General features: G+C 39.9%; 1 protein-coding gene across 1 annotated transcript; it reads right to left on the bottom strand.

The window, feature by feature from the left end:
- Positions 1–31699: 31699 nt before the first annotated feature.
- FGF5 (fibroblast growth factor 5) lies at positions 31700–52397 on the bottom strand. The gene is made up of 3 exons (XM_045879418.3): positions 51896–52397; positions 44277–44380; positions 31700–32455 (listed from the first exon to the last, which is right to left on the bottom strand). The coding sequence occupies exons 1-3, from the start codon at positions 52254–52256 to the stop codon at positions 32108–32110; spliced, it is 813 nt and encodes a 270-aa protein (XP_045735374.1). The 5' UTR covers positions 52257–52397; the 3' UTR covers positions 31700–32107.
- Between the last annotated feature and the right edge of the window lie 19692 nt (positions 52398–72089).

Genomic DNA, 72089 nt, shown 5'->3' with positions numbered 1-72089 from the left:
CGGGGCGCCTGGGTGGCTCAGTCGTTAAGCGTCTCCCTTCGGCTCGGGTCATGATCCCAGAGTCCTGGGATCGAGCCCCGCATCGGGCTCCCTGCTCAACGGAGAGCCTGCTTCTCCCTCCCACTGCCCCTGCTTGTGTTCCCTCTCTCGCTGTCTCTCTCTCTGTCAAAAAAAAAAAAAAACTTAAAAAAAAAAATAAGAATGTTGGCAATCATTTTGATTAAACTAAATCACTCCAAGTTTCCAAATAATTACTAATACACAGGGGGCAATCTAATTTTTAATTTAAGAGACTAAAAATAACCTAAGTAATTTCAAAATAAAATTTAAACTCCTACTGATTTCTGGAAGTTTGGCCTGCATAATTATTCAAGAGCGAAGTATTATTATAAAAATAATACTTGCACACTTTCTATTATGGGCCTATATAATTTATCGACCATTATAGCATACGTGATCACATAACTAATTTGTTCCTCCACGTGTTAATCAACCTTAATTAATAGCTTTCTTAGGCTAATGCAATTTTTATTTAGGTCTTTGAATACTAACAGAAAAAAGTAGTTAAGCCTTTTGTTAGGTCAAGAGAAACTAAGACAATTTTCCTGAGAAGCCGACACATAATAATATAGCACTGATTTAGATTTTAGAAAATCAAGGTCTAGTTATGTGTCTTTAATTGGGAACCATTATCAAAGCCTGTAACTCCTCTGTATCTTACATTGTCTATTGAGAGACGCTGGTAATAAATTACAGCTTCCTTCAAGTCATAGTTAAACAGTGAAGTTAATTGAGAGAAATGAGCTACATAAAACAGACACCATGTTTTCTACTTTTCATTTTAAGTCACGAGCTCCTAATTCCATGAGGTCTGTACCCACCACATCAGAGGACAGCTGTTTCCAATCATTGTTCAGGTTCTTGGTCCCGAACCAACTGCCCTGATTTATACACCGTGTTCCAACCAGTTTCTAACCTTTCTATTACTGATGACGTTTGTCATTCTTCAATTTATAATTTAACTTTGCCTTTCTGCCAGATATCTTGCCCTCGTTTTCCAGTATGACCTTGACCATTGTTTCTGGCCCGATTTTTCTTCTATGTTGCTTCCTTTCCCTGAGTAATGCATTTAGCCCAACCTCCTGTGGGTGGCGCTCCTGCCCGAGTCTCCCCTGCCTGAAAGCAGGCTCCGAGGGCTGCCTCTTTGTTTGCCAGCAGTGCCCTGAAGGAACAGCTTTACCCGCTGGCAAAGGCCATAATATGGTGTGGTGGGAAGGGCGTTAGGCTTGCCAGACAAAAACTCCCCCCACAGCCTACCTGAGATTCCAGCCAAGGATCATTAGTGTTGCTCCTTAAAATAATTTTGTTTTTAGAATCAGTATCCTCCTAGCCCCCACTCCTAACTTTTCCTATTGAAATTATTGTTTTCCTACGTGATTTTTGAGAACTCAAGGTTTCTTAAGATTTCAACAACTATGTTATAGCAGAGCAGACGGTGCTTGGTAAGCAAGATTTTTGTGTTTCTTGTAACCTGTCTCCCTTTTATTCTGTTTTAGTACAGAGAAAGAAAGAAGGATTTATGAAAGTTTTCCTCTCATCAACAAGGGATTGTACACACACCAGAGAAGAATGGCCCAGGACTGATGGTAACCGAAGTGATGGAAACGAACCAGAATGAGCAAACTCCAAAGAGACACAGGCAACAGTATCAAGACTGAGCCTCACCAGGTGATTCGAATTCCCAAAACCTAGGATGTACTGAGTTTTTGTTTCACTGTGGAGAAGTGTTAACAAGATTAAGCCTTTTTTTTTTTTTTGCCTGCAAAAAAAGAGCACATTATTGGTAAATGGATCATCAAAGATACATTTAATTAATTAAACAAGCTACTTACAGCAGCACAGCACTTTCTGGAACCAAAGGGGACCTAGCCATGTGATTTGGGGTAGTGAGGGATGAGGTGCTCAGAAGGAGAGGGCCCAGTCCAGGTAGGTAGCCCACAGCAGTGGAAGGACTAAGAATAGCCAGTAATAAACATGGGGATATGTTCGGAAGAAATCACCAGTATGACCAAGAGATGAATAAAGAAGGGACAGAGGAGATCTTAACCAACTTGACCATTTTGGCCGGGTTTACGGTTAATTTGTTCTACAAATGTGTGTTCCTTGCCGAACAGAGGAAGCAACCATGGAAATGTACACAGAGGAGAATGTCTTATAAAGAATAGTTAATATCTACTCCCAGGCCCACAGTCTCAAAATCTGCATGGCCTGGAGTCCACTTTCCCTTCTCCTCCCATTCCTGATGCACACGCTGTGGACGCCCCAGCCTGAAGGTTTAATCTGGCTCTGAGCCCAACCTGACCACCCCATACACCTGCAGTGTGAAGGCCCTGTTAATGGGAAATTCTGGGATCCCAGGTAGCTAAAAGGAAGGGATCCAGGTCTGGGTGGACAGGTTCTTTTGGCCACTTGACTCCTCAAATTGGGAGGGGCAAGAAAAGGCAGGTACCCTTAAGAGTAAGGAGCTCTAGCCTCCTCCTCTCCACCCCCCCCAACAGTGACATTACAGTGGTGCTATGTACACATGGGCACAATATTCGTTTAGAGGGACTTTCAATTTGGTTCAGGACATGTATGAGACTTTATTGCCACCACTTAGAAAAATAGGGACCATCTCAGTGAACGAGAAAGCATTGTATTAAGTGTATAAATAGGGGTGAAAATTGTGATTTTTTTTTTTTGGAAGAAAAAGGTCAAATGTGTTAACGTCTGCTCTCTGGATCATAGAATAATCAAATTTATAGCTTAAAGATCGTGTTTCATTCTACAGATGAAAAAAGTGAAATCGAATGAGTTTAGGCATCTAGACAGTCTCTTGCACGCAGTATCAGCTTATAAATATTTAGTGAAGGATGGAACTATTACCCCAAACCAGAGAAAGAGAGCCAGAAGACTTCTGATTCCCACTCAGTTGTTTGGTCGACCTCATCCCCATGTTTTCCCTGGCAGTACTCAACAACGCATTAAGACACAATCATAGTCCTATAGGTCCAAAAGCCAGTATGTAAAAGGAGGGGGAAAAACAAAAAGACTCCCCTCTCAATCACAGAAATGTGTCTTTGTGCACTTCTAGTTAAGGGAACTCTAATGCCAATTCTTTGTAGGGGTATAACAAAATGACCCTGGAAAAATGAAGCCATTCTAACCATCTGAGTAAAAAGGGTTAGAAAAAGTATTTTAGCTTCTTTAGCCCAGATACACACAAAAAAATACTGAAGTATATCCAAGTGTACCTAAAGCCCCTTTCTTCTAGAGAATTACTAGACAAAAATCTGGCCTACTACCACTTCCTAGGTATCTCAGCAAATGGCCTGTGCTGATTTTATTTTACAGTATCCAATATTTTATCTAAACACAGTAGTTACTTGAGACAGAGGACTGGATTCAGTAAGTCTTTTATTAACAGTCCATTGTTTTTAAAAATAATACAACTACAGATCTGCTAAAAGCATGGAGTCATTCTCTACCAAACCAATGTTCCAAATGTAATTCCATCTGCTTGATACTTTGACATTTTAGGTCTGGAAAAGCACAGGGTGAAAGATGGTGAAGAGCAGGGAAATTTTAGTTCAGAAGTGCAACAGCTCACTTAGAAGAGAGCTTTAGGAAAGCAGAACACAAAACCACTGTGACTAATACATTTTTTCAGATTTACTAAGTAGAAAGGCTGAGAGGCAAAAGAGAGACAAGAGGCAAACACAATTGGCTCTTACACCAGCTCTTCGGGATTCTGGTGTGATGCCTTAAGATTATTTTCATAGCTGGGCAAGAATGATAGGTTGTAAATGTATAACTCGCTGGCAAGACAATACTTTTTGAAAACTTTCTGAAAATAGTATTTTCTACTGAGATATCAACAAAAAATGGATATGAGGGTTATAGCAACTGTTTCTCTAGATAGGGTGCACCTGTTTAAGAAAGAAAAATGTCTAAAGAATTTGTTCTCCAATTTCACATCCCTTGACCTTTGCAACCGTTAACTTCACAATGCTAATAAGGGACAACCCATAGTTTAAATGAATCTGTACTTTGAAAGTATATTGGATGTTTATTCATCCAGACCAAATAAAGTTCTCTTCAAAAAACAGTCAAAAATGTTTCCTTATTTTGCACAGATATAACTGGAAAACCCAAATTGAAAGGGCTAGATACTTAATATTAAAAGTGTGTGATTGTTGCTTCAGAAATAATACTTTTGGTACCAGCTTTATTGAAGTATAATTCACATACCATACCATTCACAAATTTAGGGTATATAACTCAGTGGTTTTGGGTATATTCAGAGTTGTGCAACCAATCAACACAATCCGTTTCAGAGCATTATATCACTCACCAAAGAAACCATGTAACCTTTAGTTATCACCCCACCCACCCAGACTCCTACCCCAGTCGTAGGCAACCACTAATTTACTTTGTTTCTGTAGATTTGCCTATTCTGAACATTTTATATGAATGAAATCTCATAATATGTGGTATTTTGTGACTGACATTTTGCTTAGCATAATATTTTTATGGTCCATTTATGTTATAGCATCAGTACTTCATATTTCTGGCTTAATAACATTCCACTATATGGATCACACTGCATTTTGTTTTTCCATTCATTAGCTGATGGACATTTGGGTTGTTTTCACCCTTTAGCTATTATGAATAATGTTTCTATGAAAATTGGTGCACGTATCTTTGCATGTATATGTTTTCATTGCTCTTGAATGTATACCTAGGAGTGGAATTCTTGGGTCAAAGGCTAACTCCATGTTTAACTTTTTGAAGAACTGCTACATTGCTTCCCAAAATGGCTGCACCATTTGACATTCCCACCAGCTATGTAATGAGGATTCTGACTTCTTTATATCCTTACCAAGACTTGTTATTATGTGACTTTTTGATTAGAGCCACTCTAGAGAATGTGAAGGGGTATCTCAGCGAGGTTTTGATTTGCATTTCCCTGACAACTAATTATACTGAACAGTTTTTCATGCACCTACTGGCCCTTTTCTATGACTTCTGTGGAGAAATGTCTATTAATATCCTTTGCCCATTTATTAAATGATTGTCTTTTAGTATTGAATTGTAGGAGTCCTTTCTGTAGTCTAAATACCATCCACTTATCAGATATACTATTTGCAAATAATTTCTCTCGTTAATGAGTTGTCTTTTCACTCTTTTGATAATGTCCTCTGAAGTACAAAAAATTTTAATTTTGGTAAAGTTTATTTTTTTGTTGTTGTTGCTTACGTTTTTGTAGTGTATCTAAGAAACCATTGCCAAATCCATGGTCATGACGATTTATCTCTATGCTTTCTTCTAAGAGTTTCATAGTTTTAGCTTTTATACTTAGGTCTTTAATATATTTCAAATTAATTTTCACTTGCAATATTGAAGTAGTAGCCCAACTTCATTCCTTTCAAGGTGGAAATAGAGTTGTTCTTGTGCCATTTAGCCAAAAGACTCTTTTTTCCATATTGAATGGTCTTGGACACTCATTGAAAAGCAATTGACCATAGATATGTGGGTTGATTTCTAGACTTTCAATTCTATTCTATGGCTAGATATGTCTATCTTTATGCCACTACTAGGTTGTCTTGATTACTGTTGTTTTGTACTAAGTTTTAAAACTGGGAAATGTAAGTCCTCCAACTTTTTCTTTTTCAAATTTGCTTTGGCTATTTTGGATACTTGGTGTTTCTATATGCATTTTAGAATCAGCATGTCAGTTTCTACAAAGAAGCCAGCTGGATTCTGATAGGGATCGTGTTGAATTTATAGATCAGTTTGGAGAGAATTGCCAATTAGTAACATTAATTTTTCCAATTCATGAACATAAAATATCTTTCTGTTTACTTAGATCATTAGTTTCTTTTTAAAATATTTTGCAGTTTTCAGAGTATTAGTTTTGCACATATTTTGTTAAATTTATTCCTAAGCATTTTATTCTTTTTGATGCTATTTTGAATGATACTGGGTTTTTTAAGAATTTTTTAAAAAGATTTTATTTACCCATTTAGAGAGGTGGGGGGAGGGGCAGAGTAGAGAGAGACAGTTCCAAGCAGACTTCACACTGAGCAGGGAGCCCATTGCGGGGCTCAGTCCCACAACCCTGAGATCATGACCTGAGCTGAAATCCAGAGTGGGATGCCCAACCGACTGAGCCACCCAGGCACCCCAAAATTGTTTTCTTGATTTTATTTTTGAATTGGTCATTGCAAAGGTATAGTAGAATATAAGCTCTCATACCCACAATATATTGATTTTTATATCTTAATCTTGTTGCCACAACCCAGCTGAATTTGTTCAGTAGTGCTAATAGTTCCTTAGTGGATTCCTTCACCTTTTTTTTTCCATATACAAAATCATGTCATCTCAAATAGAAATCGTCTTACTTCTTAGGAATGATTTTTAAATAATAATTTACAATATTTTAACATTAAATGGAACGGCTGACTGTATTATGTCCAGGTGTAAGGACTTAGACAATTATCTGGATTTTTCATTTTTGTCAAAATCCACTTTTCACTAACGCATGATTATCTTTAATAAAGCATTCCTTTTCTCTTCTTTTTGTTTTCTGTTCTTCAGTATAAATGCTTGGACAATTGTTTCTTCTGACCTCTTTACTTCTTCACAGTAAAACTACTGCTTTTCTGCAAAAATAGAAATGTAATACCACTTATTTTGAAAGGATTATATGACTTAATCACAGGGTCAGTAGTCTTTGATTCAATAAAATAAGACAAATTTCTTTATAAAATGATTTTACAGAGATCAAAAGTACAGAAGAGCGATGTCATATCACTGCGTAGTAAATTTGTACTAATATAAATAAGGCAATAGAACATCTGTCCACAAAAGACCAATTAAATTTTTAATGTATGTATCCCTCCATATTTCAAAATGTAAATGCCTGCCACTATGGCTACTTTTTTCCCTTCTACGTGGGAAACTGCTCCCACAATCACTTTGCAATGCATTGAGTAAAAAAAAAAAAAAAAAAACACAGCATCTGGCACAAGACTGATAGCAAAGCAATAACAGTTAGTGAAGAATGATATAAGGGATCCTGAGGACACTGAGGCTTTCAACATGTCTCTCTGTTTCTACAAAATCCAGCTCTCATTCACATATGGCTGTCTTCACTAGGATTACGTTTCTGAGGCACTCATTAAAAGAACTCAGCTGAGGGTTAGAGTATATTACCACAGAGGGAACTGAGTTCAGGGCAACCCACTGACCCCAGAAGGTAGCCTCTGAAACCAAGGAATATTGCAGGGAGAGCGACCATGAAGTTTCCCTAAGAAAATATTCTCTCTTCTAAGGAGTTTTATCTGGAAGTTAGGAGAGAGACAGAGAGAGATGCCGTGCTTAGGGCAAGGTTAAAATCCCTCATCGGAAAGAAATTGATGAATCTGTGACATGTCAGCACTGTGCGGAGATCGCTTGTAATATGTGCTTGTATAAAGAAATATATATAATTGCAGGGAAAGTTTAAGTAATTAGTCTTCTCGTCTGGCTGGCTGTATTTCATATTTTTGACAATTACCCACTCACACATTTTTTAAGACCAAGGTTTAACTGTTATAAAAACAGTTATTGAATGTATATTAAAATTTGGCAGAGCTGATAGCCTATGTTATCATTAATTCATAATAAAGCAAACCACAAGAATGCTTACTTACAAGTGACATATCCGAACATGCCCCCATAAACTGTATTGAAATGCTGTTGATTTTAATCTCCATGAAGCACTGGAGCATCCTTATTAGTAAAGAGGTAGGAAAATCAAAATAGAATTGACTCCAGAGCCTTAGTGATTATCCAGAATGATCTGAATTTTAATCTTGATCGGACTTTTAATCTTAGATCTACCCTTTTGTGACTATGTCATATGGGGTAAATCACAAAGTCTCTCTTAAGCCTCTTTTTTTAATTTGTAAGCTAAAAACAATAAAAAGTACTTAGTTTATGAAGTATTTTAAAGGATGAGATGAGAAAATGCACATAGAAAAATGTAGCACAGTGCTTGGCACATAGTTCTCAAATAGATTTTGAATCTTTTGGGCGGTGGCGGGGAGGGCAGAGAGAGAATCCCAAGGAGACTCCATGCCAGGCGCAGAGCCCTACAAGCGGCTTGATCTCACGACCCTGAGATCAAGACCCTAACTGAAATCAAAAGTTGGACGTCCAACCTACTCAACCACCCAGGCGCCACAACTTTGAATCTTATTCCTGCTCTTAGCCCATCTGAAAATTTTAATAATTTATATGTCTTATACTCACATTTAATTATAATTAAGAGCTAAAAAGAAAATACTACAGTTTCCTCATTTATAACATATACATTGATACTGTCTACTAGTAACATTAATGAAACACTTTAAATTTAAAAGATAAATATATAATATAGATATTTTATCTATACAATATATGCTAGAGAGCACATATAAAGCACATATATATTTCATATATACTATATATTTTATACATAATATAGCATATGTATTTGATGCATATACATTTTATGCATATATACATAAGTAAAATTTCCAACGTTTATACATTAGCTTTTAGTTTATTATCTCCTTTCCTTCCAGGAGGGCAATCCTATCTGGATGGAGGACTAGCAGGTAACAAACCACAGCCTATATTGAACCATATGCCCACATCAATTCAAAAGCTGCTATTATATCTAGGGTGTGAATGTCTTTTTCCAGAGGCACTAGGCACACACTAGATGAGCTATGACAAGCCCGATTTTTCTATGTATAACGTAGAGCTCTTAGCATAATACCTAGGAGGTCGTAAGAACTCAAAAGTGTTCAGTGAACAAAAATTACATCCCAGATCTGATGAAAGAGAGGGGAAGATGATAAAGTAAATTAAAAACCTGACTAATATGAGGAAAATGTCCCACTGGATATGCTGTAAATCAATACAAAATGTTTTACTTTATTTTAGTACATATTACTGATAATTATATATTGGTAAAATAGTAATTTATGCAATTTATAAAGATCTAAAGTTAGGGGTGTGGACTCAAATAAGTTTTTATTAATAGGGTTGATTTCAGAAGGTATGGAGACTTTGAGGGGTGTTCAAGTATTTCTCATCCATACACCTATACTTCTATATACCTATTGATCCATCCATCTTTTTTTTTTTTAGCTTGGAATTTCTCCCACTTGAAATTTGTTTATATCCGGAAATGATGGAAGAAAAGAGAACAATAGGAATGATTGAGTGTCAGTGGGCATAAAATGGAATTTGAGAAGTCTCTTAGGTATCTAATTCCCCAAGTCTCATAGGAACCACACAAATTATATCATAAAGGAACTCTACCTGTCAAACTCTTAATATGTATTTGAAATACTTTACAACTCATAGTTGGAGAACTTATTTTGATATATACCCTTTGCATCTCTCTCTTGCTGAATTAAAGCAATCACCTTATAAGTATTCAATAAGATTTGTAGGGTTTTTCATTTGTCTCTTTTCAAAAAAAAGGACTGTAACTTCCTTTGCTTGTGGATAAACCCAATACCCTAATTCATCTACTTAGGATCTCTTTTGTTACTAGTTTTCTGTTACAGTTTGTCTCCTACATAGGTGGTCTTCCTTTATCAACATGAAATATCAACAGATTTACATAAAATAGATTATATATAACATATAATACATTATATATAATAGATTATATAAAACATATATAATATATACATATTATATAACATACATTATAAATACACATGAAATGGAGATTGAAAAGGAGATAAAATGTAGTGTGTTTAACAGTGTGTTAAATAATATTTATCAATACTTCAAATAATTTTGCTCTCCCTGATATTAATATTTTAATTGAGAGCAATAGGATTTTTCTTTAACTTGGTTTAACACTTTGTGGCACAGCAATTCAAGGCTATGGCTTTAAATTCAGTGTGTTTCAATATATGATTTTAAATAGCTGTTACAACTGAAAAATAGTCTTCACAAGCCACATAGACCCAAATGAAAGAGGTGCAGTGTAGGCTGTGCTTACTGAATCACAATATCATTTTTCAGTCCCATCTGTCAATTACATAAGATTTTTTTTGAAATCCAGCGTTGTATCTCTATGTTCCCTGAGAACAACCGGTTATTCTTTCGTGCTAGTTAGAAAGTGCTAGGCATCTTTAACTAGAGGAGGTCTTGTTTCCTCCAGTCCAGTACTTCCTACTTCACCATCTAGTCCTGGCCCACCTGACTACCTCTAAGACCATGTATCAGTGAAAGAGAAGGAAGTGGTTTTTCTATTGAGGTTGCAAAGGTGTGTGTGTTGGGGGGGGTGGTATGTATCTGTGTGCACATGCACATATGAGTTGTATTGATAAACACATATATGTATCAAGGTTTGTTAAAAGCATATGAATGAAAACTGGCATTATTGGTTGACCTGCGTCTCAACAAAAATGAAGGTTTACATGAAACTCTCAAATTAGCTTTCTGATTTAATAATTCTTGGAGATAGGTTAGAGTAAGAGGGAAAGAGGGAAGGTAGGAGGGAAGAGAGAGACGGGAAAAGGGAGAGATCTTTTACCTACAGTGGAAGGAATATTTACAACACTAAAATGTAAAAAGGATAGAGTACAGGAGCAATAAAGGTAGAAGCCATATCTATCTCCTTCCTAAGCACTCCATTTAGAATCTGATCCTTGTATGGTTTCCAAACCCAGCAGTTGAAACCAACCATGATGAATGGACCGTAATAATTGTATGATACGCTTCATATGGTACTGCTCAGCATTGCATATGATCTGGAGCATCGTTAATGGGAGGAAAGGAATGTGCTTCAGCCAAGCCCTTCTCGGCTTATACTTTAGCTCCTAAAAAATACTCATGAAATCAAATGTAAGCACATCTAATAGTAGTCAAAAAAAAAAAAAAAAAAAGGCAGCCAGAGAAGCTTCTTTCTATGGCCAATTCCATTTCTTTCATCAAAACTTGATTTTACAGGTAACTTAACAGATTGCACCTGGTGTCGTTGGTGACTTTTCAGTTGAAAGAGGTAAAGGGGACATTCCCAGTTCATAGTGTGAACGTAATTCTGGCAATTTCTGCATTTCCCTTAGAGCATCCCTCTTATTTATTGAAAAGGGAAAGGTTAACTTTAATACATGAAAAAGTCAAAGGAAAAAGACGCAAGGATTGAGATCTGTGGTCCATTGGATTATGTAGTCTCTTAATACCGTATAAATGTACAAATGTCCATTTTTCATTTAACAAAAGGAACTATGAGTAAAGCTTTTATTTTCGAGCCGGAAGGAAGCTTAGCAGCAAGGCAGGTGCTCCAATGCGGATTTTCTCACTAGGACACCAAAATTTTGCCCATGGGCTTCACCACCTTCCCCTCACACAGAGGGTAGTTACGAAGGGGCAGTGGGCTCGGTTGTGTGTGGCCCAGCAGACTGTAAAGGCTGCCGAAGTTCACACTAGGAACAATGGCAGCGGCTTTGCGACGTACGGGGCCTCCTAACTGTGACAGGTCTGATGACTCAGCTACAGGGTAGCTGTTGTGGTCCAGTCCCGAATTACATTGCGCTTTAAGGAAATATCACTAACTTTCTCTTCTGGTATTTTCAGTTTTGCAGTGTTCCAAACTTGAGTCTCTACAACGGTAGTTCTGAACCCAGGCCACCGCATCAGAGTCATCTAAGGAAATGTTAAACATCAGGGACCCTGGGCCCCACCTCAGGACAATGAAAGAAGAACGGACAGAAGGTAGCACAGAGTGGGGGGGTTTTGTGTGTTGTTTTAGGGGCTTGGGGTTTTTGTTGTTGGTTCTGTGGCATAAACCTTCTTGGAATGGCATTTTTTAAGTGGCCCCAGTGATCCCAATGTGCAGCCAGGGTTGAGAATCACCTGGACTTCTGCCCTCCTGTTGCTTTTCATCGTCCTTAGGAATGACCACAGTGGCCATGTGACAGACCCGTCACAGCTAAAAATCTCAGGCCGATGTACTGTCCACACTTTTTGTTCCTTTCTTAAAAAAACTGGCTCCAGGCCAGGTTTGTCAACCTTTCCGGCTCATCGGAATTCCCTGGAGCGCTTGCTAATCACGTATTTCCAGAGGTTTCTGATTCAGGAGGTCTGGGGTGAGACCAGAGAATATGCATTCTGTCAAGATCTCAGGTGGTGCTGGTGCTGCTGGTCCAAGGATCACACTTTTGAGAACCACTCCTCCGAGCAGTTGGTAAAAACCCACCAGGTTCCACCCTCCACACCGATCTTTCCCCACCAGAGGCAAGATTCTCTGACAACTAGCTCTCTCAAGTCCGCACTTGCTTCCCTTCTGATTGGTGCCTAACCTAACCTCTAGCAAATGTATTTGCCTCTCACTAGCTATAGTAAGCTTCAAGCAGCTTTTACCAGCTGGACTCTGCCATTTGCTTTTGGTTCTTAAAGAGCAGGTCTCTTTTCCTCGAAGCATTTCCAAAACATTTGAACGGAGTCAGTTTCTAAAGAAATGATACTTTCCCATAAATGATGCACAACTGTGGTTACACTACAATGTCATTTGTGCGTGCCACGCAGACATGAGAGGGCACGAGTATCTTTTTTTTAAAGATTTTATTTATTTATTTATTTATTTGAGACAGAGAGAATGAGAGAGAGAGAGCACAGGAGAGGGGGAGAGTCAGAGGGAGAAGCAGGCTCCCCGCTGAGCAGGGAGCCCGATGCGGGACTCGATCCTGGGACTCCAGGATCATGACCTGAGCCGAAAGCAGTCGCTTAACCAACTGAGCCACCCAGGCGCCCGAGAGGGCACGAGTATCTTACACTTGCTTTTTCACACAGTACAAATAAAGGGGGTAACCCCCCACTCCCAGGACTTTTTTCCCTCTGAATGCATTAATTCAAGGAACCTGCTGCTGGTAAGTAGAAACTGATGCCCAAAGCCTGGGGAACACCAGGATAAACTTAAATCAGGAAAATGGAAGACGATTTACAAGTCATAATAAAAAAGAAGACATTTACTGAATGTCTACTATGGGCCTGAGCATTACGCATTTTTAATTCACAAGACAGCAGTAAGCCGGCCAAGTGATTCTCACGCAGACTAACATTTTGAGAACCACTGACCTAAGGAAATAAATGTTTGAATGTTGGCATTTGGGAAGAAAAAAAGCATTCTGGGGTCTTAAGAGGTCTGAGGGAGGTCTCCCCTAGAAGAGAAACACCTGATGAGGGAAAGGAGGTAGCTGGGAACTAGGGGCGAATAACCCCGGGGGGTGGGAACAATGTACAGAGGAGAGATGGAGCAGTCACCTGCCTCAGGCAAGCCCTCTTGTGGGTTGTTCAGGCAGAATATGCTAGGGGACCCCTTCTGGAGCAGGAGAAGAGGGATGTTTTAGACACAGCCTTACCGGTGACTTCCAGGAGCCCTTCGTACCCCTGGGATTCCACTGTTCTGAGTGTAGCCAGGCCTGCCTTGCAAATGTCCAAGAGATAAATGAATTTACGGACGGAGTTCAGAATAAACCAGGCGTGTGGGAGAGGTGGGCGTGACAAAGCAGGGGATGGAGGGAGGGTGCTGCCTGAGTCAGACAGATGCAGACTTAATTCTGATAGTCACTTCGTAGCTGGTGATCTCAGGCAAATTACTTAATCTAACTCAGGTTTTGTCCTTATCTATAAAAGGGGATAATCATACCTACCTCAGAGAACTGTTGTGAGGATTAAAAGAGATAATGACCTGCTTGGCGCCCAGTAGGAGCTCAATTGTCCAAAGGCGGCTGGCAGACCCAGCTCTCCCTCCGGCATAAGGGAAGCGCCCTACCTTTTTTCTTAAGTAGAAGCTTTTCTCCATGGGTTTTTGCTTTTCATTATCTGCTTTGTCTTGTGTGAAGAGAAATGACCAGCGTCCTCCCCTGAGATTAGGTGGGAACTGGTTACATTTCAGCTTGTTCTCTCACCTTGCTCCCCAACCTTCCCAGTCTCTCCCCTCCAGCCCGTGTGTGGGTGGGGGTGGCGGTGGGGGCGCTGCCACGGGCGTGTTTATGTACTCCTCCAACACTTGGCCAGCAACGCTTGCAGCATCCGTCTTAATTACTCATTTACCTAGCATAACTCAGCAAATATGTGTTTTCAGCAGACCTATCCTCTTCAGAACTTAATTTCTCTATTTCCCATTGGGCCTCCAAAAGGCGAAATGGACGATTCAGGAGAGAGGAGTTTAGGTCTCATTTTTTTTTTTTTTCTTCCACCCTGTTTTGGATTTGTGAATTTTAAAAGTAAATACTTATAGTGCAGGGATGAGTATAGCAAGAACTCAGCCAGCTACTGCATTAGGTTTTGGTTTAAAGGCACTCTAAATGATTTATTGCTTTTTAAATCATTTATGTGGCATTATTCCTTCCTTGTAAAATGCAAAAGCGCTGTCAGGAAGAGCACAGCAGCAAGGTTGTGGATGGTACTACAAGTGAATCAAGGTAATTAGAGGCTTCAAGGTGCAGATACTGACAAGTTCTCCACCAGCCACCACTTCACTGATGATAATAAAATTTGCATGATTTCCTGACATTATACTCACCACATATTTTCACTACATGCTCACTGTAATTACTTAGGGCATGATCTCACACTCATGGCAAGCAGAACTCTCACTGAACCCAGCTGTGACTATTATAGATGCTTCGAAATGAAGCGGATGGAATTAAGGGAAGAGTTCCCTACATAGCTTTAGGGATCTGTGATGTATCAACTGAATTTTGACAGCTACAAAAAAGGAAAATATTCTCAACGACTCCTAAGTTACAATCAGATCAAATTATAGTGAGACTAAACTAGCTCAAAGGCAGGATTTTGGTTTTTGTGACTATTGATTTCTACAATTGGTTTTCTGTTTCTTTGATGTAATAAAAAAAAAAAGTCAAAGGTTATTTTAATCCCTGATATGACAGGACACCTAGGCATAACTCTAGGTGTAATGATGGAAAGAAAACTTCTGTGTTATTCATCAAGGGTCAGAAAGAGATTCGATACACTGAAGATCCCACGGTGCCTCTGAAAGTGTAGGGTAATTAAAGCAGGTCAGTTCAGTATCTGGAATCCATATCCAACTTCTCGTTTTGTCAAGTTATTCCTCAGTGCTTGGTGCATCTCTCATGTATGCCAGCTCACGAATTCATATACTCTCCCTGCGTCAGCTCAGAGAAGCAAATTTACATCTGACCATTCCCTCTTTTCTAAACCCTATAGCACCTCCATAGCTGTCTCATTAGAGAAGGAAAAATTTAGGTTTTGAACTATGTCATGCATAACAGAGTTTCAAGGATGAATATACTGTATAAACAAAAGCTTGGAATATGGGAAAGAAACAAACCCGATTTGGTTCTCAGCTTTGCCTTGTGATCCGAGGAGATTGATATCATCCCTCAGCGTCAGTTTCATCCACTTGCAAAGGGGGACATTCCTCATTCACGTGAAGCAGTTGTGGGGCCTACAGAGATAAGGTGAAATCACTGGGCCTATAAGAAGTAATGGTCAATTATGAAAGAAGAGATAAAATTAATTATCCAGGAGCATCCTAACCTGTTTCATAGATTTTTTTTAGTAAGTCCACATAGAATAGAAAGCACTACTATGGAAAGTTAGTGTCTGAGCTAAAAGAAAACTAGGAAATAACAAGAAAAGGAACTTAATTTTCTCGGTTTTAGTAACACTGTCTCAGACCCGAAAAGGAGAATTTTAGGAATGAACCGTGTCTCTCCACACCATGGAAAGCAGCTAGTGGTATAACAATAAGAGCAGCCTTAGTTCCGACAATCAGATCTTAGACTTTGGAAGTTATTGCTCCAAATCATAGTACTCCGAAACCCAAAGTTATCTACCAGTAAATCCTTAAAAAGTCGTGAAATTCGTGAAGGATTCCCGTAGCGCCTGGCTCAGGTCAAAGTTACAACCACAGTTACTGATCTCACCTCCTGTAGGACATTTACAATGCAGCTATCTCCTTTCTTTGCATGAATACGTTAGGGAGGGGGTCACTTTTGTAATGGTAAGCTATATGAACTTGTGCAATCTTTAGAAAAGTAGAATAAAAGTCCATTGTAAATAGTTTGTGTTAATTACCCTAAAAGATTACATCAAACTCTGCGGTAGGTTTACTCATCTTTAATTATATCCATTTTTAGACCAGTAGTAACTGATGAGATTTCTGGAATGTGTTTAGTAATCCACTGAGGAGACTGACTCAGAGTCACAGAAGAAAGATATTCAGTATGTCCAATTGCCGTGACTGTTGACTTCTATCATTTGTTACCCACACTTTAACATGAATAGGGAATGCATCAGAAGAACATAGTTCAATTAGCACAATAGCAAGCATGAAGCTATTATGGAGATGTGACATATTTCATGTTGAATCACATGAGTGGTCATAACTTCTGCTAAAAATATGCGTGTCATTTTTCTTAAAGTGCCCTTTCCTTTGCCCCCTACTGTCTTCTGAAGACAAAACAGACCATCTTTTGTAGAATTCAGCAGTTTGCTCATTTGGTTTTGTTGTTGATAACAATAGTGTTCTCATTTCTTCAACGCAAGATATGTGGACAATTAATCCTAACAGCTCTCCCAGAAGCAAGATCCCGAGCTTTCTGAATGAGTACCTTACTATTGAGTGTGTGGCTTATCACTGCAATATTTAAGCACATCTTAAGGTCAGTTCCTGTGAGGGCTACTACCATGGTTTTCCCCTTCAGCAAGATTTTGAACAAATGACATAAATTCTAATTTACGATGTAGCAGCTGGTCAATCGACAGGTTTACAACTAGTAAGTTTTACATACTTTGTAAAAGCTTAGATTTGGATGGTGCCCCAGAAGCAATTTAACCCAACTTGCCATATCTTAGTGTATACATTTGTATGTATACATTTATTTATTTGCCTTTTTTTGGTCATGTTCGTGTTATAGCTGTTAGATTTTTTTTCTCCCTTTCTTTTCAGAAATTGGGCCCTCAGTGGATTGTGTGATAGAGGGCTGTCTTCTTTACTCAGTAAATTCAGAGAATTCACTCTCAGAAGGAATTAAAGAGTCTTGAAAGAGAAGTGAGTTTATCTATCAGTAGATTAATGGGAGCTACACTAGGATGTGTGATCTATTTTGAGAGAGTCAAGTTGAAAACAAGATTTAAATCTAGTGGGAGTTTAAAGGTTTTGCTTATCTCTACATTGGCATAATCTCATCAGCTCCTTCAACTCGAGAATGGAATAATGTTAAAAGAATCCTTGACAGCTGACCTGGAGCAGCAAAGTAACGTTCATTAATTTTTGTATTCACTCAATTAACTATACTGATTAAGCTAGCCATGTCTTACTGGCATCCTCTCTTCCCCTCAGTAGTCTGTAACTGTTAGACTGTTAATTCCTGGGTACACCATGTTCAAAAGTTTTAAGAACTAGGTGTTCTTATTCCTCTTTACCCAGAAGTCTCCAGAGTTTTGGTGGAAGGACAGAGTTCTCCGTGATACCATAATCGGTCTGAGCAGAGGGCACCTCCAAATGCAGCCCATTTGGAAAGTGGGCTGAAGAGGAAGCAGCAGAAAACCCAGCTATGATGGTTAATTTTATCTGTAAAACTGACTGCTAAGGGATGCCCAGATAACTGATAAAACGTTATTTCTGAGTGTGTCTGTGAGAGTGTTTCTGAAAGACAGTAGCATTTGAATCCATAAACTGAGTAGAGAAGACAGCCCTCTATCACACAATCCACTGAGGGCCCAAAGAGAACAGAAAGGTGGAGAGAGTGTAGATTCAGTCTCTCTGAGCTGGGGCATCTGCCTCTTGCTTGCAGATGGCAGATTATGGGACTTCTCAGCCTTCATGACTACATGAGCCAATTCCTGTAGTAAATCTCTTAGATAGATAGAGATAGAGACATATATGTATAGATACTGATATAAATATCCTGTGTTCTGTTTCTCTGGAGAACCCTGACTAGTACACTGGCTCACTTTGCTGAGGAACTTGACGAATAACCAAGTTAAGCTCCATGAATATGTTCAAGCCCTTCCGGTTAATTCATGGCAGGGCTAATGTCAGGACACCGACTTCCATCTGCCAGTCTCAGTTCTTCCCATTACAGAGCACTGCACACAAATGGCTGCCAGTTTTGGAGAACCTTTACAGCGAATGAGACAATATACATGAGACAACCAAAGGAAGAATTAAGACTTCCTTAGTCATTTTTACATATCGGCACATAGTACCTGTTTGAAAAATATTATCTAACCATAAAAGGCATGGTTCCTTAAAACAATAATAAAATGAGTTTTTAGATATTAATCGACTTTATTTTTATTTACGACTGACCCATATGACTTGAAACTGATATTATTTAATAATGAATGTTTTAGTTTTTTTTTATTTGACCAACAAAATGAAATAAAGCATGGAGATCAAGCAACTGTCAACTCAATGTATTGAGTCCAGTAATAAGGATATACCATTGAAAATTTCAATCCATTCCGCGTTGGTGGTGGTGGACATGGGACCTAAATTATCTAAGTCATATCCTTATTTCTTTTTGCCAAGGCAAATATCAACACAAAAAGACAACTTCCTTTGAACATGATCAGATTAAAGACGGTTGTTAATGCTAAAAATAAGGATTAATATCAGAAGCTACAAGACAGAAGTGTGCCTGGCACAGTAAATAGGAACACATTGTGACTTACGCATAATGCTTCAATCTTTTGCTTCATCTGTAAGATAAACTTTTCTAATTCTAATTTTCTGTGAGGATAAAAGAGTCATTTCTGATGTAACCCAACATATGCATTTCTAAAAATCACTGCAATATGCAGAATTGTGCAAGAAAAACCACAGGACCATGAGAAACTGGGATCGGGAGCATAACACTCCAAACTTCATGAGGAACACATAAAAGATGATAGAAACCGGGCGCCTGGGTGGCTCAGTCGTTAAGCGTCTGCCTTCGGCTCAGGTCATGATCCCGGAGTCCTGGGATCGAGTCCCGCATCGGGCTCCCTGCTCAGCAGGGAATCTGCTTCTCCCTCTGACCCTCCCCCCTCTCATGTGCTCTCTCTCTCTCTCATTCTCTCTCTCAAATAAATAAATAAAATCTCTAAAAAAAAAAAAAGATGATAGAAACCTAACAAAAATGACAGCACAGTTCATACATGGTACATGGCTAAGAAACACTGAATACTATAATAAATGCAGCATTTTACCTTTAAAAAGGTCTTATAGTTGCTTGTACTTCAGCTTCCAGTGTATCCTGTATAACAGAGAAAGAGAAGAAGGGTAGAAAAAAAGTGAGACAAAGCTTTTATCACAAAAGAGATGAAGAAAAAAAGAATAGAGAACAGAGAGGAAGAGCAAGAAAAAGGCAGAGAGGAAAGAGGAGAGCATTAAAAGGAGGGAGGGAGGGTGCTGGCTGTGGGAAACAGAGTTGTAGCTTCTGAGTTACTGTCAAGTGGTTTGTGTTAGTTGGCTCGGGCTGCCGTAATTGGTGGCTGAAACAACAGAAAATCTGTTTCTCACAAATCTAGAAGCTGGAAGTCCTAGATGGAGGCCCTAGCAGATTCGGTTTCTGGAGAAACTCTCTTCCTGGCTCACATGTTGTCAAAAACTGACCTCTGTGCTCAGGAGCCCACATACCCAACACGGAGACAGAGTTCGTGAATAAAGGAGGAAGATGGTTTATTGCTTTGCTGGGCAAAGGAGGCTACAGCAGCCTAAGGCCTTCTAAAAAACCTGCAAGCCCGCCCCAAGGGAGGGGCTGGGGGGTATACAGGGAAATACAGGATCTAGCCAGTTTTGACAGGAATTGTGTAGGTGCTGCCAGCCTCCTTAGTTAGTCATTTTCGGGGTGGTACTGGGTTCCTGAAACAAAAGGCTAGGAAGGGAGGAGGGGAGGTTTATGGAAGAGAGGAAAAAGGTTACTTAGTTCAAAATCGAGCCTGGCTGAGGCATCAGTGCAGCCATGTTGGTTTTGTTCAACTTTATGCTTTTAAGCAGTTTCATACAGACAAGTGCCTTCTCACATTGTCCTCCCACGGCCTTTTTCCTCTGTGTATGTGTGGGGAGAGAGAATGAGCTCTGGTGGCTCTGCCTCTTCTTCTGAGGAATACCAGGCCTATTAAATTAGGGCCCCACTCTTAATGACCTCATTTAACCTTAATTATCTCCTTGAAGGCTCTATCTCCAAATACAGTCACATTGGAAGTCAGGGCTTTGACATATGAATTTGGGAGGGAGACACCATTCAGTCCATCACAGGGTTGAAAGAGAGTTATCTGAAATCAGGTGGAAAGTCGTAAAACCAGATGAGGACAGGTGCGGCTCACTGACCTCATGAGGTGTGTGTAGTATGCGTTGTGTATTCCTATGCAGCCTGGCTCAGCTAAAATGCCTAGTATTTGTGACAGATGAAACTGCATGTAAGCAAACCCAAAATTCACATCATGCTCAAATTGTTCTCTTCTATATGAATCGGGTTGCAACAAATTAGTGTTTTACAGAACAAGCATTATAGCAGAACTGACTGTTTTCAGTCATTCAGTCAACACTGAGTGCCTTCTACGTGCCAGGCACATTGCTTGGTACCAAAGAAACTGTAGTGAATAAGCCAAACAAGGTGGCTTCCCCTGAGGGGCTTACATTCTACTGGGGGGAGATTTCAACATTGTGATTTATAAGAAACACATACATATATATATATTTTTTATAAGATTTACAAGAAATACTTATATTTATATAAATTTATATATTTGTAAGAAAGATTTATAAGAAATAATATATATATCTTGTCCATGGTTCCTGGCTTGCAGCCCCCCAAAACCCATGGTTCCTGGCTTGCAGCCCCCCCAAAACCCTTGGAAGCAATAAGAGCAGCGGGAGCATCTTTCGTTACAATATTTGATCTATTGTCCTCAGTTTCTGAAATCACTTCAGAGCCATAAAGGTGAAAGGAATGTCTTGTTGTTCACAACAGTTTATGTCAATGAGGTGACTTTTGGAAAGCACCTACAGCTGGGAGCTGGTTACCAGAAGAACCAACCAGAACTTTCAGTTCCACACCGTGATTTCCAAGGAGGGGAAAGGGACTAGAGGTTCAAACAATCCCCAAGGGCCAAGGAGTTAATCAATAATGCCTATGTAATGAAGCCTCCATAAAAACCCCAGAAGGAGGGGGTGTGGTTTGCTTCCATGTTGGTGAACCAGAACGCTTCCACGTGCCTTGTGCTGGGCCCCAAACTCCACAAGGACAAAAGCTCCATTGTTTGGGATCTCTTCATGTACATCTTCTATGTATCTCTTCATCTGGCTTTTGATTCATATCCTTTGTAAGATACCAGTAAGCTAGTGATTTAACTGGTTTCTGAATTCTGTGAGCTGCTCTAACAAATTAAGCCAACCCAAGGAAGGGAGGCATAGGAACCTCAGATTTTTGTTCAGAAGCCCAGGTAACAAACTGGGCTTGTGATTAGCATCTGAAGTGGAGGGCATCTTGTGGGTCTGAGCTCTTCACTAGTGGGATCTGATGCTATCTCTGCTCTGGGTAGACAGTATCAAAATTGAATTGAATGGGGCACCTGAGTGGCTCAGTTGGTTAAGCAACTGCCTTTGTCTCAGGTCATGATCCTGGAGTCCCGGGATCGAGTCCCACATCGGGCTCCCTGCTCGGCAGGGAGTCTGCTTCTCCCTCTGACCCTCCTCCCTCTCATGCTCTCTGTCTCTTGTTCTCTCTCTCACAAATAAATAAAATCTTTAAAAAAAAAAAATTGAATTGAATGGTAGGACAGCATAGCTAGTGTCAGAGAATTGCTTTCCGGTGAGAAAAACTCCACTAGCTTACTGGTGGATTGGATGAGGTTTATGAGGAAAAGAGAGGCACAAGAATGATTCCTAGATTTTGGCTCAAGGCACTGCATAAATAAATCATCATGCTGTTTATTAACCTGTGGAAGTCAGGAAGCTTAACCGGTTTGGGAACGAGAGTGGAGCTCTGGCCATGCTAGGTTTGAGATTCCTGTCAGAAGTGCAAGTAGCGATGTGGAGTAGGCAGTGATCATGAGAACCGGGAACTCTGAGAGAGGCTGAGGCTGGGGATCGAAATTTGGGAGTCATTAGCCTGGAGATGGCACTTAGAGCAGAGGTGAGGTCACAGAGGGAGTGAGTTTAGAGAGAGAAAAGAGCCAGGAACAGCATTGGGATCCCGCATGGTTTAGAGGCCAGGTAGAAGCAGGGTTAGCCGAAGAGACAAGGAAGAAGCAGCCACTGAACTGTCAGAAAGACCAGGAGCTTGGGGCACTTTGGAAAAATGTTCCACGAAGGAGGAAGTGATCAACTTTTAAAGAGACTTTCAGAAATGTGGGTGATGAGTCACAGATTGGTTACAGTCCCTGTCTAATTTTAGGCAGTACAGTCCGTGTGCTTTGGTGTAATACATACACAAGCCCACAGACCCAGAGCCGATATCCTGTGTGGCAGAGTGAAGAGTTAAAGCCTCAGTATCACACTTGGGATAAATAATCCCAAGGGCCTGTATGGCCACCGAAACTTCTCAGTCTGTCTTTGCTTCTAAGTATAAAGGTCTTTTATACTTGAAATATGTCCCCCCCCCAAATGTGAAAGAGATCTTTCTAGATCCTCTTCTTGTTCCCCTCTGAGTTTTCCGTTTAGTTCAGAGTTCTCCTGGTTGCTTACTGACTATATACTTTTTCCTAGTGAATGCGTTTCCTAGAAAAAATCTGTGGCTGAGAGTGGCACATGGGAAATTTATTGGGGAGTGCTCTTGAGAGTTACACCTGTAAATAGGGTTGCCAAATTTGATAAATAAAAATACAGGATGCCCATGAAATATTTAAATATACTAATACTAAAACATTCTGCATTTTTTACTTGGAATTCAAATTTAAGCGAGTGTATTGTGATTTATCTGCATCCTTACCTCTAAGGAAGTGAAGAAGGCAGGGTAGAGAGAGAAGATGATCCAATGTACAGTGACAAGAGGCTTCAGCAGATCCTAGTGCTTTGAAGCTAGTACGGCCCTATATGTATGACAAATTGTAGCAGGTGGGCCAGGCCATTGTATCAGAATCAGCCAGTCATTGGCCTCAGGGTGCCTTTGGGAGTGGGAGTAACCTCAGACAGGGCAGGGTGGTTCCCCAAGGTCCAGGGACACAGTCTTGAGCAGCTGCATCTCCAGTGGCTGGGAATGAGAGTCCTAGGACTGAAGAGCAAATCTGCACAGGGCACTGTAATACCCAAGGTTTAATGCTAACACCTTAGAAGCTATTCATTTCTTTTTAGATGATTTCCTTCTGTATCTAATTAGATAAGGTAGTTAAATATATTCTGCAAACAAAAAGTGCTAAACTAAAACATGCTGTTCAAATGCAAGGTGGTTGTAGTAATTATCATAGTCAATTTACTAATACTAATATGATTGCCTACAGAGCCCAGCCCCTCCACCCTAGGATGAATGGGGCTTATTTGTTTAATTGTCCATCTTTCCATCTAGACTTTAAGCTGCTGCTGCTTTTTTTTTTTTTAAGTGGGCTCCATGCCCAACGTGGAGCTTGAACTCACCACCCTGAGATTAAGAGTCACATGCTCTACCGACTGAGCCAGCCAGGCATGCCTAGACTTCAAGCTTCTTGAAGAAAGAAACCCTGCCTTCTTTATCTCTGATTACCCAATACTTAGTACTATATTTGGCATACAGTAGGTACTCAACCGATGTCCATAAAAAACAAACAAGCAGGAAATAGATAAGCAAACCGTCCAAATTATAATGATAACACCCAGACCCACCCTCCATAAGGTGAGCCGTCATTTTCATTTTTCCTCTTATTTTCTTTAGTGACACAAAACTGGCTCTACTTTCTCTGGCCTTTGAGTCTCTTTATCAGACAGTTAGAAACTTGACCAAACCCTGAATCATTCAGTTCATTAGATATTTACTTGGTGCTTTACTGTTTTGAGGCACAACTCATGGCATGTTTTAAAGAGTTAAGGAGTCATGGATCCCTTTCCACTCGGGTCCCTGGCTTTTGGGAATTTTGAGTGTCCTTCCTAAACAGAAGAAAACATTGTAGTTGCCTCGATGATGAAAGCCTGCTGAGAAGTACAAGAGGCCTCTATTTCTCTCTTAACCTGCAACCTCACCTCTTATGAATGCTTCCTTCCATTAACCCTTGAGTGAGTCACGCTGATGCTTGATGATAATCCTCTGGTGGACATGCTTCTCCTCCCAGAATGAGTGTTGACATGAAGAAGTCTCCAGATCCCCTACAGCCAGACCAGTGATCCCAAATTTTAACCACATTGGATCCTGCCTGTACATCCTGCTTCTGGCTCAACACCCACCTTTACGCCCACAGCGTGAAGCTGTGACCACAGAGGCAGATACTTGCAGGGTGGTCCTCTGAGCACAGCCTCAGGGCAAGAGACATGAAATACTTATTGACTGCAGGCCAACGTTACAGGCACGCTGTCTGAAAGCATGGCAAGGGTGCCTCTATAACACGGAAGGTAGACACAGCAACATTTGCCGACCCCCCTCATTTGTCCTGGGGGCGGTTCGTTTGCACTAATCCTAGCAGCCCCCAAAGCAGCAGCTGTTCTCAAAGGGAGTCTGATATAATCCTTTGCTTAAGAAGAACAGTGGGAGGTAGTAGTTGTTTTTTGTTTTGTTTTTTTTTAAGTGCTAAATTGTTAACAGTTTTCCAGCTTCCTGCAAACAGGTAGAAAGACAGCTGAAAAGTTAGGGGGAACTCAGGACTACATTCGCACCTTCATTTTTTAATCCACACGCTTGTTTCTATCCTGTGTACATCTTTGTCTTGGAAAATAAATCAGACTTTTGAAAGCACAAGTCAGTTTTTCCCATTTTTGAGCAATCCTGAAATGAGATGGTTACTGATCTCCCAAGCCTAGCTATCAGGCTATGGTCGGTCATAACCGATCGAATTTGAGGTCTCCCTAGAAAAGCCTACATTCCATTTTCCTATGTTCTATCAGACTCCTAATTATCTCTTAATGAACATAGAATTATCTTGCATCTTTGTCAATAACCAGTGGAAAACATGCTATAAATTCTGAAAGGGAGAGCCAAAGAAACTGGTGAAATACTTCCAAAGTGTATAATGTAACCTATGGCTTAAGCTTTTGAGTCTATTGTGGTAAGTAGTATCCTACCATATTAAATTCCTTTCACAAGAATAAGTGTCATTTTTAACTAACTGAGAACTGGCTGTAACACACAAAAGATATGATCCATTGCCCTGATAATATAAGCAAGAATATAAGTATTCCCCCCTCCCAAACACAGGTCCTTTTAGTTTTACCTCTAGAATTCAGAACAATGCTAGAGTGCTGTAAGGGGTTAAATGAACATTGAATGTTTTTATTAGAAATGTATTAGAGATTTCTGCCATAAATTATTAGCAACCAAGAAATCGTTATTCTTTTAGTTTGAGTAGGCTCCTTTGGACTGAGTTTGTAAGATGGAGTTGATTTCGCATCATTAAACATTAAACTCCCTTGACTAGTAGAGAGCTTTTGTGGTTTGTGCTCTGGGCCAACAAGCTGGGATATGTCTCTTTCTCATTTGGGCTCTTGCTCTCCAGATGGTAAAGGCTGAGAATCTCAGACAACATGATTTCTAAGGTGAAAACGGACTCTCTCAGAGCTGACCCAATTTTATTATCCGGTGATCCAACTAATGTGGCAACGCCAATGGGCATGACTTTCCCTCCTAATCATAACTGACAAGAACGGCAGGTCTCAGAGGGGATTTCGAGTGGGCATTGCGATGACTGCTACTCTGCTTTTCTGCCATTATTTCAACAGACAACACGTGCTCACCTCTTTGTAGTGCATCCTTTATGCGCAAAAAAGCACCGACTGAGCGCATACAACTTTTATGCTGCTTTTTGTGTCTACACTTTAAACCTATTCTGTCCCATGCTCCATTAGGACGGGACCATTAGGGAGGTCTTTGTATACCCTTGTGGTCCATTTAATATTCTAGTATGCAGTTGCACTTACTCTCAGGGGCCCATTATTGAGGAGAATGTAGGACAACCAGCGAACTTAAAAGAATGTAAATACATCACCTGTGTCAAAGTATGGAGACAGGTTATGGAAGGCACACATCCTACAAAGAGAGCCCTGTGGTAAAATGAATTACTGTTGGGGAAGCAAAGACATAATTGCACTCCAGAGAGTAAAAGACATTGTGTTGCCTCCTCAGCAGAAAGTCACCTCCCTTTATGAAAACCTGATAAATTTCCCAGTTTCCCACAGAGAAAATGACAGAGAATTTAATGAGAAACACATTGGAACCAGACCTGTCACCGTGTGATTACGTATTCACTAATCTCTCTGTAGGGTACAGAGAAAGTCGGTCTTCTCTGAGAGAGTTTATCTGAGTGAAGGGAAGAAACAAATTACCAAAAAGAAATGTCTTCACTCTCCCACTGATACCTACTGACATCCCACTGGACTGCTTGTTTGGCCTCCAAATAGCAAGAGCATCAGGATTTGCATAGTAACCTATTTTTATGGTGACCAATGACCTTGAAGTTTCATACAATGGGTAATATATTGGTACTTAAATGCAGCTTGCAAGTGCCTGATATTTTTAGTTTGGGCTCAGGATTTGTGTTTGAGAAGTCCGAGTACAGTGAGAAGGGTAGCAGGTGTTCTTACTCTTGTAGGAGTATGTGACATTTCGTATGTCGCATGACTTCTGTCATCATTACTTTCATCAAACCTTACCCAGCCACCTATATCCATTCTATAAGCATTTTTGAGTACCTAACATATGCCAGGAAACTATATGTAAATACAATTATATACCAAGTTCTGGAATAAGTAGACTATCCCATAAGCTCCACAAAGTCTTTAAGTCAGAGGGACATGTCATTCAAAATTGCTATCAGCTAAGAGCATTTCTTAAGTTCTTTCAATTAGCCTGGACTTGGGTTGGGCAATGTACAATGAGGGCAGATATATTCCCTCCAGAAATTCAAACTCTGGGTGTACACTGATGTTAACATTCACAAAGAATAAACCGAACAAGGATTGAGCAAATAAAGGGCTATTTCACTAGTTGAATGCCTTGTGCGAAGCAGGACCTCAGAAAATACTTACAGAATAATTGGAAAGTAAGGGAATCACGTATGTCATGAGCTATACTTATTTGGAGGAGTGGTGTCAAGATCAGATTACTCATATTCGTGAATTTCTAGAAGGCTTCATGGAGAAAGTGGGATTTCAGTCAAAACGGATATGTTCAAAAATTACATGTTTAATAAGGTCCTAGAACTATTGATTATCAACAATGATACTACTCTGACCATTCCCCTCTGGATTAATTCAAATTTGCAAAGTCCTTCATAAAATGCGAAGCCCAGAGTTGATCCCCATTTTGTAAATCTCTTGATCCAATCTCACACTTAGTTTATTATTATTTTTAAATCCCAGACAAGGCCTTTAAAAAATATCTATGTTTGGGGCGCCTGGGTGGTTCAGTCGGCTAAGCGTCTGCCTTCGGCTCAGGTCATGATCCTGGGGTCTTGGGATCAAGCCCCAAGTTGTGCTCCCGGCTCAGTGGGGAGTCTGCTTCTCCCTCTCCCTCTGCCCCTCCCATCCCCACTCGTGCTCCCTCTCTCTCTCAAATAAATAAAATCTTAAAAAATAAAAAATACCTATGTTTATCACTTCATTGACCATTTTTTTTTCATGTGATTATCCAGTATAATCTGGACATCAATTTTAGTTTTATCTGAGAAGGAACCATGTCCTTTTTTTGGTACCTCAACGTTTTAAGACTCATTCAATCGATGACAAAGCTGGAAATGATGTTAAAGATCATATGGTGGACAATGAAATGAGGCCTAGAGAATGACTTGTGGTAAATATACGGTAGAGTCAGAAAATATGATAATTTAATAAAATAAAAAGTATGTAAGAGCTCTTAATTTCTAATCTACTATTTTTATTACATAAAATTGCTTGAAAACTGGTGGATGATTTGTAGCTCAATTGTCTCATGGTGTATCTGAATGTTGTTTGTGGTTCTTAGATGTAAAAGTGCCTGCACCAACTCAGCTCAGGCTGGGTTCGCCTCCCTTCTCTCCCCTGAAACTTCCCAATAGGCAAAGTAAGATGGAGGAGCTAACTCTTTTCTTTGACTAGTAAATTATATGATAATCTTATCTCAAAAATTGGCTAACACAATTGGACTGACTACTAAAAGAAAAAAACTGATGAGTCATATTCTTTTATCTAAAAGTTTCCTTCTCTCAAAACTTTCTAAAAAGATCATTGGCTTGGGGTGCCTGGGTGGCTCAGTCGGTTAAGCCGCTGCCTTCGGCTCGGGTCATGATCCCGGGGTCCTGGGATGGAGCCCCGCATCCGGCTCCCTGCTCCGCAGGGTGTCTACTTCTCTCTCCCTCTGCCTGCCACTCCCCTGCTTGAGCTCTCTCTCTGTCGAACAAATAAATAAAATCTTTAAAATAAAATAAAATAAAAAGATCATTGGCTTAAAAATAGATTTCACATGATCAAAATGTAGATGTAACAATGAAATAAATCTTAGAGGAGGTATAGAATTCCTTTGACAAATTATTTTTGTTTGTGGGCGCCTGGGTGGCTCAGATGGTTAAGTGTCTGCCTTTGGCTCAAGTCATGATCCCAGGGTCCTGGGATCGAGCCCCGCATCGGGCTCCCTGCTCCTTGGGAGCCTGCTTCTCCCTCTGCCTCTCTTTCTCTCTCTCTGTCTCTCATGAATAAATAAATAAAATCTTAAAAAAAAAATTATTTTTGTTTGCTTCCCATTGCAGCCATGCCAGCAATGCTGGTTTTATTTTAAAAATTAACTGTACAAGCAATTTTCTGCAACTGTAAAAATGGTGCCAGGATTCAAGGTTTCGGCTGGTGCAATATTTTCATTTTGTTATTGAAAATGTGGGAAGTCCTAGCTTAGTTCCTCTGTCCTTTGGAAGGGTAAAAAATGTTAATGGAAGAAAATTGTTTAGTTCTCTATTTCAAGATCAATTTTATAGAAAATTTTCCTACCAGATTTACGGTGTTTTATTTTCAGTGATAAGAAAGAAAGGCATCTAAAACAATATAATTATTATATTCAGAAATAACTTTTGGCGTTATCCTTTATTGTCATCACATGATTTTGAACTGCTGGGCCACTATAACTCAGCAAAAGAATGAAGATAATTTATATACACCCACACTCTCAAATTAGTTTCTTTAGAAGGAAGTGACGGTATCATTTGTGAAATAAAAACCACAGTGTTATTACATCTTATTGGAAACCTCTATTTACCTCTATAGATGTTCCAAATAAAGAATTTCTGAAATTAAATTAAACATAATATAAGTAATAAAACTGAATTGTCAGTCGGAAGGTATTTGCCATCTCTCTTCTAGGCAAAGTAGGCTCCTAAATTTTAATACCAAATGCATTGACGTTTTTAGATAAATATAATCATGATTAAACAACGTCATTTGTTTAATGGGCCAAGTTACTTAAAATTATAAAAAACAACATGAGCAAGGACCCACCCCATCAAAAGTTCTAGGTATTAGTAAGGAGTTCTATTTATACATGTTTTCTGTACATGAGTTCATTCAATTACTTAATTTAGGTAACTTTAAGCTTCAGTGAACATTAATTAAATGTAATTGTGTATGGCCAGTAAACTGAAGATAAGTGTAATTTACATTTTTTAAAAAATTTTAGCTTGCTTTTAAATTTTGAAATTAATGAGTCCTGACTTGCATAATATATATTTAGTAACTATCCTACTTTAACTTTCATATACTAATCAAATCAAACTAGGAGTACAAGATAAGCTATTACTTTATGGTTTAACAAACTACCAGCAGCATTAACCTAATATAATATACGCATTAATTTAGTTTGTTGTTAATCATCATTACTATCATCTTTTCCTTGCCCATTTAGCAACACATGTCTACTTTCTGTTTTACAATTTTAATTTTTCATGTGTACTAAGAACTTGATACACAGTGCACAATTCTTAACAATATATTAGAGTAAACTAGAGGGTTATTTTCAGCTGTTTACTGTGCATATAAGGTGATATGCCAGCTGGATAAGAGTCAGACATATTTTGTCTCCAAAATCTTGTTTCATTTAACCCAAGAGAATTATAATGTATAAATTAAAGAAATTTGTGTAGTATTTCATTTTATATTTTTTAAAATCATGCATTAAATGCAAACAATATTTAGTCAGATTATTGGCTTTATAATAAAACATAATACTAGAGTATAGGCATGATGTTTTTGTCGATGGGTGATTTCATATATATTATATGTGTATAATTTGTTTCCACTTAAAGAAAGCAAACTGCTTAAGTAGTAGTAAGTTCAATTGTGATAATTTCTACTTTGCATTTGTGCACCAAAATAAACCATACTTTTAAAAAGTTTGTCAATATCCTTTAAAAGAAAAGAAGCATGCTTAAATGTAAAACACAAGCTTTCTGTGAACTCTCTTGCTCTTCCTGTGAAAGACATACTGGTAAGCTTTAGCTGTACCTTTTTTATTGGCACATTTCTGAATATAAACACTTACATTTTATAGAACTCCATAGAAATGATTGCCCAAGAAAACAAAAATTATGTAAATTCTCTTAAGTTTTCTGTGGTTCATGCCCAACATTCAGTATTCGGGTTGAGAATTAAGTGCCCTTTTCAATGATGGAGTTCCCAAATTAAATTTCCTATACAGCATGGCCAGCTTTCTAAAAATCTACATTAGAAAGTATCTATTCTAAAGGGCTATCTATTCACCGGAATGGTTACCTTCAGGATAGCAAACTCAAAGGGCGTTAGGCTGAGTAATAAGAATATTTTTGACAACGGGACTCGACGTGCATAACTGTTACACGATTCATCTCCTTCGGGTCTACATGTTTTTCTGCTAAGTGGGCTGCTCCCTGTGGATCTGTACAGTGGGGACAGCAGAGGATCATACAAGAGGTATTTTAAAATGTTCTGGTTTCATAGTGTGTGCTTGTTGGACAGAATAAAATGTATTCTTCCAGCTATTCAAGCATGAGGGCAGGAGGGGTAGATAAAAGGAGAAATGAAGGCAAGGCAGAGTTAGATCCCAATAAATGCTGCAAACTTAGTGTACTTGTGCCTCGAATCCTTTTCCTTATCTCCAATTTATAATTCCGTCAAAAAATCCTTATACTCTCCCCTTAGTCCCAACCCATTATAGCCCAGCCACCAAAGGGGTAGGATTCCACATACTGTCATGAATTTACATACATGCACACACGTGCACACACACACACAGATCTAAGCTGAGCCTTTGGTGCCATTGAAGAGAATTTAAGCATTTTAAGATGAAGAAGTAAACTTACGTTATCTGAGGTATGGTAAAAAAAATAATAAAAATTAAAAAGTGCAATGAATAAGAGAAATGAAAAAAATCCACATGTTACAAATGGGCTAGAAACACATTTATATTCATAAACTGCATTCAAATGGTTATGTCATATTAATTAAAATAATAAAAGTAAGAAAATATGCTCAATGCAGAGGTACTTTTAAAAAACAAAAAAACAAACAAAAAACAAAAGTTAATAAAATATTTTATCTGCATCAAAATATTCTTTGGAAACCAAAAATAAAAATGTATCATGTATGTTCTTTCAGGTTGAGCTGTAAAAGTCAGAAAAATACATAGTCCGCACTGTTTAACTTTCTGAAAATACCGAGTATGCACTAAGCATAAAGCAAAAGGCTTTCCTCGTCTTCCGGACCTGAAGCAGTGTGCCCCCCATACTGGACAAAGAATTCCGATTCAGTTCCTATCAGAAGACATCTTTGTTTCAGTCACACTGAAACCCAGGACCTGACTTGGAGACAGTGTAGCGGAGCTGGAGCTGGATCCAAACGTTTTTCTTTTTCAGAGCTGTAAAGACACCCCTGGAAACTCCTGAGGGCAAGGCCTGGTTTCTCACAAGGCCAAGATGAAGATTATCCAAAGCGAAACTTGAGTCTGTATTTCACGGTGTTGGGACTCTTCCGAGGGGCAGACACTGGCACCTTTGGCTTCCCAGGACCGGGTGGCTTTTTCTTCTCAGGAACGGTAACCGTGAAAGAAAGTTCTGGCTGCTCTAGCTGCTTGAATCTTGGCAGAAAGTGGGTGGAGATGTGCTGGGGTTTGACCCGGGGGCTGCAGCCCCGCTTAGCTTTCCCTCTCTTGTTGAGGGCCACATACCACTCCCGGCCCGCTGGCTCAGTTCTGTGTATTGCTGAGGCGTAAGTATTATAGCTGTTTTCCTGAAATCGCTCCCTGAACTTGCAATCATCTGTAAATTTGGCCTGGGGGGAGAAAAGAAGAAGAAACATAGGTGGTAATAATACTTTCAGCATGCAATAAAATGAGGTCTTTGCAATGCTGATTTCGGTTTACTATGTACTTAGTGAAATAATATCAACGTATATAAAAAGGATAACAAGGAACTCTTAATATATTGAAATTCTGTTGTGGTTTTTAAATTTGAGATTGGCAGTGAAAAAAATTAACTTTTAATATTTTAAGATTTTTTTCCCCCTCTTAAGCCATCAAGAAAATAAATGCAACTGAATTACTAAGGAACACTTGCCTGGTAAAACATGAATTCATATTCAGAGAAATGGGGTCATATTATTCCTCTGAAACAAGGATACATTTTTCAATGTTATCAGTGTGATTCATGGTGCTGAGAGAGGGGTAGCATATGGCCCTATTAATATTGCATGTGTTAGAGTTCTTTAGGAAAAAATATATCTTCACACAGAGATACAGGAGAGAATATTCGATGCCAAGAAGAAAAAATTACTTTTGGAGTCACTAGCAATACTTCATCCAGATCTCTCCCTGTCTCTCTCTCCCTCTGTAGACACAGACACACACACACACACACACACACACACAACCACACTCAGACACACACAATGTCTGCCCTTGAAATGCTCCCAGAATAGTGGAAAAAGCAGACAAGTACACACCCATCACGGTGCAGCTGGATACGGGGGCTTATGACAGCGCTATGCAGAGGGTACAACGATAGCATAGAGGAAAGGAATCTAAGAGGATGGGGGTGGCCGGGCAGAGGGCAGGAAGTCTTCCTACAAAAGATGACATTTGAGCTGAGTCTTCAAGATTTTAGTAAGGCAGGTGACACGAGAAAGGGTTCTCAGAGGGGGAACAGTGTGTCCGCAGGTCGGCATGACATACTATAGGTAGTAACTTTCCTACAGGATGTGTGGTGGAAGAAGAGGTAAGGCTGCCAAAGTTGGCCAGGAAGAGCTCTGAAGATGCTTATTTTGCCATCCTTGTGATGCTGATGATTTTCTGTTTACTGTGTCTTAGTGAAATAATATCAATGCAAATAAAAATAACAGGAACTCTTAATATATTTAAATTCTGTTACTGGTTTTAAATTACTTTGAAATTTCCAGATAAACAATTAACTTTTAACAGAAGATTATGTTGAGGAATTGGGGGCACCTGGGTGGCTCAGTCCTTAACCATCTGCCTTCGGATCGGGTCATGATCCCACCATCCTGGGATGGAGCCCCACATCGGGCTCCCTGCTCAGCGGGAAGCCTGTTTCTCCCTCTCCCTCTGCCCCCTGCTTGTGCTCTCGCTCTCTGACAAATAAATAAATAAAATCTGAAAAAAAAAAAAGAGATTATATTGAGGAATTAAAGGAAAGTGTATGGGGGAAAAGCATGAGCATAAAGTCAGACCTGAGATCAAATACCAATCCTGCCAATCGAGGTCTTAGCTTTAGGCTCCTTATCCACAATCATTCATAGGGCTATTGTGAGTACCAAAATATTTTTCTAGGGAAAAGATGGGTAGCTTTCATCAAATGCAAAAGAGGCCAAGGGTCCCAAAGAGTAATAATTTCTATCCTAGACCAGACCACCACGTTTCATAGTATCAGTGAGCACCATTATCTGGAATTCCTGGGTTTGCGAATACCAGATATGTTGATGTCTATAGAGAAAAACACTACTTATGAGATATCATTTTCATATCAGACCAAGAGGTACTATAATGGAAATAAGAGTTCTTTTTTTTTTCTTGCTTTTTCTAATAGTGCCAAGCTTTTCTCTGCACAACATTGTCATCTGAAAGTCAGAACACCACAAGACAATCTACATAGATCTACTGTTGATGGTCACATGAATTTTTTGACTTGTGCAAAGTACTGACAATATTGGAAGGCAACCAATTTCAGAGCGCTTCCAACAGCACATTGATGTTATGTATGACCGTTTACCCAGGTTATTTACATTCAAGCATAGTTCAATCAATAAGGCTCTTTATTTGAAGGCTAGCAAGCTATATATCTAGAACTTCCACAAGTCTACGGCGATTCCCCGGATTTGATCTCTAGCACCTGGAAGCGGGTGTTTTAAAGAACCACCACCTATGGCATTCCTCTTATCCTGTCATACCCTACCAGCCTATGTCTAGGCCAAGGGCGCTATGCTGAAGTCACTATAGAAGAGTACATATTTACTGTTCCTATTTTTGTTTTTAAGATTTTATTTATTTATTTGACAGAGAGAGACACAGCGAGAGAGGGAACACAAGCAGGGGGAGTGGGAGAGGGAGAAGCAGGCTTCCCGTGGAGCAGGGAGCCCGATGAGGGGCTTGATCCCAGGACTCTGGGATCATGACCTGAGCCGAAGGCAGACGCTCAACAACTGAGCCACCCAGGCACCCCCCTATTTTTTATTAAAAAGACTTTCTCACAAGTCAAATGTAGATTTTTTATAGTTGCTTAGCTTTTAAAAGGACTTAAATGCTCTCCCATTTCGTTAGATAATCCTAAAGTGTTATTTTAAAATAAAAGCTATAGCCATCTGTAATGTTTTCTGCTACATAAAAGGATAAGCAGTTTAGAAAGATATATGGGGTTTCATCAAAGAGAGTAGCAGGTATGTTTACCCTCCCTCATATGTTTTTGTTCAAATGTACTTGAAAAACATTTTTAAAAATATATACATTATACCTTGACCTGACTTCTACTCTTGTTTGGCAAAAATCCATTTTCCTGAAAAAGGATAGCAGTGATTGCTTTATTCAATTTTGACAGGTTTTTTAAGTGTACTGTATTATTTAACCTTTTCTTTCCTGACACGTGCGTGCACACACACACACCATGGTGAATTAAACCTATAGCAATTCCATCTTAGAGCCTTCATATGGGTGAAAGCCCACCAACTCTACCTGCTAAAATGATTCCATCTAAAACCTTTCTCTTTTCCTCCTTAAGATTGATGTTCTTAATCTCTTTCTTAAGAGGAAAGAAGGCTCTTTGGGCTCTAGATTTTTCAAGGGTCACTAACTGTCACCTGGGGCAGAGGTGCCCAGAACCTAAGGACCCACACACAACGTGAAGCCCTGTAGCCTTTCCAGCTCCCACATTAGAATAGGAGTAAAGGCAGTCAGACTGTTTTGGCTTTCTTAATTGACTTCTAAATTAATGTTTTGTCTGAAAAATTCTTCCAGCTGCGATGGAACAGAACCATTTGAAACAAACATTTCAATGACTTTTTTCATCAGGAGATCTAGTTTCTTCTTGAGGGACTAACTGCCCCTGTCACTACTCCTGGCCTTGTTCAGATAAGATGGTGACCCTAAGCATGAATTTCTGTCCCTAATATCATGCATGAACCATTTTTATAGCAGAGAGTCAGTAAGCAATATGGGTCTTAGCTACAAGGTATTTAAATATATATACGTTTACCATTACACCATTTCAGATGATAAATTTTCTAGACTTCTTTTAATTTTTTAAATCTCCTTTGAATTATAAGAAGTCCTTTGGCAAAACACATACTTTTATATAATAGAACTACATTATATTTTCCTAAAAAAAGTGAAGTTGCCAGAAAGACATTTTCTATAGTTAAGGTGTGAAGTAGAGAGGTGAATGAAATTTCCAAATAAGCTACTGAATTCTGGACCCCATCACCGCATCATGCTAGCACCCTCGGCCATTACAAGACCAAACGCAAGAATGTTCCTAAAGAACCCATTTCTTTGTTCCAAATTCATTTTTTACGAGTCCATTCGACAGATGCTTATTGACTATGTATCACATGTCAGGCACTGTGCTGTCACTTTTCCAATGAGGAACAATACAGACATGTCCTGTCTATGCTCTTTGTTGAGTTAAACTATATGTTTTTCTCCTTAATTTCTCCTTGATCTTGTGTAAAGAGGAGTGTAAAAAAGGAGTGTAAAAACAAGTTACATTCAACACATCATAATTGCAAAACTACAATGAAATGGTCGGCTAATTTTTATGTAATTTAATACAGTCCTAATGCAATTTAATATAGTCTTAATGGACAAAACAAATGAAACTTAAACAAATGAAACTATTTTTTGCTTGAATAGCCTAATTCTTCAGAGGAAGGGAGAGAGTGCAATTAAGGAAAACAAGAAATTTTTGATTAGAAGGACGCTGTGCCTTGATTCTACTCGTCTCTTCCCACAGTGAGAACACACAATGGATGTTTAGGAGAAAGGTCAAATTCAGTTCAAAGAAAGTAAAACTTTGATTAACTGGGATATTTTAGAAAAGACTAATTCTGCTTAATTGAAATCTGAGGGCCAAGTAAGCCAAACAGAAAGTTCTTTCTGAAACGTTATTTTTTAAAAGCTTTCTAAAACCTCTTAACATAGTTTTGTTCCTTCGTAAATATCCTGTTGTATCATGATTGAGGATCTTGCAGTGAATGAGCTGAGGCCATGCAAACAGGCACCAATTCTCACTTCGTGCAACGACAAAAGTACATATGCAGTATACGGAAGGTGGATGGAGAAAGGAGTGAACTTGGACCGACACCGGTATACTCTTCGGAGTTTGTGGGGTATTTAATCAATTTTAGTTCTTTATTTCACTTTGTTTTCTTTGATTTGCCTCCCTCTTTTGAAAAACCTTGTGAAGAAATAATTAACCAAATACAAATAATTAGAATGTTATTGTGGGCTGGAATATTATTAAATAATTAAATTATTATTATAGACTATAATAAAAACAATTATAAACCAAATTGTACTTTAAGCAAAGTTCCCTTGTTGCATGCATCCCTGCTTCTGGTTCCCCTACCTCCTTTTAGTGCTTCTTGGGCTCCATCCCTATTCCCACATATGGGGCTGTCCCGGCCAGGTGCCCTTAGCCTAGGCCGTTTTGTGTAGTTGGGCTGAATGTTCCCTGACCAAAGGCGCCCACCTCTGGTGGTGATTAAAGGCTAAAAGGCAGGCCCTGTTCCAATGCTTCCATGCAGAGTACCCCAGCGCAGGGCAGTGCGCACCCAAAGGGCTGCCTTTTACTTTTGACTACAAAGGCTACTTAGAGGTCAGCTGTGGCCATACTATGCTATCTCCAGGGCATAGCCTACTTCCTGCTTGGCACTGAACATCTGTCCACTCTATATCTCGGTTCTTCATCCTGAGTGACCAAGGGAATATACAAGTTAGATTTAATAATAGACCAACCTGACATAATGTAATGAAGAATACCCACCACAGGACTTCTCCCCCTCCAAACTTTATGAATTGACTTAAAATTACTCCAGGAGCCAGTTCAAAATGCAGACTCCCGAGACCCTACCTCCAGAAGTTGTGTTTTAGTAAATCTAAGGTGAGACCCTGGAATTGCATCATTAACCAGCATCCTGTGTGATTCGATGCAGGTGAGGTAAGAGTTTTCACTCTGATGCTCTTAATAACTCAAAAAGCTGGGCTATCAAGGACTCTTATGTGCCAGGGGGCTTTACATCTCTTATTTCACCCTCGCAATAATCCCGTGACGAGCAGAATGCTATTACCTAATTCTCCGGTCAGAGAAGTAAAGAAAACAATTCACTAAAGCCCCATGTTTACCAAGTGCCAGGGTAGGCACCTGTGACTTCAAGCTCCAATCTTCCAACTCCTAGATTCCAGCTCCTTAACACCACACAAACCCAAGGGCATCTCCTAGACTTCCGTCTAGTCCTACCTGTCTTAAAGTTGCTCCATGTTAAAATACTGATGAAAAACAATGCCTGGGGCGCCTGGGTGGCTCAGTTGGTTAGGCGACTGCCTTCGGTTCAGATCATGATCCTGGAGTCCCGGGATCGAGTCCCGCATCGGGCTCCCTGCTCAGCAGGGGGTCTGCTTCTCCCTCTGCCCTCTTCCCTCTCGTGCTCTCTGTCTCTCATTCTCTCTCTCTCAAATAAATAAATAAAATCTTTAAAAAAAAAAAAGTTTAAAAAAAAACAATGCCATTCCCCAAACCATTGCAGAAATAGAACACCATCTCTCGCTTTTGGCTGAAATGGATCTCTGAAGCTACAAGTCAATTCATCACACCCAGATTTCCTCAATAAAAGAGGCTCCCTAGCTAGAGTCACATAGTGTGAAATCAAGGGAAAACTGGCATTTACTGCAAAGGCAGAGCCCTGAGCCCATTTTTGAGCTTGAATTACTGGACATTTGGTTTTACTATGTAAATTGAAAGCCCTTAGAGGGCAAGGGGAATTTCTATTCAAATGCCTTTATAGAGCTCATGGTCTTGGCTGGGAGAGTGGAGTGCTTAATAAGTTATCTTTTTTTTTTTTTTTTTTGATGATGATGCTAACTATTGCCCAAGCCTCCATTTCCCCTTTCAGTAAACATGCCGAGCTCTTGGGGCTGCTGACTCCTCCTCACACTGCCCCCAGCGCAGGAAGTCCAGTCCAGACTCCCATCCTGGGCAAGCCAGCTGGCATCCTCCGAAACCAGGAAAGGAAGATGTTCTAGTCCTTGCTTAGGGCTGATCAAGCACACATTCCATGCCTGTTTCGTAAACTCTGCAATTAGCTTTCCTTCCAAACATGATCCCCTAAAACCCTGAGAAACAAAAATAATTCTACCACATGCTTCTCTCTGGACCTTTAAAACAAGCTAAAATGTTTTTCCCCCAATAGGCAATGCGCTATCATGTATACTTTATGAAAAGGCTGAAAAAAACATGATAACCATCTTTTCCAGGATTTCCGTTTTCTTTAGGGAAAAAACAAGATGCAACAGGGCTCTAAAAGAATTATGAGATTATGATCGTAAGAAATCCTTGTCTCTTAAGAGCTTGAGCCTGAGAATTTTGCTTTCAAATTAGGTTCTTTGAAAAAAAGCAAAACTCTTGAGATAAGGGGCTACTGTGGACACAAAAAATTTGGACCTACAGAAAAAAAGGTCAATGATAAATAGGATCGGGGGCTGGTCTAAATATCTGAGGGGTCACAGCTGCCTGACCCCCAAAGCAGAAAGTCTTTTTCTGAGAGAGGAGACAGGATCATCATACAGCTGCCTCAGAGCAAATTAAAGAAGGTCTTTTTTAAATTAAATGCTGAATAGTGAGCGCCTGGGTGGCTCAGTTGGTTAAGCGTCTGCCTTCGGCTCAGGTCATGATCCCAGGGTCCTGGGATCGAGTCCCGCATGGGGCTCCCCGCTCTGCGTAGAGTCTGCTTCTCCCTCCTCCCCACTGCTTGTGCATTCATGCTCTCTCTCAAATAAATAAATTTTAAAAAATCTTTAAATGCTGAATACTTTCCAGGCACTATTCTAAGTCTTTTATATGTATTATCTCATTTAAACTGCTCAACTATCACAATAGATTGGTACTTTAGTTTTCCTCCTTTTACAGCTGATAAATCCACGGAGAGAAAGATTAGGTAAAATGACTAGCTTTAATTTAACTAGAATGATACAATCTAACTGTGTTGGTAACCACCACACTCCTACATCTGGACCCACCTCAGATAAATCTAGAATGGCTCTGTATGGGGATTTCGATAGAGATAATAAACCTGAGGAGAGAGCAAGAACAGAGTGAGGAAGGAACAGGAACAGACAAACAGGCAGAGAGACAAAGAAAAGAGAAGCGAGCTCATTTCCACAAGTACCTCAGCCTGGAATGAGTTGAGAAGGAGAGTGGAGGTCACAGCGAAAGCTCTGACTAACCTTCACGGCTCTTGGGGAGGCAGACATCGACTCCAACTCTCAATGATTCTTAGCACATCTTGAGAAGGAGACCAGACACCTTCATCCTTGTAAAGAATGCTGAAAAAACCTGCATGGTAGGAATCTGGCTGCACTGTATATTTGGAGTATCCTAGTAAAGATTTTAAGGAGAGCTGCATGTAGGTTGCGACGAGTATGTAGGTTGAATGAGTGCAGGAAGAAGTGCCCACAGAGATGACTGAAGTTCAAACAAAATTTCTCTTACCGAATTAACAAACTTAGCACGAGAAAAACATCAGCACAAATGTTGCCTAAGTGTAACCCATTCTCGGCTCTTTTTTGTCTGCCATCTTTGTGTCTGCTGATAGTGAAGCATTTTCTAAATGAAAAATTTCAGTGAACAAAACAGAGCTCTCTTCTGCTTTGAAAGTTCATCTTGAGAAGCATTCCCTATGCAACACATCATCACATTGAATGACCAACCTGTGTAAAACTCTGTGATAAGCTCTGCGGCGAACACATCCCCTCTGCTTCTCTGGACTTTAAAGTCAAATACTAGAGACACAGAAATAGATGGGGAAAAAAAAGAGTCCAAACAGAGCTTGGGTAAGGGGGTGCACAGCACAAGCAAAATATTGTAAGGATGCACCACAATATTTATTCTTTAACATGTAATATGAAAATACTATTAAACTATGTGATTATTAATTCCTATAAAACAATAGGTGAAAACAATGTAATTGCTTCCAAACAAAACCTAGCATCTTCTTTCAACTAGCTTTTACCTACAAATCATTATAGCATTTACAGAGAAAGAGAATTTTAAAAGGATGGTTCTGGTTCAATCACTTGTTAACTGTGTTAACCTAGGAAATGATTTAACATTGCTAAGACTCTTTCCTCACCTAATCATGTAATGACATAAAGTGAGTAAAAGAGTTTTTAAAGAACTATGCAAATACATTGTCTGTACCTAGAAACTAATTTTTAATATTCTAATTGTTACTGTAAAAACTAAGTTGAAAATCTACAATTATCCATGAATATTTCTCAATACCGTATGGGCATTACTTTCTCCAGAATTATACGAAGGCTATACATTTTTGGTTCATATTTACTCTATAGATAAAATCCTGAAAGTACTCTATTAATTTAAAATTTTTACCAGTTTTGTTGAGATATAATTGACATATAACATTGTGTAAGTTTAAAATGTATAACATGATTTATACATATACACACATATATATAGCAAAATGATTTTAAAGTACTCTTTAAATGTCTCTGCACAGTTATTAATTTAAAGCAGCTCATGAATTACACATTTAATCCTAAAAATATAAAGGTTTTTTCACCTTTTTAGTGACAAAGCAATTTTGTGAAAATCAAAACTAAAGCAAATAATTATATCTAAAGTTACAAGAACAATTTTCAATGTGTTTAACTAGAAAAAAACAAGAAAGAAACCATCTGGGCATAAAACTGATAATTGCTAGGATTAATATTATTTCTAAATTCAACTTCCTTAAAAATAAATCACTTTATAATTTAATTAGGTTTCCATCTAGAGAAAAAGTGCTAATAAAAGCTCAGATAAGAGAAAGTGGGCTTGGACAATTGCTTTAAAAAGAATCCACATAATCATAGGGCTTAATTTTTTATCTACAATTCAGCTCAAAGTCATTAGAATGACTTTTATATCAAAGAGCTTCAGTGAGTGACAAGAGCAAGACTTGCTTTGTACTGTTTAAAAGTCATTATTCCATGAAATAACTTTAGCCTGCCAAGATGAGAAAGAATAACAGATGCTGTTTTTGCATTATCTGCATTATTTCAGCCAGCCATCCTTAGACATTTGGGTCAAATTTCTGGAAATTTGTTACTTGCATTTGACAGGGGAATCATGTATCCTCACCTCTCGGTATGACCTTTATAATTGGCATCCATTTGCAATAGTTTGAGTTCTGTGGCAATTATCCTTAAGCTGGCCCAAGTTTAGTCTATTTTTTGCATGTACAAGAGCACAAATTAGAACAATTTAAAAGTTAAGGTGCTCACCCAAAACAAACCAATAAGAGAAAGTTTCTTTACATGCACTGCACTTTATTATGATGCTTAGATTCTGAAAGTGTTTCAATTTTTTACAACCTTAAAGTAGACTGGGGAAAAGCTATTGTGTTCAGATGTGTTTGATCATTGTCTTCTATTCTGCATGTGGATTTTTAAAAATCAAATATTATTTTTTTGATTAAATGGCATGTCCATGAGAGACTATGGACTCTGGGAAACAAACTGAGAGTTTCAGACGGGAGGGGGGTGGGGGGACTGGTTAGCCTGGTGATGGGTATTAAGGAGGGCACGTACTGCATGGAGCACTGGGTGTTATATGAAAACAATGAATTGTGGATCACCACATCAAAAACAAATGATGTATTGTATGGTGACTAACGTAACATAATAAAATAAAATAAAATAAAAATGGCAAGTCCGGGGCGCCTGGGTGGCTCAGATGGTTAAGCGTCTGCCTTCGGCTCAGGTCATGATCCTAGGGTCCTGGGATCAAGTCCCGCATCGGGCTCCCTGCTAGGCGGGGAGCCTGCTTCTCTCCCTCTGCCTCTGCCTCTCTCTCTCTCTCTGACTTTCATGAATAAATAAATAAATTTAAAAAATTTAAAAATAAATGGCACGTCCTACTTGTGCACAGAGATGCAGAACTTTACCCTTTAGAATAAATAATCAAAGAGCAATTACTTTATGAGAACTATATTATAGCTTGCTAGATTACAATAACCACCTCAGAAGATGAAGTAGGTAAATCTTTTCATAATTCTTGCAATCGGTGATTAAAGAGGTTAGCAAAGGTTTTTCATTTATCTTAATCCACTGAGATTTCTATTATATTTAGATTACTGTATAATAATAGATAGTATTTACTAAACACTTACAATGTACCACATACTGTTTTAAAAGTTTTAAATGTATTATCTCATTTAATCCTCAAATAACTGTAGAGATAGCTTGAATTCTGCTACCCCCTCCAAGAGGCATTAACAAGTCACTTTTAGAAAAAGGAAAACTGAACACTAGAAAAAGGAAAATTGAAATTCTTACACATTAAAACAAGTGAAACTCTCAATGAATTTTTTAAAGAACTGTAATTAAAAATCATAAATAGTAAGCTTCAATTGATTACACTCTTAATTAAAATTTCCTATATACTTCAAAAACCAGAAAAGTGGTATTTCTCCAATTCATTTAGTAAAAATTAAAGAGAAAACGAAGTAAAGGACTAACGTTATATAATTGCTTTGTAAAAATGATATAATGTGACAAATCTTAGTACACTATAGAAAAAACATAAATCACTTTTAAGTGCTGTGCAAATGTACTAATATAAGTAAATCAAATCTGTGAGTAGAAAAACCAACCTAGACATATTTTATTATCTTTAAAATGTTTTAATGCTTCCCAAGTAGTGAGCATTTTCAGAAAAAACACAGAAATCTATAATTTGTAAATTGATTATAAAACATATAAGTGGCTTGAAGAAACTTTTGAGTGCAAAATTAGTCTTTGTAATTTTAAGAAGTATTGTTTTTGATGCAACAAAAATACAAAATGAGAGTCCTCAAATGGATAAACTAAATTTCTCTAAGGAAGATCAAAATCTTCTCATTATTGGTTTCTCTCCATACTTATTGATGTGAAAATATGTTATATTACTTAGACCTAATTTTTGACATCATGAATATCTTGTAAAATTGAATAAGAACTTGATCTACTAAATATGCACACACAATCACCATAAATATGGACATTTTAACTGTTACATAATATTATCATTTCCATAATATTTTCCCTCAGTTGAGCCAATTTTAAGAAATAAATAATGGCGATCACTTTGAGAGTGCTATCTTCAAATACATTCATCCTTAAAAATTTTTTGTGGATTCTATATTATCTTTTCAAGTTAATGAAATATAAAAATGATTACTTACAAAGACATCTTGGTTAAAAGTACATATAATTAAAAAAAATTACATCCTTTGAGCAAATTTTTCATCTACCAATGTGGAAAATCACTTGATCCATTCTACAAATGTAAAATCTCCATAAGACCTTTAACAAATATAAAGTGGTTCTACTTACACTTGCATGGAGTTTTCCTTTTTTTGACATCGCTAAAAATTTGTTGCTGAAAACTCCTCGTATTCCTACAATCCCCTGAGACACAGCAAATATTTCCAAAATACCTAGGATGACAGAAATCCCAAAATAAAACACAGACTCCTCTACATATCATTGTGAAGAATTAAATTTCTACATAGATTCTTTTCATTCTTTATAGCTGTGATTAAAAAAAAAAAGACGGTATTTAACATCCTTATTTTTCATGACATTCATTATGTTAAAAAAGAAAAGCTTAGCATGCAAGTGTTCACTTAAAATAACAAATTTTAAGATTCGAAAATTTACTTCTGGTTCATTTGTAATTCTTTTTTTTCTTACAAATAAGTCACTTTTAGTAAGCAATGTTTAACAATAGAATCTTCTCTAGTTGTAAAGGAATCGAAAAGAATTTCTTTAAATGTTTTTCAAAATAATTCTAATCCATTGTTTTCTATCAGAGATAATACACTGCTTTTAATATTAAATCTCATAAAGTCTGGCCCAAGACTAGTATAACCCACGGAAAGCCAGAGATAAATTCTACTTATTTACATGAAATAAATCCCTCTTCTCAAATTATAATAACTATACAAGGACAAATCAATATATACCATATTCAATCATTCAGTGAGTAGTTCATTTAAAGACTACACATAAAAAGATGTTGAAAGCATTATAAATAATTTGGGATTATTGGCTCAATGAGTGTTTAATGCATTACGGTTTGAGACATCTTGCATTTTAAATGGCTTTTCTGGCAAAACATTTAATGAGGTATTTTATTACATTACTGTTTATATTTAGTATTTCATAGTTAGCATTATCAAGTCAATGTCCCTCTGTCTCCTATAATAATTTGAAAGTCCACATCAACTGTGTCAAGAGAATACCACATACCACAGTTCATAAGAGTATTTTAAGAAGACGAAATTCATAGTCTGTATATAATTGGAATTCCTGCCTGTTTATCATAAATTCATATATAATGTTATATGAACATGAGAAAAGCATAGTGCTTTTTGTTAATTGCCTACATCAAATTGCCAAAAAATAGGTGGGGGAGGACAAAATAATATAGTTCACAAGAGCTAAAAAGGGACCTACTCTAGAAAGAAAGGAAGGAAAGAAGAAAGGATGGGAGAAGGGAAGAAAATCTCAACCTTTCAATCTATATTATTCTGAATATACATACTAATTAGGATATCTCAACAGCATTCTGCTGAATAGAGAAATTCACCAGAAATTTAAAAAATAGTAACCTCCCCCTGCAGGATTTGAAGTACACGTAAAATTATTCAATTTACCAAAAGCAATACTGTGGATACACATATCTATGATATATACAAATACATATATATATATAAATATATTAAGCACTTTTTTGCACAATGTGAATTAATACCTATAATTGTAGCAAATACTGCTGCTTACTTATTCAACTTGATTTCTTAAAAACACTTGATCAGAAAGTTCATGGGGGGGGGGGAAGGGGTAGCCAAAGAACTATTGTCTTTGTTATAAGCATATTTAGTCCAGAGTAAATAAAACACATCTTCAGGAAACTGCCACTACCACTTTATTAGTGGATGTTTCTTGAAAACAAAACAAAAAAACCCAAAAAACTATTTGAAAGGAACTACTTTTGCTTTTAGGAAGAAACTCCTAAAGAAACTGTTGTCTCATAAGTTATTTTCTTCAGAATGTTTTCAAAATGCTCTTTTCAATAGATTTGGCTGTACAAATTATTTGACTGTGATGCACACCCAAGGATTTAGAAGCATTACCATTTTATCGAATAGTGACAAAGCACACAGAATGCTTTGTAAAGTTAAATACACCATGTAATATGCTGTGATAATTTTATTAATAAAGCATTACTAGAACATGATGCAAAGTTATATTTCTATCGCAATTACAGAATGATATTAAAAACAGCATTAATGATTTTAGATATTTGGAAGATGGGGAAGTAATTGTGAATGCTGCGTAAATGCGTTAAAAAATGAGACATAGAAACAAGAGAAATTGTCTATGTGTGGAAAGAGAGAAACAAAAGGGACAATATGGACTGGTAGAAAAGGAGAGTTAGTTGTGTTTTCCCCCAATTTACTCATGGTTCTACATGGTTAGTGTTTTTATTCCATTCTTTGGAAGATTACTTGGTTTTGTAAATGCAAACCTGTGTGTTAGTGAAAAAAATACAGGGTAGCCCCAAAAGATAAAATTCTTATTAAATATATCTGTTTACAGGTTAACATTTGAGAGGTCAAGACAAAGTCTCTATAAATATTTGTTTAATGGGAGCACTGCTTTGCCTATGTAAACTATAGCTTCTGACAAGTAACGTATTCTATTTTGAGAAAAACTCATTTTGAGGCACTTGTTTCCTAACACACTGTATGTACATTCTGTGTATATATGCTATGTAAAGTTTGCATCATAACAAATTACATGGGGAAGATGAAATAATATATGTAAAGGGTTATTATTTTATTATATACTGCTTGGTTTCTTTTCTTGCAAGTTCCAATGTAAAAATGATATACTGCCTGGGAATGAATGGATTTTATAATTTTTAAAAAATTTTATTTAATTGAAAGCTTAAAAATGTATTTTTATTACATATATTATTCTATTTAAAAGTATGAAGAATGCAGGAAAGATAAAGATGAGATCAGATGAAATAATTATTTTTTCACATAGGCAACTTTGGCATGATCTTCTAAATCTTAATGTAATTATGATGTAATATTGAGAACGGTATTAAGATCATAATTTCCAACATAATTCAACAGTAATTTCACAATGTCTTTTTTACTAGAATGTTGGAGCAGATTCTACAATTCAACTCTCTGACCTCACCTCCAAGAGATCGCACAATTATTGATTTTACTATGCCAAATCTCAGCAACGCACTAAAGAATTCTATATAATATTTTAAACCCACATGCATTAAATCACACATATATAAATCCCAGAAAACATTTCTCCAAAACTAAATTTTTCTCAATTTCAGTTATTTCCTGACTCCTACTAGAGTCAAGAATAATTAATTTTATGGGAATTTACAATTCACATTATGGATGCCAAGATGGTATCCCTAAGCAAAATTATGGAAGGCCAAGTGTATCTCACAGATCAGATAGTCAGTGAAATGTCTGCTAAACTGGATTGTTTTCTTTGACCTTCTCACTACCTCTCTTCCCTTTTTCAGGACACCCCATGTGCACACATGTATGGATACACGTTTACTCTCCAGTGATTTTGGACTTCTGCTTGGGGAGTCAGGCAGGGTAATTATTTCCCATTAGAGTGCTGGTGACAATGTGTTATCTTTCCTAGGGTGTTAACATGTAAGAGGATCAAAAGAAAAAAGCAGTGCTTAACAGAAAAAAAAACCTATTTTCTCTTGGTGGAATTTGGGGGTTGACATCTAGATTGAAGGAGGCAAGAATTTATATACACATTGTTTAATCCACCCACTTACAAGCATAGGCATGCATTACAAAGTAAATTTATTTCAGTAAGAGAATATATGTCTAGATTTTTTTTACCTTAGTCCTCTCCAGATTTTTTAATACAACAGGACTCTATTAATGATGGTTGATAAAATCATGTAGACTTTTCCCTTTTCTCTTTTCTTAGTGAATGACATAATAGACACAGATATCCCATGTATTCAGAAGCTTTCAACAGCTCATCTGAAAATCCTCGAAAAAAAATAATTTAAAACTGAAGTTTCTCTACTTGCGTTCACACAGCAACAGATATGCCACATCACTATCAAATCTGAGGCTTGAAATACCCAGTTTAGCAGTTTTCAGTGATTAAATTAGTAACAGAAATCTTCCATTTGAGTTTTTCTATTCAGTAGATACAGATTCTGATTTAGCTAGGCTTGGGGGACTATTTAAAAGGTTGACTCTACATGAAACGAAAATTGATAGTGAATTTAGATTTTTAAAAATTAGTAAAATTGAGGGTCCTGTTTAGTCAGAATATATGATTGGAATTTTCATATTTTATGTGAACACTTTGGCTTTGTGCAGCCACATCCTTCAACTTTTGCTCCCTGAATTGATAATTACTTGACTGCCTATTCTTCAATGGTCCGACATAAGTCAACAGAAGCACTGAAGCTAAACTTGAAAGCGTATACATTAAAGCAAAATTTCTTTTTCTATTCAATAGTTAGATTATATCATCTGGGTTTTCTTGCCCATCTTTCTTCACCCTTTCCTAGTATTTCTTCATAATAAGAGTGTATCTCTTGCCCTCTTTCTTCACCCTTTCCTAGTATTTCTTCATAATAAGAGTGTATCTGCAATGAGCTTTTTTTTTTCTGTCTCCAAACTTGGGATATCTACTGTATAAAAGAAGCTAAGAACATATTAAGTGGTATGCTTTAAGTAAATTGTGTTTCAAAATCTATGGCCAGAGTACACTCCGGATGGTAAAACTAGAAAATATTCAGTTTGCAGAAATGTTAATGTCAAATGATAGTTGTGAGATATATATTTATATATATGCATCTCTTCTGACAAACATTACAGAAAATTACTGAGCTTAAAAGAACCTGCTAGAAGGGAGTTTGATGGCAAAGTTTTGACTCTTTTCTGAAGTAGCATGCTGTAACCAAAGAAATGTAAGTTTTTTATCATTGCTAACTTACAGACAGTAAAATGAGATGATGAGGTAAAACTCTGGTGTATCATCTATGGTCCTCTTTGGTCCCAGCTCTCAGTGTCTCTTGTGAGACTTAAACAACAAATGTTTCCTTATGTACTCTAACCAACAGCCCATGACGAACACCTTAGTTTACATACGTGTCAGGAAACCGTCAAGTGCTGTTTTCAAAGAGGTATATGACCACCCAACAATTAGCAGGCTTCTGTTTCTCTTTCACAGCTCTTTAGGGCAGAGGCTTACTTTAAATTTTTAAATTACATGCTTTCCCACTAAACATGACATATTTCATAAATTCTTCATCCAGCAGTGGTGGCAAAATCATAGTTAGTAGTATTGGACACTCCAGACATCACAAAGAAGAACATCACCATGATTTAAACATTTAAGTTACGGTTTCCTCTGTGAGAAAAATCTATGGAAGGCAAAAACAAACTAAAATTCCCCCAACTCCCAAAAGTAATCAAAATATCAATCTTGATGATGTATGTAGCCTATTATGGGTGCATGAATGAATGAATGAATGAATGAATGAATGAATGAATGAATGAAGGCAAGCCATATGAAAGATACAGACTAAACTCTGAAAGGCTATTCTATACTGGAATGAATTGGGAAAAGTGTTAAATCAAGGAAGTTTTATTTAGGCTACTTAGGCGCTGTTTAGTAAACATCCCTGTTCTTTTTTAGGTATCTTTCAAAGTCGATTTTAAAATAAACTGTACCTTGGAAATAGCAGATATTGGTCAATTGGTCAATTGGTGAGTGTATTCTTTGTTGATCTGTTCTCATTTTCCTTCCTATGTATGCTTTTCTAGAACTTCCCCTCTGGCAAGGCCTAACCAGCAAAAATCTTTGTCTTTTCCAAGAGAAGAGGGTGGATATATAGGGAATGAGTCTGGTATTTCAGAGATCCCTAGTACACCCAAACCTCCCCCCCTGAGATCCAACCAGCAGCCTGGTGCATGTTAACTTTGGGTCCTCCCTTGGGAACACAGAAGTTATCTTGTGTTGGTGCTGATTTCCTGGATAAACTACAAGAACAGAACAGAAAAAGTTTTCCTGTAAAAGAGGTGGAAAGATCACTAGAAATGCGGAATGAGCTCTGTCTGGTATCTGATGGAGTAAAGAATTGGGTGGGGGGAAATGAGAAGGACCAATGGCAATACTGAAGTAAATGTGACTCTCGCTGTCCCTGAAATCTCAGAAAATTCCCCTTCACCCTAACACACCTTGCCCTTTCTCACCAAAGACGGTGAGTTGTTTGATGAGGGCGAAATGAACCTTAAAACCCAGAAACAGGCTCCTGCATGGAGCGCGTGGGAGGCCCCGGGGCTCGCAAGGGCATACTCGAAGAGCCCTCTCTCCGGTTCAGGGCTCCAGACCACCTAAACGCGTGTAACACGGCCAGCCTGAGCGGCACAGGGCGCAAGACGAGTCTGGGGCACGGGCGGGCATGGACTCGCTCCTCTTCCCGCGCGAACCGCCAGGTCTTCCACAGCCCGCCTCCTGAAACCCCCGGGAGGAGCGTCGCCAGCCGGCCACCCCACCGACGTGCGCACCTCCAACCCTGCTTGGGAGGCGGCTGCCAGATTGCCAGCCCCGCTGTGGCGCCCGCGCCCCTCCGGAGCTTGGGTAAGGAAGAAGCTCAGTGGCCCGTGGGGTTGTTGGTTTGAAACGAAGCAAGTTAAGTACACCTGGGAGCTACCAGGCTGACACTCGACAGCCAGGTGACCGTCCGCAGCGCAATCTCCTGGCCACGTTCCCGCTCTTCCTGAATACCTCACAGGCCCGGCTGTGGGTCTGTCTTTTGGATTAACCCCTGCTGGATGAACGATCTGGCCCTACCGAGGAAGAGCCTCAAAGAGATCGCCCCAGTTCCGCACACACCCCCAAATCCTCTCTCCCCTCAGCTACCTAGAGGCAGTGAGAGGAATCAGAGGAGCGCTAGTGATGGTCTGGAAACGCAGATGGGGGTGGAAGGAAAAGAGGCGATGGGAAGAGTGGAAGAAGAGAGAGCTAAGAGAAAACTCAGAAAGAAAATGTAAAACTTTGCTTTAAAAAAAACTTACACGATGTGCACCTGTAAGGAATTGAACGTCCTCTTGAGTTTCTTCCAAAATAAAGAACTTTTCCTTAATTGTCCTTGGGGACCAAAGGCTGGCCACTTCCTAACAAGGTGCTGTCATGGTCTCAACATACTAAACGTTGCAAACCCAACTCTGAAATTAATCATTCAAATGTCCATCACCTATCTTTCTCTAAACGTGTCCAGTTTTCCAGATCACTGTCTTCTTCCAAGGAGGGGATGTCTGGTCTCCCCTAGAATATACGTAGATATTCTAATGCATATAATGTGCAAATATGTATATACAATAGACACAAACACGGATACATAAATGTATAATATATATTACTCTGGGGTTTATGGTGGCAGTTGGAGGGGCGGCATGTGAGATTTGATTCGTCTAAAATAACTGTTCACTTATGGGCAAGGAATAGGGATGCGCTTTGATACCTCTTGAAAAATGCTAGCCTGGTAAACAGAAGCAGGAGGTAAACAGGAACCAAACGAGCAGAAAGAAGATTTTTGTTTTTTCTCCAGGCACAGGCTGGAGGCTCCTCTTTGGGACCCCGGCAAACTGGAAACAAGGTCTACCTGTCTTGTGCACCAGCCTCTGGTAGCCTACACCTCAGGAATCGCCATTCCTCATACCCGCGAGAGGGGTGCGCGTGTGCGTGCCATATCGACGCATCTCCACCCAACCCGCCCGGCCGTTTCGAGGGCCAGCTGGGTCCCAGCGGCCAGGGTTCCAGAAGGTGCTCCCGTGGGCCAGGGAATAACCGCTGTCCTTCCCGAATCTCCCACTGCCCGCTTAGGACGCGCTTGGCCAGGAGAGCGAGCAACTTACTTAACATATTGGCTTCATGGGAGCCATTGACTTTGCCATCCGGGTAGATCTGCAGATGGAAACCGATGCCCACTCTGCAGTAGAGGCTGCCGGTCCGGCGCCCCGAGGGGCTCCACTGGAAACTGCTCTGCTCCAAGCCGCTTCCTTGGTTGCCCAGAGAAGCCCCGGGGGAGGAGGAGACGGAGGAAGAAGAGGAAGACGTCGTGCCGCTGCTGCTCCGGCTGCTGCTGGCGCCCCCCGGGTTCCGACCGGCGGCAGCGGGTCCGGGTTGCCCTTTGGGGGCGAGGTGCTTCTCCCCTTGAGCCCAGGCGCTGAGGATTAGGTGGCTGAGGAAGAGGAGGAGGAGGAAGGACAAGCTCATTCTTCCAGCCGCGGGGTTTCTAAGTGCATCTTGTAGGGCTGGTTCTGGGCTCCGTAGCCCCCGCGCGGCTGCGTGCCTCTGGCGCTGCCCCCCTCGCCGCACCGGGTGGACATAGCCTCGGGGAAGAGAGGGAGGGAGAGCGAGAGGCCACTCGAACGGATCTCGGCGCGGGTGCTGGGATATTTATAACGCCAGTGATCTCACTGCTCGGTGCACGCCTGCAAAGCTTCCCCTCACCCGCCGCTTTGTGTACTCTCTGGCCGGTGCGGGGAGGGAGCCTCGCGGTCCCGGGGGCGGGGGGTGTGGAGGAGGGAGGAGATGGGAGCGAGTGAGTGGGAGGAGAGGCCGGGAGGAGAGGCGCTGCACCCCGACGCTGGGCACGCGCAGACCAGGGCCACGCACCCCAGCAGTTCTCACGCGCCACACAGCCGGCTACCCTCCCACTAGAGCTAACGCTGCGCGGAATTGAGCTCGGCGCGAGCGTTTGAGTCCTCCAGGGGCAGCAACCGAGATGGGGGGTCTAAACGTGGAAGTGAGTTCGCGTCCTCGCCAACCTCCGCTGCACGCCTGCGTCCCAGCAACGCACTCTTGCCCACCCAGGACCCAATTTCCAGGGTCCCTTCCCCTCGCGCAGCAGACCCCGCAAGCACAAACCCAGCCCCGGGAATCCCTCGGGAACGAAGTCCGGCTGGGAGATTCCCAGCGCTTCAAAGTGCTTGCAGCCGGGAACCAAACCAGGATTCGCAGTCCAACTTGGGAAGCCGTTGGTGTGGCGCGGCAGGAGGAGAAGGCTGTTGTTGTTTGTTGTTGTCTCTGATTTATTAAACAGCTAAGGAGTGGGTTTATTCGGCATTTAGAGAGCCCCTTTGAGCCATTAGGCCACGATTCGAGCCACTTTCCTATTGGAAACTCTGGGTTGCGCTAAACATTATGCCGAATTTGTTTTTCCTTACGGGAAGCTTTCGGTCTGTGTCCGGGAGGGTGAGCGCACACGCACACCGCGCTCGGAGCGGGGCATGAGGGGCAAGTCTGGGCACCAGCACATGTGGCTGACTGTCCAGTTGTCCTCTCTCACCCCAGGATCCTCTTGGCAGGAAGGATTAGCTAAGGGCTCGCTTCGGCTTACTCAGAGCTGCAGTTGACTGAAGGACCGACCCCAATGAATGATTAATGATGCGCGCGCTGGGTTTCAGGAAACCTGAGAACCGAGAATTCCCGTGTATGCAATGCTCCTACTGTCATTTATCTGAGAAATATACCTGACTTGCATTCTTGTAATATTTCTGTCTGAAAACATATTTGGAGCTTTAAACTACACTCTGATACATTATTCATTGGTCATTTTAATGAAAAGGCTGTAATTTTGACCCATAAGGTCAATTGACAGAAGCCAAGGTTGATGTTAAGATACAGCTTTATCCATTACTGAATACCCATTTAAGAGTTCCTGTCTCAATAATGAAAAGCTTATAAAATGCATATCGATTTTTCAGGATTGGATATATTCCATGACTACAATACTTAACATCAAGGCAGCTATAAAACAGAAAGTCACCTGTACAGTTCAGTGAAGCCACTGTGGGGGAGAGAGGTCATATCACACATGAATGTGCAGAGCTTGGACACATGCCCCTGATACACTACGTAAGATGCTATCCTGGACTGAACACCCCTTCTCTTTACACTGTTCTAGCCTCAGGCTCTGTACTTCTGGCTTTAACTAGTGTGGGCAGGCAGACCCTTACAAGGCAATCCTGAAAGTGGACATTGAGAACAGACAGCAGTCCCTCAGAACAGTGTCCCTGACTGAAGTTGTCTCTTTCCTGAGTGAATGAATGATTGTGGGATGCTAACCTAGGCACTGTGCCTTCTGCAGGTGATGCCCTTGGTTCAGTGACAAAGCTGTCAGAGTTAAAGGCCCATAGGTAGGTGCCACTGGATGCCATCAGTAAGTCCCCTTTCGTGTCACACGGTCTATCCCATGCCTCATGGGGCACAGATTTTCCAAACAAATCCAGTTTCTCTTCTTCCTCTTCCCTAGGAGTCTGCTGAAGGAGCAGGAGTGGCTCCTGCCCCAGACACACTATCAGCCTCTTCCCCAAACTTGGGAAGCCACAGACCACTTGGCTGAGCTTCTGGAGGCGGAGATTTGGCCTCTTGTCTTTTTCCCTTCTTTCAGCTTCTCAAGTCACACCCCCACTGAAACAACCATTTTTTTTGTATCCCTCTCTTCAGCTGCAAGAGTCCAGAGAGGACCAAACTTTTGTCTAGAGATGACCTAGGAAGGCCAAGACATCTGCCTGGGTTTTAGTCCACCTCGACCTGAAGGCTGGCTAGGTGCACTTAGGCTTCCTCTGGGATCCGAGGGGAAGACTTTAGGAAGAGCCGAGTATTCACTAAGATAAGAGAAGTGACCAGCTCTTGTGGGCAGGGATTGAATTTGGCAAACCGGACCCCAGGCTCCTTTTCAACTCAGATACTGGGGCGGGGGGCGGGGAGAGGGGGAATACTGTGTGCTTAGAACAGAATCCTCGTGGTGTGCGCAAGGAAGTAGGGTGGAGCCCACTAAACTTTTAAAATCTATAACAAGAGAGTTAAACGTGTATTTGGTTATTTAAAAAAAAAAAAAAAAAAAAACCTGCAGAAGCTGAACAGTGAAAGAAGACCGTGCAAGTGTTTCGCGCGCGAAGCCTGCAAGCCTGCTCCCTCTGCAGCTTAGCAGAGGCTGGAACGGTCGCCCTGCGCTCCCTGGCTGCCCGCCCTGACCCGCGCCCTGCCTAACTCACTGCGCAGCGGGTCCCGCTGAACCTCTGCTCACCGCAACTGTGCAGTCGGAAAAATTCTCATTTCACCTTCTCGGCTAACCCAGGCTATATACGCCCCTAAACTTCACTCAAAGAAATCATCGAAAGCCACCCCCCCCCCCGGCCACGTCCCCCACCTACCCCCGGCTGGAGACGTCCCCGCCGCCCCCGCCCCCCCCCGCCCCCCCCGCAAGCCGCAGCGAGGGGTCAAGGTCTCCTCCGGGCGGTGCTGTTCTTAATTCCCATACTCTCCCAGCCCTGGACACGAGGACCAGGAGAAGGTGCATGCCCCTGGCTACCTGCAGAGGTAAAGCAAACAGTCCACGAAGACTAATTTCCACCCCTTGCCACCCGCCACCCGACATGGAACCGAAAAACGAATCCACAGGTTAGTGGATCCCACCAGTCACCTAGGTGCCAGGTTCCAAGTGCGCGTGCGTCAGCTCGGTCCCCCACCCTCTTCGAGTTTACCTGCCGCTCGGCGTCACTCTCGGTGGTCCCACCTCCTCAGGCTCACCTCTCCTAGCTCCAGCACCCGAGCTTTCTTTCTAGACCTTTTCTAGTTCTGTCTGGGAAACCAGATGGTAAATATCTCTTACGTGTTCTGGAGCTATAGCTATGAGCCAGTCGCTAGCGACAGGACTCATAACCTGTCTCCTCAGGCTGGCACCCAAAAGCCTAAGGAGAAAGAAGTCAGGGCAAAAAAAAGTCAGTGCCTTCACCAGAGGGAGAGGCTCATTATTTACAACCTTCCTCTGGTTGTAAACAGAGGCCAGAGTTTCCAGAGGCCAGCGCTCCAGAGGTAATGCCAGTGTCTGGTCCATCCATCATGCTGGGAGTATGGTGCTGGGACCAAGGAAGGACAAGAGGTAAATAGCGGGATAGGCTGAGCAACCCTGGGCAGGGCAAGCCAGAGTCCGGGGACGCTCTCCAACCTGGAACCCTGGCTGCTACTGAACCAGCAGATCTTGCCCAGGCTTTTGTTCAGAGAGCCTCAGTGGTGCCAAATCTCTGTTCCTGGCGGGACCACACTCTCTCAGGTTTGCCTGGTCTGAGGCTTCTTACACTGGACGGCAAGGATGGGTTTTCTTTGTCTGATCCAAGCACACAAGAGTCCAGAGGTTTTCAGAATGTTTTCCTGACTGAGTTGCTTAAACCTGGCCCTAAAGGACCCTGTGGCCCTCCCTTTCCATTCCTGCCACCCTTCCACACATAGGGAGGCTGTATCCAGATGGCAGGACCACTTTTTTGCTAACCAGGTCCCTGATGACCTGGCAGTGATGTCTCCTTTCCTGCAGTTTGTAATGGGGGCACAGTTGTATTGTGGGAGGAGTCAGGAGTTGACCCTGTTGGGGCCTTCAGTGCATGTTCTCGCCAGGACCCTCTATTTCCTCCAGGCCTGGCTCCTCACCAGCCAAGTTGGCAGCAACTATATAACAAATAGCCTGTGGCTGAAGGAGGGCCGAGCAGGCTGAGCAGGGTGGGGAGTGACTGTGTGAGAAGGAAACAAAGAGTGCACAAGCGGGGTGGCAATGGTGTGATCAGAAATTCCACAGGTCCTGATGTGAGCGCTCTTCCTCGGTCTCTGGAGGCCATGACTTCTCTCTGAGGAGGCAGTTGTTCTGAAACGGCCACAGGCAGCTGGTCTTCTTTATTTCATGTGGGGTCAGAAAGCAAAGCAACTTTTGCTAGTAGAAGTGAGTCTTTTGTGACCTGAACTAACTCAATGAAATCAGTTATCTTTTCTTTAAAAAGTAACTCAAAGCTCAACTATAAAGCTCAATTCGGGTGCTTTCCAACTAACCTAGTGTCTGTTTTGGTTTTAGCTTCTGATAAATCCAGGCACTGAGTCCCACGGCACTACAGGCCCCCAGGCACCTTAGCGTGCAATATCCAATTCCAGAGACGTCACTGCTCTTCAAGTGCTAGAAGCCCCTTCTCCTGTCTATGGCTAGTCATAGAAGATGAAGGATGTGGTTCCTAGTGCTTGTTATACGTGAGTACAAACAAATATGTATGTTTTAAAAGATCATGTCACATCCCTTCCCCAAACAGAGCCTATTCTGCCCTTTAAAAAAAAAATATATATATTTTATATATTTATGTGAGAGAGAGCACAAGTAGGGGGAGGGGCAGAGGGAGAGGAGAAGCACACTCTCTGCTGAGTAGGGAGCCTGATGCAGGGCTGGATGCAGGGCTCCATCCCAGGGCCCTGGGATCATGACCTGAGCAGAAGGCAGACGCTTAACCGACTGAGCCACCCAGACGCCTGACCATTCTGCCTTTTGTAACAGGTTTTGTGCCTGGCACATTCAGTATCTAATAATGTTGAGAGAGCTCATTCTGAGCATATGTGGAAAGATGTAGGTACTTCCAGTCTTAATTCCCCATACCAAGTGTATCTAGTGGTAAGAAGAGTAGGGGAATCAGAGACTTTTCTCCTCTGTGAGAGGAAAAAAAGGTTGAATTAGAATTACGGCTATTGGAATAGCTCTAGCATTCTGGATGTTTGGTTTGTATCCAGAGAGACAGGCCATAAGCAAATGGGCACTCATTCAAGAAAAATGAGGGTGGGGGATAGAGAGAAAGAAGGCACAGTGTCCTCTTCTAGGACATCCTTCTTGTGCCAAATGAGACAGGAGGGAAGAGAACAGAAGTGAGAACAAGCCTAGCACCAGTGATAAACAGATAGGAAGCTGCTGAAACCCGGGCTGCATGGGCTATCCATTCACCAACCCAGTCAAAGGCCATTTGTTCAGAAAGTAATTTGATCAAAACTGATTTCTCAGACTAAGTCTGAAAGCCAGTCCACACAGACTAAGTTTTTTTCTCCAATAATAAGATGCTTATTTTTTTTCAGTGTTAAAGGGATAGGGGGACCAAAATTGGAGATGCCGCTGTTGGCAGGGAAGTACACAAAACTGTCAAGATATCTTCAACAATAGCAAGTGGATGTTGTGCTTTTTTTCAATTTTTTCCAAGAAAAGCATGAGTATCATATTCTAGAGAAATACTCCTTGCGTACTTTTTCTAAAATCTGGAATTTTCTGAGAAGTCCAAAAAGTGATTTCAGCTTAACCAAAAGCTGTTTTAAAAAGACAAAGCAAGGGGCACCTGGGTGGCTCAGTGGGTTAAGGGTCTGCCTTTGGCTCAGGTCATGATCCCGGGGTCTGCTCAGTGGGGAGTCTGCTTCTCCCTCTACCCCTCCCCGTGCTCCTACTCTCTCTCTCTCAAATAAATAAATAAATAAATAAATAAATAAATAAATAAATATCTTTAAAAAAAACCCCAAAGCAAATAAATAAATATAAATAAAAATAAAAAAGAAAAACAAGATAAAAGTAGGAGAAATCAGTCAGCCCAATTTGAAGATTTACTACATAGCTATAACAAGCAAGACTGTGTGGTATTGGTGAAGGGATAGATGCACAGATTAATGGAAGATAATAGAGAACCCAGAAATAGACCCACATAAATATCCCCAGCTGATTTTTTTTTTTTTTTTTTTGCGAAGTTGCAAGATATTACCATTGGAACAATCTGAATTAAAGGTACATGGGTCTTTTTGTAAAAAAAAAAAAAAAAAAAAAGGAAAGACAATGACAAAAAAATTGCAAAAAAATGTATCCCATTCCTGTGACCTCTAGGAGAATTATTTGTGAACAGCCTTTTTTGTTTCTTCCTCTTTGTTTTTTTTCACATTGCAAAACTGCTAGCTCAAAAATCCTGGACCATTCTTTTGGTAATCACAGTATAAAAGCACTCAATAATTACAGTATATGACAGATAAAATTGAACTACCCACATGACTACCCCCTCAGCTCCCATGTAAACGTATACAAATGGGATTTGTATAAAATGAAGCAGAAGGACCTAACACATGTAATTTATTTTGAATATTGTGATTGTATATATATAATATAAAAATCATGTTGATGAATTCCATGACTTCTTCCAGTCTATCTATGTCTTTGCCATTGGCCCATACCAGATCAGAGCAGTGACAGGATCTTTAGCTCCTGAAAAAAAAAATGATGAATTCATATTCACAGATATTTTTATTTTATTTTTTATTATTTATTTTTTAAGATTTTATTTATTTATTGGACAGAGAGAGAGAGAGAGCGTGAGCACCAAGCAGGGGGAGAGGCAGGCAGAGACAGAGGGAGAAGCAGGCTCCCACTGAGCAGGGAGCCCGATGCTGGGCCTTATCCCAGGACCCTGGGATCCTGACCCGAGCTGAAGGCAGATACTTAACCGACTGAGCCACTCAGACGCCCCTTTACAGATTTTTTTAAAAGAAGAATTTATGCAAGCTACTCTGCTATTTGCTCTATCTTTGAAGCTCCTACATGATCCTTAAGTCAGGGGTTGAGGAACATACACTGTATTATTATCAAGACTTTTCTTGGTTGTAGATGAAGCAGTTTCTTCCTGGAACCCAGAGGGGCACACAGTGGAACTCAGTGCTGTGATGAAGGCCATGACGAAATGTATTGTGATTTAATTATTGCTTAGCTGTTTCACTTTTCTTATGGATAGAAATGGTCTCCAATCAATCATAAGTTCCTCAAAGGCAGCCCCCTTCCAGCATACACTGCCTTGTAATCCCCCAAATACACAATAATGTGAATCCTAAATGAGGATCCTTACCAGGAATGGTTTCAAAAGATGGCTTACCAATCATTTCCATTTATCACCAAAAGAGATAAGAACGTTAGGATTTAAAAGTACATTGTATGTTCATTTGTTTTGTGTTTTTTTTTGTTTTTTTTTTTTTTTAGATTCCCCATATAGGTGAAATCTTGTGGTATTTATCTTTTTCTGTCTGGTTTATTTCATTTAGCATAATAACCTCCAGGTTCATCCATGTTGTTGTGAATGGCAAGATTTCATTCTTTTTTGTGGCTGAGTAATATTCCACTGAGTATATATACCATCTTTTCTTTTCTTTTTTTAAGATTTTATTTATTTATCTATTGTGGAAAGAGAGAGAGAGATCATAAGCAGGGAGAGAAGCAGAGGGAGAGGGAGAAGCAGACTCCAAGCCAAGCACGGAGCCTGACCCAGGCTTTATCCCACCACCCTGAGATCAGGACCTGAGCTGAAACCAAGAGTCAGATGCTCAACCGACTGAGCCACCCAGGCGCCCCTATTCCACATTTTCTTTATCCATTCATTGATCAGTGGACACTTTTAGGTTGCTTCCATATCTTGGCTGTTGTAGATAACACTGTAATAAATATAGGAGTGCATATATCTTTCCTGATTGTGTTTTATTTTCTTCATTTATTTGGATAAATACCCAGAAGTGGAATTACTACATTGTATGGTATTTTTATTTTTAGTTTATTATGGAACCTCCATACTGTTTTCCATAGTGACTGCACCAGTTTGCATTCCTACCAACAGTGCTTGGGGGTTCCTTTTCTCCACATCCTTGCCAACACTTGTTGTTTCTTATCTTGAAACATTCTTATTGGCTTCAGATATATCATTTGCAAATATTTTCTCCCATTGAGTAGGTTGTGTTTTTGTTTTGTTGCTGGTTTCCTTCACTGTACAAAAGCTTTTTATTTCAATGTAGTCCCAATTGTTTATTTTTACTCTCGTTTCCTGTGTCTGAGGAGATAGATCCAGAAAAATATTGCCAAGGTTGATGTCCATGAGATTACTTACTGCCTATGTTTTCTTTGAGGAGTTTTATGCTTTCAAACAAACAAACAAATAACAACAAAGAGAGAAATAGACTCATAAATATGGAGAACAAATTCATGGTTGTGAAAGAGGAGAGAGGCGGGGGTGGGCAAAATGGGTGAGGGGGATTAAGAGATACAAATTTCCAATTATAAAATAAGGTACAGCGATGAAAAATACAGCCTAGGGAATATGGTTAATAATATTGTAATACATTTATTGTGGTGTGCATTTCAGAATGTATATAAGTGTTGAACCACTATGTAGTACACCTGAAACTAATTTAATATTGTTTGTCAACTATACTTCAATGACAGATTTTTAAAGGAAGCAAAAGCATCAGAGAAGAAATAAGTGAAGCTTAAAAAGTTTTTTAAAGTACATTGTAATGTGTAGTCTGTGATTTCCTCTATCAAGGGGGTGGAGGACTCTGGAGAGTGTGAGGGTGAATGTGTATGCATTTTCATCGTTTGCATCAACATAGCTCTTAATTACAGTAATCATTTTCACAAATGGACTTTGTTTTCTACCCTGGCTTCTTGGCTTTTGGCAGGCGGCACCAGGCAAACACCTGTTGTCTGGTTATACAGAGAAACACCTGTCGGTGGAGCCTCTAAGTACTAACATAGGGGCTGTCATCCGGAGTCTTGGGAACCTTTGCAATTGTGGGCAGAAAGGAGCACCTGCTTAGGACCCAGGAGGACTGAATGATTGCTCGTTGACTTGTGACAGAAGATGTCGATGAATCCGGTCCCCTTCCTCTGCCTACTCCCAAGAAATATAGCCTGCGGCTGCAACATCTGTTAATTAGTAAATAAAGGTGGTCAGATTCAAGGAAAATTCCTTTTTAAAAGGAACTGTAGTTTAACAGATATGAGGGCTTTGAGGCATCAAACTCAAAATGGCTTCCATGGATGAATATCCAGTTGGTAAGAATGGAGGAAGGGAAGCAAGAAGAAAAGAGAGATGATAGAAAGAAAAAAGGGACAAAGAAGATTCTTTTTTTCCATATGATAATCTCCTTCAGAAAATCACCATTTTGAGGAGTGCCTGGGTGGTTTAGTTGGTTAAGCATCTGACTCTTGATTTTGGCTCAGGTCATGATCTTAGGGTCATGATATCGTGCATTGAGCTCCCTGCTCAGCAAGAGTCTGTTTGAGATTCTCTCTCTCCCTCTCCCTCTGCCCCTCCCCCTACTCTCTCTCTCTCTCAAATAAACAAATAAATAAATAACATCTTTAAAAAAAAAGAAAATCACCGTTTTGAATACGTTGGTGGTATGAGCCCTGGTTCTATGTAGAGACAGTTATATCTAGTCTAATAGGCATCATTGGAGAAAGTCAGTGTCAGTTCCTGAATAATCAATTGTTCTTTGACAGTTTAGATATTTAAATATGGCTTATACCCATACATGGAGAAGGAAGAGAAAAAAAGTGATGAAAAGTTCTGGGAAGAGGAGACAGGGGGCGGGGAGATAAAAATCCTACATTTTTTAAAGATAGATTTTTTAGCACCAATATTTATTTTTCAATTTCCTAACCTTCTGTTCCCCATGTCCAAGATACATAGAAATCCATACCAGCTCAGAGAGATGTCTTGAACCTGACTCATCCCATAGAAGATTACCCACAGAGCTGGGCATTCTAAGGATGGGGCCGTTGAGCCTCTCCATATATACCTCTTTCCAGCTGGGACTGTTCCCCACGGTACTCTGTGGGAGGGGCTGCCAGCCTGAATTCCTCCTCCAGATGGAGTGTGCTTCTCTCTTCACCCCCTTGTCTCTCGCGAAACCACTCTTCTTCCCTTACATTATGATTTTTTCTAGACTTAGGAGATCTCTTGGCATGAGATAAATAATGCCAAAGAGCAAAACAGAGGAGGGGGATGGAAACAATGGTAGGTAGGAAGGAGGGCAGGGGAAAGAAGTCATTAAGAGGACTTTTAATCCTGGATTCATTCTTGGTTTTTCTTTGTCCTGCACCCAGTAGATGCAGTTTACCAGGAACTCCTTTTGGCTTCATCTTCAAAATGTGTACAGAATCCAAACATTTCTTACGACCTCCATTGCACCCAGCCAGATTTCAGCTGTCATCACCTCTCATCCGGATGGCTGGTCTCCCGGCTTTTGGCCTTGTCTCCCTACAGATCATTTTCAGTGCAGCATTGTAATCTTCCTAAAGAGAAAAGTCAGTGTATGCCATGCTTCTTCTTACAACTACCAGTCACTTCTCATGTCTCACCTAAAACAAAATCTAAAACCCTCCCAGTGGACTCCAAGCCCCTACCTGATCTCCAGGCTCACTCTCTTCAGACCCTACTGGCTTCTTTGCAGTTCTCCCAACTCAGCAGCCACACGCTCAACTTAGGACATTCACAAAGGTCACTTCCTCTGTTGGAATTGCTCTTCCCCGGCATATTTGGCTGACGAACTCCTTCAAGGCTTTGCTTGTATATTTTCTTCTCAAATGTCACCTGAGCACCTGTATAAAACTACACCCTCTACAGACTCCCTAACACCCACACTGCTTTTCTTTTCAATGTTTTTCATAGTAATTATTTATCTAATTAAGAGATAGCTCTTCCTATGAGTCAGGCATTCTTGCCAGGTATTAATTCATCTAATGCACATAGCAACCTAATGGAGTAGGCACTATTGTCTTGTCCATTTTACAGGTCATAAGAAAACTGAGGCCCAGAGAGGGTAAGTAGCTTACCCAAGTCACACAGCTAGGAAGTGATCCGGCTAAGGTTTGAACTCAGATTCTAGGAGCGGTATATCAACAACCGTGCTTTCTGTACTCCTCGCTTTCTAACATACTATAGGATATATTCTGTATTGTGTTTATTGTTTACTGTCTCTTTCACCTTGCTAGCACGTAAGCTCCATGAGGTGAAGGGTCTTTCTTCTGTTCACAACTATTTACCAAACATCTAGAATGACGCTTGACATATTGTGGCTGTCCAATAAATATATGTTGAACGAATAAATGAACTTGATGATTGAGAGTCTGCTCCCCAGCTTGAGATCCCTTATTTCAGGCTCATTACCAAAGATCCGCTTCTCAGGCACCCCACTTTATCCTCTATGAGACTTCACGTGGAGTAGAAAAAGGAGAAAGGGCATTCTAGTTCAGGAAACTTATCTCACTCTACAATTTGTGAATGAGTGAAGCTGCCTCAGGGATGCTATCTTTATTTCACTCTGAGCTTTTTTCCACCTTAAGTTCCCCTTACAATTCCCCCTCCCCTTCCCACCCCGTATTTGGAGCAGGTAGATGTGGGAGGGCGTAAGCACGGAAAAGAGCAGGGGGCTCACTCTTGTTCCTACACACACGTACTAAACACCAGCTAACCTTTTCAACCTTGTTTGCTGTAAGAATTTTGTAGTAATAACAGCACACAGATAAGAGGGGTTTGATGCCCGCAAATGGGGGGCTCTGCGACGGAAAGCCACCGGTTCTTTGTGGTGCCCACACTTAACAAAACAAAGCAAAACTTATACATCCAATTTCTTGAAATCTCAGCACCATGGCATGGAAGCCTGCAGCGCTTCAAAACTTAGCTCATTTTGTAAAGACGCCAGGGGGAGAGGTGGAAAAGACCCCCTAATGAGAACCAGTATCCCTGAATTCTAATTCTGCGGCTCTCCTCTGCATATAAACACACACATACTGAGTAAAGGGTAGCCTTAGTTAAACTGGAGAGCCTCATTTTCATTCTAAAAATAAGGGTGATCATTTCTGTTTGATGTCTGTTGTTTTGAGAAGGAAATAAGAACACAGGTGTGACTGTGAGTGTGAAATCCTTACAGTAATTTAAAATTAAAATTGTGTAATTATAAAAATTATAATTGTTTATGTTAAATTTGTCAAAATAATGTATTAATATTCCAAAAAGGTCTAACTAATGTCTGAGTACAAAAATATTTTCATCAGAGGCCCCTGTGTGGCTCAGTAGGCTGAGCGACCAGCGCTTGAGTTCGGCTCAGGTCCTAATCTTAGGGTTGTGAGACAAAGCCCCTCTATCCCGGAGGCTCAGCGCTGGGCTGGGCATGAAGCCCGCTTAAGATTCTCTCTCTCCCTCTCCATCCGCTCCTCCCCTCACTTGCACTCTCTCTCTCTCTCTCAAATAAATAAATAAATCTTTAAAAAAAATTTTAATCAGGGGCGCCTGGGTGGCTCAATCGGTTGAGCCTCTGCCTTCGGCTCAGGTCATGATCCCAGGGTCCTGGGATTGAGCCCCATGTTGGGCTCCCTGCTCAGCGAGGAGCCTGCTTCTCCCTCTCCCTCTGCCCCTCCCCCCTGCTTGTGCTCTCTCTCTCAAATAAATAATAAATAAAATCTTTAAAAAAATAAAAAATATTTTAATCAGTTCATCTTGTCTTTGAAAAATGCAGATAGTAAAACAAAATTAATGCTTGTATATGTCATACTTTGTGGCAGAAGAGCTTGTGTTTACAAGATTGGATTATGACCACCTAGAGGTATCTCAGCAGCTGAAAGGCAATTTCAGTGAACATTTGTGAATTATAGAAGGAATGAGATTTATCTGCCTTAGTCTGAAGAACATGAAAGGAAAGAAAGATAATCAAAGTCAAGAAGCACATCTGCATTTTCAGCTATCTTCTTCAAATAATAGTGATCCTTTTTATTGTTAGAATTACATGAAGGCAGCAATAGTCCCTGGTGGGTCATCTTTTCTGACTCTGAGGCCTCCAGCAGGTGCAGCACAGTTTGCAGGGTGTAAGGATCTGTTTGGATAACTTGCCCCCCGCCCTTAACAAGAAAGCGATTTTGCTTCAGATTTCCGTATCAGAATACCTTTGTAGCAGCCACCTGATGCCATAGTGGTTAAAGCTATGTGTCTTAAAATCAGGCAGATAATCTCACATTGACTGAATCAAATAACCTCACAGTAGCTGAGGGGCTAGAGATCACTTAGAACAAACTCAAACCCATTTTCATCTCTTTTTCCCCAATAGTAAAACTAAGTTACAAACTTGTCAGCTTTAAGAGTGTTTCTCATACGTGACTAAATTTTAAAGTTAAAAAAAAAAAGTATTTTAGGCCCTCTCAACTCCACTAAGTTTCATCTAAAATGTGCTTTGATTTGTTTGGAGAAAGATGAGCAACAAGATTGTATGTTTAAGATAACAAGGCATTATGGGGCGCCTGGGTGGCTCAGTCATTAAGCGTCTGCCTTCAGCTCAGGTCATGATCCCAGAGTCCTGGGATCGAGCCCCGCGTCGGACTCTGCTCAGCGGGAAGCCTGCTTCTCCCTCTCCCACTGCCCCTGCTTGTGTTCCCTCTCTTGCTGTGTCTCTCTCTGTCAAATAAATAAAAAATATTTTTTAAAAAAAAGATAACAAGGCATTATAATGAAAGTTTGGGGACATGTCTAAGATTAAAAACTTTAAATGTATTGTAAGGGGAAATGTCAATGTATTGTAAGGAAAATAGATCATAAAAGAATCATCTATTTAACAGCAAAGTTTATGCTGCTTTGTGACCAAAGTAAAGCATTTTGAAACATTGGAAACTGTAGTTAAAAATATTGGCTTTGTATGAATTAATAAGGAGGAAGGAAACTCTTGCACTTCCCATTGCAATTGTTCCATACCTAATCTCATTGCCATTGAAAGCGGGATTGGTAATGAACCAAAACCCTGGGGGACTCTAATAGCGTCTTAGAGGGAATCACAGGAAGCTACCTTCAGTGTAAATGCTGGGAACCATGTCTGAGGTCTCAATAAGAGCTGACACAAGACACAGTCATCCAACAGTAAGAAATCAGCATGCACCTAAACATCAGAATTAGAAGATGCTTGTTGAATTACTCAGCATTACTCCTCTCCACAAGCACACCTGACCTTGGCACATAAAACACACAATCAATCTCCACAAGCAGAACAAGGCTTAGAGCGCTTCCTAGCTCTGCAGCCTGGAGCAAGTTTCTAAACCTCTCTGGGCCTCACTCTCCTCATTGGTACAACAGAGTCCGTAATAACCTCTTTTGTTTTGATGGTTGCTGTGAAAACCAAGGAGCTAATGCATATAAATAGGGCAGTATTGTCCTTTCCTGGCACATTGAGTACCTGGGCATCATTAACCATCAAAGTGTAATCCCTTTTTCTCCTCCTACGGAATTTGGAGAAAACTCATTTTGGAGGAGAGGGGGATTTACATTTTGATGCAAGTCAGCAAACGCATCTAAATGGACTTTTCTAAGTCAGACTTCTTCAATTCTGTAAAAGGTAGAGAAAAATGCTATTTTACCTGAGTGGTAAAAATCACAAGGGATTTCCTTTGTCATAAATATCAGAGACAATGTCATCAGATGAGACACATAGAGAAATGACAGGCCTCCAATTTAACAACAGTGGTACACAAGTTTCGTGGACTATGAAATAATGATCTTTCCTGTCTTCCCATTACTGGAGTGATGACATTCAGACACCTATATCATGTGCTCTCCCAGCGAGTGTAGCCATATCTCTTCTAGATAACAAAGACACCTGTCATGTAATGCCAGAATAAAGCCTTCAAATGACACTCGATTTGTCAAATCAGTATGCTACAAAACATATTTTTCTTCTAGGGATTTTTCCAACCTGTCTAAATATTAAAGCCATCATAAAAGAGTCCTTCTTGTGTTAGAAACATAAAATATTCAGACAAAGACAAAAAAAATAAGAGCAAACATTCCACTCACAAGGGGAAGATTAGAATTTCCAGGAAGCACACATAATCCTGTGCACACTTTTATGTTACTTTTGCTTTTCAACATGAAGCCGAAGAAGCGACTGGGCAACAGTAGTCAGTCAATGCTCTATTTAATTTATATCTTGTTTTCATTCCTTTTAAAAAATTTACATACGGTAAAAATTCATTCTTTTTGGTGTACTGATCTAAGTTTTGACAAATGAACAGACATGTAACTATCACCACAGTCAAGATCTTAATTGGGTTTTAAGTGGCCCTAAGATATATGTAATGTAATGCCATATAAATGACAAGGTGTAAGTGATTCTGTCCTTTAAATGGAAAACATGAAGAAGGGGAGGCAGAATGTTCCTTCCACTTCCCACAGTTTTCCTTATCTAACTTCTTCTTTTTTATTCTTTTATTTATTTTTAAAAATATCGCAGCTTCAAAGCTGCTTCCTCACTAGAGCCTTCCCTGACTTATCTCCCACCCCAAATCCAGATTAGGCCTTTCCATGATGTGCTTTCAAAGTATTCCATTCTTTTTAAAGTATCCCTACTTACCACAACTGTGTCTACACAGCTTTTTTTCTACATAGCTTTTTATGAGATAATTAGTCTAATGCCTGTCTCCTACACTGGGTAAGATAAAAAAGGACTTGAGTTGTGTGATTGGTCCTGCTAGTCTCTCCAAAAACAGCATTTGTTTCAAAAATTTTTTCAGATGCTAGGTTAAAATAAGCCTAATTCTTTGATCAAAGTCTAAACTATACTGTACCAACCTTCCTTTAGGGGTTAGACCTGTATGAAAGTAAAGATCAGTGTGTACAACTGAAAGACAGCAGTGTGATTTATAAAGTACATAAATAAAGTTAAATGTGGAAGCTTTCGGTAGGAACTTGTTTCCAACCAGCAAATGGCATAAAGAACTGCCAAGAGAAAGAGAAAGCACACTTGGGAGTAGCTTTCACTGGACAATAAACTCTAAACCAGGTTGGTCCACAGAGGTTGATCTGGGTTCAAATACTGGCAAGAAAGGCAATCTAGATCACTTTGCTTTACTACAGAACAAGCAATCGAGGGGAGTAAAGGTTACACACCACAAGAGTTTACAAGGGAGTGCATGCACTGATCATTTCTTCTTAGTTCCTCACACTTGTGTGTGCAGAGTGGTTGGTTTATTCAGTCCCTTAAAGAACCAATCAGGTAAGAGAACCCCAAAAACTATAAGCCTTCTGCCTTTTATACTTTTAAGCTGAGGGGAATAGGCCACATAAGCAGCCAAGATCCTATCAACTAGGAATTCTTGCTATTCCACAATTGAATGTTCCCAGGTTCTCTTTCTTATATCATCATCGGATATATAGCAACCCAGCCGTGGACTACCATGAACTCCTTGAGAGCAGGAACTGTGTTTATTTTAGTCACTATTTGAATTTGCATTCCCTAGCATGACGCCTGCAAAGGAGAATGCACTCAGGAAATATGTATTGCATGAGCAAAGAAATGAGTGAATGAATAAATGAATGAATGGGTTCTGGTTCTAGTTCTGCCATTGGTTAACCATGTGGTTAGCCAAATTACTTACTTTATCAATGTATCAGGCTTTCCTCAGCTGTAAGATGTAAAATCTGTAAAAGCAATTAGATTAGATAATCACTAGGATTCTTTTAAAAACAAGACATGTCATAAACAAGATCAACAAGAAGTCACTTAACTCTACTCTTAATCTCAGACTTTACTGACCATATTGGAGCTTATTTCAACTAAATTACATTAAAGGACGGAAAGAGTATGTTTTAGTCCTGATAATGCTGATTACTGGACTGTGGCTCTGAACGTATCACTTAAACTTCATGGACCTTCATTTTCTTATATATGGCTTATATATAAGAAGAATGAGAATATTTCTGACCCTTTTTTATCACCAACATTTGATTACTCTAGTTTATTTAATATGTTTTGTTTAAAGTTGTTTTTTGTGTGTGTGAAAATCCTTGAATTAATGTCTTTTGAGTGCCCAATTTCCAATGATTTTCTTTAAACTTAAGTCAAATTAACAAGTCCTCTAAACCTTATGAAGAAGATAAATATCATGGAAAAAAATTACTTCTGAAAAAGACAATAGAGAGTAGGTATAAACGTGGGAGGAACAAAGCATAGGGGGGATAACGATACCCTAGGAGATGGGGATCATTGTGCCTGCCGAGGGATTAGGGTAAAGAAACATGATCATAGAATACTTGCGACAGGAAGAGGAAGAGTGCTCTAACTTATAAGAGTGGATTAATCATCATTTCATCTCCCAAACTTTCCATTTTTTGTTCTCTTTGAGACAACAATTTTGATTCAAGCAGAACAATTTTACTTCTCTTAGGACAAATAGCTTTCATTTCTGCAAGGATTTCTTTTAGTCTTTGGAAAAGTGCCAAAGATCCAGGATTTCTCCAGATTTCAACCACATTTCTGACATTGTACATCCAATAAGATATGACACATGGACATAATGGGTTCCTAGAGGTATTTTTTAAAAAGAAAGGAAATGAAACATCTTTGTTACAGCTCTTGGAGACTGACAAAATCAGGCAGGATTAAAATATCTCTTATTGTGTATCTTTCACACTCTTTTTAAAGAATGCTACTTTGCATTTGGTGAAAAAAAGGCACAGAGAAGGTAAAGGAACGTGCCCTTACTCAGTGCAATTAGATTGGGGAAAATATTAGATGTGGCCTTAAGGCTAGAAACTCAAGAGAGACAGAGATTCTCTGAAAAGAAAGTAGACCTGCATATAGTCACATATAATCCATTGGAGGAAGAAAAAGGTGAAGCATTTTATTTATTTTTTTAAAGATTTTATTTATTTATTTGACAGAGAGAAAGAGAAAGCACAAGCAGAGGGAGAAGCAGGCAGAGGGAGAGGGAGAAGCAGACTCCCTACTGAACAGGGAGCCCCATGCAGGACTCGATCCCAGGACCCTGAGATCATGACCTGAGCCAAAGGCAGGTGCTTAACCGACTGAGTCACCCTAGTGCCCCAAGGTGAAGCATTTTAAATGAACTTTCTCTTCAGTGAACTTTTTTTTAAGATCTCAAGGTTTAAGAAAACAACAACAGTAAAATCAGAGAAGCAGCACAGAACAATAGAAAATATAAATGAGTGACAGAACAATTTTTGGAAAGAGAGCTAAGTAGATCAAGACAATGGAAAAGAAGTTATTTTTGAAATGACACTAATTTCTAGCTTTCTAAAGGACATCTTCAACTAATCTTTCCAAGATTCTAAAGCTTTACTTGTCCTAAATATCATTCAATATCTTTTTTTTCTTTTTTCTTTTTTTAGAGAGGGAGAGGGAGAGAGAGAATCTTAAGCAGGCTCCATGGCTGATGTGGGGCTCAATCTCATGACCCTGAGATCATGACCTGAGCCCAAATCAAGAGTTGGATGCTTAACCAACTGAGCCACCCAGGTGCCCCTCATTCAATATTTTTATCTTAGATTTGATGAGAGCCTGAGACAAGGATAGGGTCTAGATGGTTTATTTGGAAGATGATCCTAGAAAGCAGAAAAGAGAGATTGGAGAGAATGAAACCAGAAATGGGGAAAAGGCCAAAAAAAGGGCGGGGGGCGGAATAGATTACTGAATTGGTTACCAGCATCCGTAGCTGGGGCTCGGACCCACTGGGAGCATGCTGGACACCCTTTGAAACGTGGAACAAAACTGTCTCACAGAAAGATGGGTAAGATGGAGCAATTATTCACTGATTCTTCTTCTTCTTCCTTCCAGGCTGCATCTGTGCCCTGGTTGAGAGTGCCCATGCCTTAGAAGAAAGCCCTGAGGTAGAAAAGCAGAGAGATACAATAGTTCCCATTTGAGATGGGACCCTGGCGATACACAAGAACTGCTTTTTCCAGCAATGCTGAAATCATCTGGGCAAAGAAAAGATGGTGCAAAGTATCTTTTCGATTAGTATTTTCACTCCAAATTGCTCCTCCTCATATATATATTCACTTTTTCCATTAAATGCTATCACCTTCTACCAAGTTATCCAAAGGAGAATGCTTTGAGTAATAACATACTTCCCCATCTACCACACTTATATTGAGTTTTGTTCTTTCCATATTTTAAAAAAAATTCTGATAAAACACACATAACATAAAACTTACCATCTTAACCATTTTAAAGTAATGTTAGTTCAGTAGTGTTTATTATAATTTTTTTTTTTAGATTTTATTTATTTATTTGACAGAGAGAGACAGAGTGAGAGAGGGAACACAAGCAGGGGGAGGGGAGAGGGAGAAGCAGGCTTCCCGCTGAGCAGGGAGCCTGATGCGGGGCTCAATCCCAAGACACTGGGATCATGACCTGAGCCGAAGGCAGACGCTTAACGACTGAGCCACCCAGGCGCCCCTGTGTTTAGTCACATTGTTGTGAAACGGACTTCCCGAAATTTTTAATCTTGCACAACTGAAACATAACACCCATAAAACAACAACCTTTGCCTTTTATATTAAAGGTGGAAGAACAGGCCACATCAGTAGCCAAGATGCTTTCAGCTAGAAATTCTTGCTACTCCACAATTAAATGTTTCTAAACCCTCTTTCTTATATCATCATTGGATACATAGCA

Source organism: Mirounga angustirostris, unplaced genomic scaffold (assembly GCF_029215605.1).
Source record: "Mirounga angustirostris isolate CCGP_5_RB_7025 unplaced genomic scaffold, mMirAng1.0.hap1 SCAF_2, whole genome shotgun sequence".
In the NCBI taxonomy this organism is placed as follows: Eukaryota; Metazoa; Chordata; class Mammalia; order Carnivora; family Phocidae; genus Mirounga; species Mirounga angustirostris.
Note: the sequence above shows the minus strand (reverse complement) of the source record. Positions and strands in the feature narration are given on the sequence as shown.

Excerpts from the sequence above, each read along its gene's own strand:
- FGF5 (XM_045879418.3), bottom strand. The coding sequence starts at position 52,256 with ATGAGCTTGTCCTTCCTCCTCCTCCTCTTCCTCAGCCACCTAATCCTC. Across the intron at positions 44,381-51,895 it reads CCATGAAGCCAATATGTTAA|GTATTTTGGAAATATTTGCT; the intron begins GTAAGTTGCTCG and ends CTGTCATCCTAG. Across the intron at positions 32,456-44,276 it reads AAGGAAAACTCCATGCAAGT|GCCAAATTTACAGATGATTG; the intron begins GTAAGTAGAACC and ends TTCTCCCCCCAG.